Genomic DNA, 69,542 nt, shown 5'->3' with positions numbered 1-69,542 from the left:
AAATTAAAATAAAAAGGAGACATGTCCCAAAGGATAACTTACTGACCTAGACTCCTGAGGAGACTGTGTGGGCTTAGCGAATGTGTCTGGGTTTTCTTTGAGCTTCATTTCTAGAGACTTCATGGAGAGAGTTAACAATATAATACTTGACCATGGAAACCTAGTTTTAAATTGAAAAATTTATTCAGTGACTAATAAAACCTCCATGGGAATGATGGAAAGAATCTAGTGGCATAAGATAATTCTTTACCTTTTAATAATTTTTAAAAAGTCTTTAATATGTTTGAGATTTATCATAATTTTATTTTGTATTTCTATAAGTATTTTTTAGTATTTAAAATATCAATTCAAGTCCGGCTGGTGTGCTCAGTGGTTGAGCAGCGTTTGTAGGGGGTGTGCAGGAGGCAGCCAATCAATGTTTCTCTCTCATCACTGATGAGTCTATCTTTCTCTACCTTCCTCTCCGAAATCAATAAGAATATGTTTTTTAAAGATCAATTCAATAAAAGCAACATGCTATACCATAGTTAAAATAAGGAATTCTTTTAAATTCCAGATTAGATACATGTTAAAGTGTATTCTTAATAGAAATTTTTAATTAGAGGAAATATAGTAAAAGAAAAGTCACTCAGGAAAATAATTTCACCCCTAGAGACACTGGAGAAAGTCAGCTCAAGCGATAAAAGATTCTAGATGTTCTTTATTTTTTAAGATTTTAAAAACTTGATTTTTAGAGAAAAAGGAAGGGGAGAGGGAGAGAGAGAAATATCTATGTGAGTGTGAAACATCAGTTGGCTGCCTCCTGCCCGCCCCCTACTGGGGATTGAGCCCACAACCCGAGCATGTGCCCTGACCAGGAATCGAACAGGCAACTTTTCAGTGCACAGGAGGACACCCTACCAACTGAGCTACATGGGCCAGGGCTAATTTTTTTAAGTAAATTTAGATTGTGGAACACTGTTACAATAAATTTTTGAATATTGTTTGTGAGCTTATAGGAAGTGAAGTGGTGCTCTCTAAGAAATCAAAGTATCTTAATAACAAATCATACTTTTAAAAATATATATTTTTATTGATTTCAGGAGGAAGGGCGAGAGAGAGAGAGAGAGAGAGAGAGAGAGAGAGAGAGAGAGAGAGAGAAACATCAATGATGAGAGAGAATCATTGATCGGCTGCCTCCTGCATGCCCCCTACTGAGGATCAAGCCTGCAACCCGGGCATGTGCCCTTGGCCGGAATCAAACCTGGGACCCTCAGTCCACAGGCTGATGAGGCTCTACCCAGTGAGCCACACCAGCTAGGGCAAAAATCATTCTTTTGTAATGAGCAGCATAAAGCCTGCTGCAAACACAGTGCCTTGGTGCTCATAAGCCAATTCTAATGTCTTTCAAGCATCTGTGCTGGGAGTGTAAGCCCCGCATGGGGGATGCCGCAGTTCGCCCGGCCGCTCCTGGCACCCGCATGCCTGGTGGCGTGATGGAAAGTTGGCAGGAACACGTTGTATCTACTCCTGTCCTGTGAACACTTCCTCCACGGATCGCAATGAAGATACGGAAGGCACATTACTGCAGGGGCCAGTGCACACAGTTCCGGAGGAGAGCTACTGGGTTTGAAGAGAAAGGTGAGAGTGACACATCTTGACTGACTGGACCCACTGAAAAGGGCCGGCCTGTCGGCGACCGCGAGAGGAAACGCTGGCATGATTAGCATGGCTGCCTCCTGGGGGGCTCGCTGAGCCCAGAGCCCAGAACTGATGGACACCTGTTCACTACAACGCAGTTCATCAGCTCCGGGGTAAATCACTGTCCCAAAACTACTAGTTATAACGGAGAACGATAACTAGGTTTGTTGTGATTATTTTCTTCAAGTGAATGAAAGTGTCACATTTTAGAATAGAAAAAATCCTATAGAAATCTGTTCAGATTCTAAGACATCCTACACGAGCCCAGATACGTGGCCATCAGGCCTGGAATGAGTTTTTCCTGGCTACATTCCAGTGTTAGGACAATGCCTGGAACTTAGCACAACAAATATTTGCAGCTTGAACGATTTTAGGGAAAGGAAGCTTTCTTTGGCACTGAACTGTGTTTCTAGAAGATACTAGTGGCTAGGATGATTTTCCTTAGACTGCGTCAAACTCATTTTTCTACAACTCCTAGTTATTAGATATGATTATGTGTCCCTGATCCAAACAAAATAAGCCTGGTTGTCTTCCAAAGAAGTTAAGACAGCTAACATTTTCCTTTTAGGTATGTGTTATTTTTTCCTGGAAGAAGGTAATAAATTCCAGAACCTTCTCTATATAACATGGTTTCCTACCCCTTAACCATGCTTCTCATTTTTCTCTGGATGTGCCCACATTTCAGACTTGTTTATACGGTGGTGCTGAATGAAACGGTCGGCAGAGGGAAGTCCGGCTGAAGCTCACGCGGCGTTGTTGTAAGATTAGTCTAGCTGTGGGAAAGAGCGCCAGGAGAGTAGCAGTGATTTCAGTTTGGTCTGAAAACAATTAAAACCTTGAACTGTTTTCTCAAACTACAAGGAGGTCCTAGCTGACATCTGGGTTAAACGTGGTCATTTTCCCCCCCTCAAAAAATAATACTTTATTTTCCATTTTGTTTTCTACAGCAAGTCTTTTATCAGCCAAAGAAGAAAAATAAGACATGTCCTTTAACAAAAGGTTTATTCTAAGCCTCATTTAAATGTGGCTTTAAAATCTCACATAGGCTGAACCAGATGAACACAGATTGCCCCCTGCACGCAGTCCTGAGGCCCCAAAGCGACGCCCTGGTCCCGTGGCCTAGAGCCTCCGTGGGCAGGGAGCCGTGGAGGCCCTGGGTCAGCACGGGGCTCGCTGGGGACAGTGTGAGAGGCCAGTTAGGGGAGAGGCCACTGGGACACCGCAGACCACGGTTGCCCAAGGGCCTTTCGGGGCCGCATGGACAGGACGATTGCATCAACATCGATGGCCCACGGCGAGCCGGGCCCTGGGCAGGCGCCTGCTCCTGCGGCCTGTGCTCTGCGTGGGGAGCCAGGAGGCCCAGGAGGGAGAGGAGGAGAAAGGCGGCGGGCCCGCAGGACACCGCGCTCCCCGCACACGGGAGGGGGAATGCGGGTCAGAGGGGAGTCTGTCCTGCGTGTTCCTAGGAGCTGCACAGCGATTCGAATACGGGTTCTGCCAATCCCCGCTCAGGGGCTCGGATGCTGGGCCTTCAGCGGCTCTGGGAGGGAACCGTGAAGTGGGGCAGCCCCTTCTTTATCTTTCTGCACCACGGCGAGCGGGTCAGCCGCCCACACTCCCCCGGGGCTGCCCTGCCTGAGCCTGCTGCACCTGAAGGCGACCAGGGCTGCCCAAGACTTGTCAGCCTCGGGACTCACATGGCCAAGGTACTCTGGCCGTGTAAGCGGGTGGAGGCTGGGTGCGCTCTTCTGAGGGGTGTAGAGAGGGACGGAGGAGGAGGACCTCTGGTGGCTGGAGAGAGGCGATGTCTGGGAGCCTCTCTGGGTTCGCACCATTCCGCTCTGGCTCCAAACCTGCACTTCACTCAGCCAAACACGGGACTGGCTTAAACAGGCCCCTTCTCCTCGGACGGCAGGTCAGCAACACCTTGCTCCTCGGCATTTTTCTTGGCGGTCGAATCCCGACCCACCCTCCACTCCAGTGTCCTCTCCACACTCAGCAGGAACTCAGGGACGGCGTGCTCGCCATCCTGCGACATCCCAGGATGCTCTACGCCCCTGGAGAGTGCCGTCCTGGGGGTGCTCCTGGCCCACTGGCCGAATACGGGGTCAGCTGAGAGGAGCCCTCGTGCTGCCTTCTCTTCATTCCCGGCTCTGGGCCCACGCCCTGTTCCTGGGTCAGGATGGGCGAGGTCTGGCTCCAGCGGGCACAGGGACGGCTGGCAGGTCCTTGGTCACCTGCCGCGCTAGGCCGCTGCTCGCGCCTGCCAGGCGCCTGGCTTCCTGCGACGATGATGAAGGTGATGGGGTCCCCAACCTGCCTTCCCGAGCCCCCGGGAGGGAAGCCCGGCCTGGTGCAGGCTCTGCCCCGGCTCCCTCCTGCTCCCCGCCCTGCGCGCATGCACAGGCAAGAAAAGGCCCTTTTGTTTATTTATAGGCCAAAGCAGAGGTCTGGGATTACTCCCAAGAGAAAAAAACACCACTTTTTAATTATTTTGGAAACTATAGTGTTTTCCACACATTTCCCTGATACATACATGTCCTGTCCTTGCAGACAGGTGATGCTGATTTTCCCGTGTTCGTTTAGAATAACGGTTTCACGCATCGTCCTTCGTGTCCACAGCGAGAACGCCCGCTGGAGTGAGGAGCCCGGGCCGTGCTGCCGCTGTAGTCGAAGCCCTTCGCGGAGCCCGTTCCCGCCGCCACGGGTCCCTGGCATCAGCACGCGCCACGTACCTAACGGCCCCTCAACAGGGAAGAGAGGCCTTTCTGGAGTTTGTGGGTTACTCTCCACGGGAGGGAGGACGGGACTGTGGGCCCCGTCTGCACCAGCACCCTCCTCCCCAGGCCGCGGAGGAGGCGAGGTTCCGGAAGCTGCTGGAAGGAGCCGGAACTGTGTGGACACGTCAGCAAAGCCAGCGCCTCGTCCTGGTCCTCCCTGGGGAATGTCGTGTGAAGGCCATTCCTGCCCAAAGAGCCACTTTGTCGGGATTTTTATTATAAAATGTTCATTTCTGCATCTTTGTCACAACGGTGTGTTATACCATGATGTCACGTCATTGGTACAGGATGGAGACACGTGGTGGGCACGTGAGCGACACGGGAGGGGACCAGGCTTCCAGAGCGGAGCCCGGGTCTCACCTCAGGGTCTGTCCGTGGGCTCAGCTCCTCCTGGAGCGTCAGAGAATGACCGAGGGCGTCCCCGCTGCTCCGGCTGCAGGGCCCTGTCTGAGACTGAACTCCCTGCACGGTGGACGGGCTTTGTCACAGACGTGACCCCTCAGCCCAGCCGCAGGGCTCCTGGCTGTTGATCTGGCTGTTGATCAGCCCCCCGCAGTGCTGACCACCTCTGCAGGCCCCCCACAGTGCTGACCACCTCTGAGGCCCCCCGCAGTGCTGACCACCTCTGCAGGCCCCACGCAGTGCTGACCACCTGGGCCCCCCACAGTGCTGACCACCTCTGCAGGCCCCACACAGTGCTGACCACCTCTGCAGGCCCCCCGCAGTGCTGACCACCTCTGCAGGCCCCCCGCAGTGCTGACCACCTCTGAGGCCCCCCGCAGTGCTGACCACCTCTGCAGGCCCCCCGCAGTGCTGACCACCTCTGAGGCCCCCCGCAGTGCTGACCACCTCTGCAGGCCCCCCGCAGTGCTGACCACCTCTGCAGGCCCCACGCAGTGCTGACCACCTCTGCAGGCCCCACGCAATGCTGACCACCTCTGCAGGCCCCCCACAGTGCTGACCACCTCTGCAGGCCCCCCGCAGTGCTGACCACCTCTGCAGGCCCCACACAGTGCTGACCACCTCTGCAGGCCCCCCGCAGTGCTGACCACCTCTGAGGCCCCCTGCAGTGCTGACCACCTCTAGAGGCCCCCTGCAGTGCTGACCACCTCTAGAGGCCCCCTGCAGTGCTGACCACCTCTAGAGGCCCCCTGCAGTGCTGACCACCTCTAGAGGCCCCCTGCAGTGCTGACCACCTCTAGAGGCCCCCTGCAGTGCTGACCACCTCTAGAGGCCCCCTGCAGTGCTGACCACCTCTAGAGGCCCCCTGCAGTGCTGACCACCTCTAGAGGCCCCCTGCAGTGCTGACCACCTCTAGAGGCCCCCTGCAGTGCTGACCACCTCTAGAGGCCCCCTGCAGTGCTGACCACCTCTAGAGGCCCCCTGCAGTGCTGACCACCTCTGCAGGCCCCCCGCAGTGCTGACCACCTCTGAGGCCCCCTGCAGTGCTGACCACCTGGGCCTGGCCCACGAGTCTGCAGACCCCACGCAGTGCTGACCACCCGGGCCTGGCCCACGAGTCTGCAGACCCCACGCAGTGCTGACTGCCTGGGCCTGGCCTGAGAGTCTGCAGGCCCCACACCTGGGCCTGGCCTGAGAGTCTGCAGGCCCCACACAGTGCTGACCACCCGGGCCTGGCCCGCAAGTCTGCAGACCCCACGCAATGCTGACTGCCTGGGCCTGGCCTGAGAGTCTGCAGGCCCCACGCAGTGCTGACCACCGGGCCTGGCCTGAGAGTCTGCAGGCCCCACGCAGTGCTGACCACCGGGCCTGGCCTGAGAGTCTGCAGGCCCCACGCAGTGCTGACCACCGGGCCTGGCCTGAGAGTCTGCAGGCCTCACGCAGTGCGGTCCTGTCCCGGGCCTGGCCCACGAGCAGCTGCTTCCCTGTGCTCAGCTGTCCTGTGGGTGAGCTGCCCTCCAGCGACTCGGAAAAGGGAATTGTTCACTGATGAGCATGACCAGCTCCTGAAATCTCGTCGCTACCCACCTGGCCCAGGGAAGCCACGCACAGCATAGGAGCCTGCGGCTGAGCTCTGGGCTCCTGGGCACTCAGGGTCCCACCGCTGGACTCAGAGCTTTGGTTGCTGGTCCGAGAGTGAGCCGTGAGCCATGACTTCCAGGTTACCACCCAGGTGGTGGCACCACAGGGCGGGAGGCAGCAGGGCCAGGCCTGAGGGGTGGCAGGGCACGGTGGTCACTTCCGTCTGACAACAGCAGGACAGCTGAGGGCCAGTCTTCTCCACTTCAGGGGATTTGGAGGCTTAGTCAGACCAGTCAGCTGAACACTGACCGAATAGCAAACGACCTATCTATAGGCGCGCACAGGTGTGCACACACGCACACACATGCACACACGCACACATGCCACGGAGTGCCCAAAGGCTGTGAAACCCCACAGCCCGAGTCACGCCTCACCTGACAGTTCCCGTGGCGCCGAGGGGACGGGCCGACCGGTTGCTAGGGAAAGGGGCCCTCCCAGGACTATGCTGCACCTCCACAGCTTCGGCCGCGGGAGCAAACTGCCTTTCCAGGAGGGACGGCGTCTGTCTCCTGAGCCACAGGTCCCCGAGCACGCGCCTGGGTCCCAGGAGCACTGGCCTGCAGCTCACACCAGTGAGTGGCCTGTGCTCCAAGCTCCGAGCCACTGCGATTCCGAACATGAGGAACTCCACGCAGCATCTATGTTCACACATGACCAACGGCACGCAGCTCTGCCCAGGACCCCTGCTCCGTGCATGCCTCTCGTCCATCGTGTCCGCGTGTGCCCAACACGGTGTGATCGTGACCACTTACACATTACTAACCCCACCCACGCATGCCAGATACAAAGACGTTTGATTTAGACTATCTGGCTCAAGCATGCAAGAAAATGTGCAAAAAAAGGAAAGCTGGCCAACTTTAATTTCCAAAACAACCAAAGAATGGCATTTCCAGTGATTTTCTGAGCACCGAGATTCGAGTGCCCGAAGATTAAAAACGTGCAGACATACTCCCTGTGGGGAACAGACTGAGTTCTTTTGAAGTTAATGAAATAAAAATGATTTCCTTTAATATTTCTTTGGAAAGACTACATGAATTACATTTTGATGATATATTCTGGCTACCATTGGTTTGATCTGAGCCTTTTTTAAAAACATCTACAAAGCCAGAGAGAGTGGGCCGTGGCCCCAGCAGCTTCCCCAGGAGCGCGGCCTGGTGAGGCGGGGTGGGCAGGCTGGGGACCAGCTGGTTCAAGCGAAGGGACAGGCTCCCTCCAGTGGGGACAGACGGGAACGCATCCAACTCCTTCCCTTGAGGATGACAGGATTTCCATTTCTGAGCACTAACGCTTGGTTTGTGGCTTAGATTCTCACTCCAAAAGCTGCACTTTGTGACATCCAGGTTACCAGGCTCCATCCAGCAACCTAGGAATCTTTTTGGCAGTTTACGTGTGTCTCCTCTGTGGTCTCTTTTCCCCACCGTGATTCTCTTCATTGTTAAAGCCAACAAGTGTGTAACAATGCCTGCCTCGTGTCGGGCGTGGCTCCAGGCACTGGGGACACAGCACAGCGTGAGCAAAATGACTCAAAAACTTGTCACAAGGAGCTTAAAACACCATCAGACACGTGGACTGCGTGCAAGCGATTTGTGGTTATCATTTAACCGGATCCTCCCACCACCCTACCAGCAACCTGAGCAGCAGAGAAACTGGCCGGATCCCACAGGTGGCACAGGGTACACCACCCCCAGACAGCTGCCCGGACGGACGGACCCCACAGCGCCGAAGCCGGCAGCCCTGCGTGGCGTTTTTCACTTGCCCGTCTCCTCTGGTGACGCGCGTGCACCGTGAGATGGGGCTGTGTCTGCTTGGTCCTTGCTGTACCCGCTCCCAGCACGGGAGGCCGGCCCTGGGGGTGCGCCACGGTAACTCGCCTAAATGCTCACGAGCAGGAATCAATGAGAGGACAGTGAAGGCAGGACTGCTGCCTCAGCCCTCCTCACCATGTGTTCTGCCTCCATGAGTCCCAGCAACAGGAAGCGGCCCTTCCCGGTGGCGCAGGCGTGTTCTTCTAGTGACAAGTCCTCTCCACTTTCTATGGAGCAAGCGAAGGAGTCAGAGTCTAAAATGACAAGATCTGAATCTGTAGAAGGTTCGAGATCTTTAACAGGCTCGTGCTTGCCACCTCTGCTGATACAGCTGGAGGAGGCGAAGGAGCAAAGCCGCCCCCCCCCCCCCGCGCGCATCACGCGTGGAGGACAGCGTCACACGTGGAGGAGAGCAGGTGGGCTCGGTGAGCAGCCCCTCCCTCCCCTGCGGCTGCAGATGGAACCTAATGCCTGTGGAAAGGGCCCCCACGGTGTTACCTGGTGAATTACTTTATAGCAGTTGCTCCCTCAGCGTTGCATGCCCTGTGCCACCAGCCACTCAGCCCGGGCTCAGAGCTCGTGCCCAGGGGCCCGTGTGTGTGAGGGGCGTGAGCGCCTCGGCCTGAGTCCCCGGCAGCAGGTCGGTCAATATTGGAGGAGCAATCCTGCCATGTGAAGTGCTCCCGGCCGGAGCACTGTTTGCTCAGTGGCAGCGCAGCCAGGGGTCGCTGGGTACGAGGCGGAGCAGCGCCCAGGGCTGGGCCAGCAGGAAGCACCACCAGCCCGGGAACAGCCGCAGGCGCCGCGTCTGCCGCTTGCGCGAGGCGGTGAAACACATCACACCACGCGGAGAGGTGTCCTCCCTCCGGAAGCTCGGGGTGCCTGCCTCTGCCCCACACCGCTCGCATCGCCCCCAGATTGTTTCTCCCAGGCAGATGGGTTTAGGGTTCATACCCCCATCTTATTCTGAGGTCAAGAGGCCAGTTCCTGGAGTAAAATTGCTCTTAGTCACCGTCTTGAGTTTATTTCATACCTGCCGAGCTCCCTGGAGAACCCTCCCAGTGGACGGACCTTCCCGGGAGGAGCTTTATCTCCATCTGCTCCTTCCGCCTCCTGCAGTGACCCCTCCCTCCCACAGTGTCTGCTGCCACCTCTGGGGGGACCCTCCTGGCTGACCAGTCCTCCCTTCCTGAAACCTAGGTGCTCTTCGGCGCCTCTGCCTGGATCCTCCCCCCTATACCGCCCCCCCCCCCCCACTCCTGCTCAGCAAGTCCAAGATGAGCTCCGCTCTCCCTAGCCTCCCTGAGCTTGGACCTGTCCTCCCCGGGTCCCGCTGCCACAGCCACACAGCCCACGGGGCGGCTGTGGTTAGGAAGAAGCTGCAGCCTCGGATTCTAACTCGGACGCTGAGCACGTTGCTGTGGCAAATCCTCATGTCATCTGGTCTCAGTTCTCTAAAATGAGTGGGGCTCAACTTTTTCAAATGCAATTGAGCTCTATGTTAACTGCAGGCCCACAAAGCGCTGGCCGTTAGCTCTAAGCACACGGCGTCTGCTGTCTGCACCCCGGGACCGGCCAGGCCCCGCACACTGGCCGTTAGCTCTAAGCACACGGCGTCTGCTGTCTGCACCCCGGGACCGGCCAGGCCCCGCACACTGGCCGTTAGCTCTAAGCACACGGCGTCTGCTGTCTGCACCCCGGGACCGGCCAGGCCCCGCACACTGGCCGTTAGCTCTAAGCACACGGTGTCTGCTGTCTGCACCCCGGGACCGGCCAGGCCCTGCAGCAAAGCGCTGGCCGTTAGCTCCCTAGTGAGAGCCCAGCAGGTGTGGAGGGCGCTCAGCTCACACCTGTGTCAGAGCCGATGCCAGGCTGTGTCACCTGACAGCTCACACCTGGGTCTCCCGGAGCTTCCACCTGGGAGTGACCAGTGACCCGAGAGGGAAGTCTGGCTGCCGGGCAGACGCACGGGTGCAGCCCTTCTCAGCCATGTTGGCTGTGGGCAGACAGACAGTCAGCGAGGGCATCTTCCCTCCTTGAAACCTGCCCAGACAATCTACGGACCCCTCACTCCCAGTAATCCTGGGAATCGCTCTCCAAAGCGCCCACAAATTAATGCCTTCGGGGGGACAGCTAGCAAGGAACGGGAGCAAGCAGGGGTGGAGGTGGAAAGGTTTGGGGCCGAGCAAGAAGGGCCCTACCGTGGGCAGGGCAGGGCCCTCAGACGTCATCACGGCTTCCCAGGCCAGCCCTCAGCTGGTGCCATGCCTGAGTCTGATGAAGGGCCGTGGCAAGTAGTTGCTTTTTGATAGAAAACTTTAAAAATCGTTCACTGATCAACACAAGTGCTTGCATGACCTCATTCACACACTTTTATTATTCCCCTCACGTCTCACCAGCGCCCCTCGCCTTACAGCCAGCCCCCTGGGAAAGGGGAGCAGGACGTGGGAGCGGCTTTGGGAGTGGGCCGGTTATTTGACAGTGACACTGGGCTCTACTGGTGGAAAGGCGTTCTCAAGTATAACAGGGCCCACACTTCGCTTATGTCTGTGGTTAATGAGCCCCTGAAAGCTAAAGCTGGACAATGCTGAGTCGAGGCCACAGGACAGGCAGTACCTATGGCTTTGCCGAAAGGAAATAAGTTGACCCACAATGCAGGGTATTTCACTTTATGAAGAAACTACCCTGGTTTTGATACTGTATTATTAAACCAATGAGGTTATTTGAAGGAAAAATAAAATGTTTTCCATGATGAAAATGCTAAAGTATGATTCCCTATGTGTAGTTTGCCATCTAGTGGTCATCTGTGGAAATAAAAAGGCCGCTACAATAGTTTCAAATCCGGCATTCACCCCATCAGCAAAGGGATGACTCTCAACCACATTTCAGTGTGAAGACACCCAGTCGCACCATGAAGCCCTCCGAGGCTGTGGAGGTGGCGAGGGTGAGTCGCTGAGGAGGCCATTCCTGAGAAAGCAGCTCACTCCTGGCCACCCAGAGTCCCCGGGCCCCTTACCAAAGGACAGCCGGCCGGGCCACAGCGCCGACCAAATAAGTCCGATTCCCTCAGGTGGGACCAAGCAATGCTGTTCAAAAGCCCCAGGTGGTCCTCCTGGCAGCCAGGTGAGGACACCGCTGGGCCGGGGGAAGACTGTGGGTTCCCGCTGTCCCGCTCTCTACCTGAGTTTCACCGCTTGTACCGTGAGCAGGGAGCGGGCTCATTAAATAACATCCACGCGCCTCGTAAAAAGGAGGACAACTGCTCTCCTGACTATTGTGGGGATTAATTAGGATCACGGTGTCAAGTGCTACACAGTGCCTGCTATAGTGCTCGACAAATGCTAAATATTAAGGCTATTTCTTATTTTTAAAAAGTATTATGAGTTAAAAGAAATAACAAAAAGGTAGTTTAAACTATAAACCTTAATAAAAATTTCAATTATACATTTTATTTAAAATGTTATTCATGATTGTCTTAATTAAAATATATTTAATTGCAAGAATACAGTATGAGATGTTTTACTGCACGTGGCCAACAGCACAAACGCACAATGATAACACTCAAGTCTTAGTACCACAGTTTAATGTGAGACGCGCACAATGAAATAGCCCTGCCCTGAAAACTTCCGTTCCCTCCAACACCAGGCTCGCATAAGCCTATAACTAAACTTAATAGTCTGTTCACAAGCCAATAAACAATAAATAAATCTTTAAAAGCATCTATGAACTGAAGCAATTTTCTTTTTGAGCGTGATAAGCCAAAGACCTTAAGGAATATTGAAAGGCTGAATAGAAACTGGTCGAAACGAAGTGAAACGAGGAGTTTAAGAAGGACCAAGCTCAATATCATCAATCCCGTCTATCTGCCCCATGCAGTCTCCGGCGCTCACCCGGGTCCCTCTGAGCACAGGGAGCCGCAGCACATGCAAGGCAGGGCCCGGCGATACACTCACTGCGGAAACGCCCACCCCCGGCGGGGTGGCAATGGGAACGTGCAGAATGAAATGTTTTAGGAATGGTAATGTGAAATATAAAGGGTGGCTAGATAAGTCTCACTTCAAAACCTGAAGTGATCGCACAGAATGGTGAGCTCTTCACTTCTGTATCTGCTATAGCCAGGAGCTGCTCCCTCCAAGAGCCTCGTGGTTTCAATGCTTTCCTTTGGACAGCCGACCGCCTGCCAGGTGCCTGCCAGGGGCCAGCTGAGCAGCCATGCATAAAGCAAGGCTCTCTGCAAAGAGAGAAGCCCGGCCCGGGCAGGACTCACCACACTCCTTACAAATCAGTAAAACACGGCTTTTCAACCTAAAATTACTTTCCATCTAAATTCTTTTCCAAAAGGTTGACTTTGTAATTAAGAATGCTTAGGTACATCAGTAGCGAGTCAAAATTTCAGAGGCTCATACCGACTCGGAAACTGAACGCTCACTACTTTGGTGGACGAGATACCACCTCATCAGCTGCCAAAAGGTACATTCTTACACGGAATTTTACAACAATGAAACATTTCCACTATCCGTGCCTACCTAGTCCTAGGACAATATGGAACAAGTAGCAATTTTTAAACCTGGACATCAAGACAATGCAAGCCAATCAGATTACAGGGCTGAAATGAAGTCCTAAATTTTGTGATACCATCAGTGTCAGCAAATCTGGGCGAGCAGCCGGCGTGGCCGCGGGTGAGGCGGTGAGGCTCAGTCTTCGTCGTCTCTTTGAAAGGGCACTACCTGGATTTCTCTGGCTATTCTCTCCGCTAAGGTTTTACTGCCCGCAGCAATGATTCTCCGCGACATCAAATCGAACGGTCCCCCTGAAATCAACCAAACAAGGAAGAGAGTTACGTCTTGTACCGAAACCACTCCTACAGAACTCGTATGGTGACAGGCACTACGCCAATCATAACATTTTAAGCCCAACAGATGGGGCAGGAAGACGCTTTCCCGCCGCATCCGCTACCTGTCACGTCCATCAGCACCCCGCCGGCCTCAGTGACAATGATGCCCGCTCCTGCCATGTCCCAGCAGTGAATGCCCATTTCGTAATACGCATCCGCAGCTCCGCTGGCCACAAGGCACATGTTGACAGCTGCTGTCCCGACTCCTCGGATCCTAGCAGACAGCATTTAGAAAGGAGATTGGAAAAGGAATTCTTTCAAATGAGGTCTTCCTTCGCGTCAGTTCATTTTCAGTGTCGACTGAGACCATCTGAACCCGTCTACAGGATACATACCTAATTTTAAATTAAATAAAAATACATAAAAACCTAATTACTGTGGTGCACCACAGAAATGACCACTCTCACAAAGTAATTTAATAAGATAAACATTACAGCCATGACATTTTCAGGGGGAATGGCAAATATTAAATTCCACTACCGTGCACGGGTGTGTGTATAACCACATTTGTCGAAACCTGGTAGGAAGGACTGACTACTTTTGGTATCACAAAGATTTGACTCTGCTCCCTGCTCAGCTGCTAATAAGTGTGTTGGGACTTTTTTGGCTGATAAAGTCTTTCCCGAAAACAACAACAATGAAATGGAAGAAAACTGAAACTGACATCCATCCAATCTCAATGAAACATCTCAAAGAAGTAGTTGTAAACATAGATGTTAAATCAGAAATACAAAACCTACACGCAGAAAAAGCGGGGAACAAAGCCCAGGAAGAAATAAAACGAGATGACTGAGCTCAGGGAAATGATGACTGAGCTCAGACTGTAATTCAGGGAGCCCTAATGAAGCGGCTGTGAGTGAAAGCCAAATCAAAGCCCCAAGGAAAAGCAGGAAAAACTTGAGTAAAAGGGTCAGAAAGAAAGTGGCTGAAATGGAAGACAGAGACCTCGCCTACTGGTGTCTGAAGAAGAAAATAAAAGCAGACCTGAGTTAATATTTAAAACTATAACTCAAGAAAGCTTGGAGCCCTAGCTGGTTTGGCTCAGTGGATAGAGCATTATCCTGCGGACTGAAGGGTCCCAGGTTCAATTCCGGCCAAGGGCACATGCCCGGGTTGCAGGCTCAATCCCCAGTAGAGGGCGTGCAGGAGGCAGCCAATCAATGATTCTCTCATCATTGATGTTTCTCTCTCTCTTCCTTTCCCTTCCTCTCTGAAATCAATTATATACACACACACACACACACACACACACACACACACACACATATATACATATATATGCGCATATATATATATGAAAGCTTGGGGAAAAAAGACACAAATCTACGCTGAAGGAGAAAACTCTCCCAGATGTGAAATTCCAGAACAGGTCCTTGTAAAACAACCAGACCTCAAAAGTGAAACGGAAAACAAAATCTCAGAGGCTCCATATAAATCAAGAAATAGTTTAAATGCCAAGAAAATTAGGCTGGCATCAAATGTCCAAAAACAACATGCAAAGCAGAGGTGGCTAAAGAGGCAGGACAGCCCACGGCCACCCCGCCCGGCGCCTGGATCCCCGCGGAGGACGGAACACTGCAAAGGCTGGATGTCATTAGATCCCCTGACCACAGCGAGCATGGACGGCAGATTAGAGAACAAGTAAGTTTATGAAGTCAGCAACGCACTGTGGCTATGGGAGAGAATACCCCTGCTCCTAGGAAGTAGCAAGCTGCAGTATTAGGGATAAAGAGCTATGCTGCAAGTAACTTACCTTAAGACCGTTCAGGGGAATAATAAAAGGATAAAACAAACGGGGTAAAATATTGATAGGTGAACTGGGCAAAGGGTATACTGCTGTCTTTTTACCTTATTTCTGCAAATTTTGTTAAGTTTTAAATTATTTTCAAATAAAAGTTTTTCAAGTTACATTAGAAAATTAGAATTATGGTCCTGATCCCATGTCCAGTATGAACAGGTCACGGCTACGAGGAATTCGCCGTGTGGCCCGTGGCCGCGGGCACAGCCTACCTACCCGTGGATGGGGAGGCAGAGCAGCTTCTCCATGTTGGCGAGGACGGTCCGCACGGTCTCCGGCGTTCGGGAGGAGCCCAGCTCTGTCACCAGGAGTGCCTTGGTGACATCTAAAGGGAAATGACTTCAAAAATCACTCATTCAATAAGAATTCTGGTAAAAAAAATCAACACTTGTGATTCAGAGCAAAACAGGACATTCTTAGCTCTCTTCCTAGTTGTGTCAAATCTGTTTACTTCTAAGCCTTTAAATCTTAAAATATGGATACATTTGTTATACCTCAGAGGTCATTCTATGAGAGTCTAGCTTTTTAGACCATTCCCCCAAAATGCAGAATACAACCAACTTACCTGCTTACATAATAGCTTTAGTGGGAAATGAGCAAATACCTTAAATATTTAACCACACAGTTTAATTAAACACTGTGTAGGGCAGAATAATTATAAAGAGGGGACGAGTTGCTGGCAGGAAAGCGACCACTCCTTCAATTCTGAGATGTACATTTTTCACACATTAGCGTCTTGACAATCGGGTCTTAGAGTTCAATAAAAAGATAACGAAATAAATGTCTGCCCTCAAATTAAGTGTTTGAGGAGAAAAATTACGACAGTGTGGGAGGATTCTGAATTTAGATGGTTTTGCAAGGATCTGTAAGTTCTTGGTGCACTTAAAAATCTGATGTGCAAACTGAAAAACGCTGGGCGTGGCTTATGGGGAAAGGTCCTCAAACCCTCTCAGCTGTCATGCAGAGAGAAGGCTTACCTGTCAATCATCCAGCTCTTACCGAATGTGCATGCGTCAGTTTTAGTGATTCCTAAATTTACGTTTCCCTGATTTACTGCCTAATGAGTGGTCCCACCGCCATCAGCTCAGAGCGAGTCTACAAAGAATCCGCGAGGCAGTGGCTGCAATAAAGCGCCATAACCTCCGTCCCCAGCCCCGCAGCGATGCCCCGAAGTGTGGTTTGCTCAATTCCACCAGCTTCCCCACTTCCACTACCACATTCAAACTCCACTGGGAGCAAAAAGCAGGGAAAATAAATACAATTTATGAGTCAGGTAACACTCCAAACCATAGGACAGGAGCAGATGCTATCGCCCCAGCCACGGGCAGCCTACCTTCCTGCCGGGAGACCTGCAGCTTCTGGCCGTTACAGAAGGCGCCCCGGCCCCTCCTGCCCGTGTACATCTTGTCCTCCACGCAGCTGTACACAACTCCAAACTCCATCTGCAGGCGGAAAGCAGCTTCCTTACAACCCTGGGTGTTTGTGGTGCTCACCCTCAGTAACAGGAGAATCCGGTACACTGACAAATAATGTCTCAAATGGCTACACAGCGGGACACGGAGAAGGCTGACTTCTAGATTCTCGGAGGGAAGAGGTCCCAGCCATTTAGAACCCTCGCAGCGCCCACTGTGGCCCCCCTCCCTCTCGCCCAGAGGACAGAGCTGCCTATTTTCCAGGGCCAATCCTTCCTCCTGAGTGTGGCTGCTACCCTCTCCTGCTGCTCCCTCCTCTGGAATATCGATTCTGGTTCCTCTTCACCAAGCTCTCCCTCCCTTACAAAACCTTTAAAATGTTCATTCTTTTCCCTTCCCCGCCAAAGAGTAGTCTATACTCCGCCTCTCCCCTTCCCCTGTAACACACTCCAGTTTGGCCTCTGCCCTGACCACCCATTCTTCTGAAACTCCCGCAAAGAGACAGTCATGGACTCCACGGCCCTGCCTTCTCCGAGACGGAGCCAGGGAATCCGGAGGCTCCGCGTCTGCCCAGGACTCAGTCCCCCGCTCACTCACTAGCCAGTGGGCGTGTCACTTCTTTTAGGACCTCCTTCTCTGCTGAACCTTTGAAAGTTGTGTACATCAGCGTTTTCCATTCTTCACGTCCCTTTTAGCTCTCCACTGTCCGGCAGCCCACAAATCAACTACCACTGGCACCGTGGCTCCGTCAACTCCACCATCGCAGGAAGAACCTCTCTCCTAGGAACCGCAACCAACGAGGCCGCACACTCACCACCTGCTCACACCTCCATCCTTCCCCACTCTCCTTCCAAACATGTTTTAATCCTGAGGTTTTTTTTCTTTATAGAGTGGGAGGGAGGGAGCGAAGGAGGGGGAGAGGGGGAGGGAGGGGGAGAAGAGGGGAGGGAGGGAGGAAGAGAGAGAAGCGTCGATGTGACAGAGACACACTGACTGGTTGTCTTCCATACATGCCCCGACTGGTGCGGGCCCTGGGCCAGCAATGGACCCCAGACCCTGCGGTGCTGGGGCCGATGCTCTAACCACCGAGACACTGGCCAGAGCTCCTCCTTCAAATTCCGTCTTGAGGACACTTCCTGGTTTTGGCATTTCCTCAGCTATTCTCACTGCACCATCTTAGTTCAGAATCCCGACACGGCTGCAAACACCTGTAACTGCGCTTAGAACCTCCCCTGACCGCGCCCTCCCCCCCCCACCCCCGCAAAAACAGGCCTCAATGCTGTGGTGCAGGCAGGCCACAGCCTCACAGACCTCCACGAGCAGCTTCTCCCTGGACTGCCCGGCCTCGCCCAGGGCTTCACACAGCCCTCCCGGCTCCCCACCCACCAGGCTCTTTTCCAAGCTGTTCCTTCTGATGGAAATGCGTTCCTTTTCTTCATGTCCCAAGGCCCAAGCCACCCGGTCAAATCGTAAGACCCTTCCGTTAGGAATCTCCTCAAACCCCTCCTGGCAGATGCCTGGACCCACTCACACTCCCGCGGTAGGTTTTCAGCATCCACCACAGGACCCCATCTGCCCCACAGCTAATGGCGCTGACTGGGAGTCGAGGGCGGGACCGCACACCGTGCAGGGTGAGCACACGAGAGAGAACGCTCGCTCGCTCGCTCGCTCGGCTCCTTCGCACGTTCCCCCGGCTCACAGCCCCGTGGCTAATTCCATGCTCACTAACTTGTGTTTTCATTTCCAGCAACTCTTAACTCCCTTGTCCATGCTGATCAATACATCACAAGCCCCGTGAAGACAGGGTCACAGAAGAGACAACAGCACTCACTGTTTATCAACCAGCAGCCACGCAGCATGGCAATGCCCGAGCTACCCCCCGCTCTGCCGGGCTTGCACACCACGGGTTCGGGTTCCAGACACGCTGCTCTTCCACCCGGGCCCTGGCCTTTCACCGACACCCACGGAAGCGTGCTAGCTCGAACCCCACTCTCCCTGTAACCACTGACTCGCTCACATATGCCGTGGTGACTAAATCAGTGTGTGTATTTCTCCCTTAAAACTCCTGCTGCTCAAAAAACATTGAATGTTCTTCCCTGGGAAAAGTACCATGATAATGTTAATACTCCTGTAGCTTAATTCACAACAATGCAGCTGTATAAATTGAATACAGAGACAAACCTGTACGTACTATGGAGACAGTTACTCTTTCTCAGAAATGACAGCAGGCATGTTACCAGCTATAATTAAACAGCGTACCTCTTTATTGACAACAAAGCCGATGGAAACAGCCACAAAAGGAAATCTTAAAAAAAAACACATACACATACAAATTTACCAATAAATACATCTTCTCACAATATAATTGCTTATAACATTTTCCATATAAAGTCTCATTCTTCTGCCCCACAGCGGTGTGTACAGTATGCAGCCTTTCGTGTACATGAGGGCCGGGGCTCGGGGACACAGATGCAGACACACAGGGGACCTCTGTGGCAGCGAGCAGCTCTGAGAGGAGACACCCCCAGAGACGGGCCTGAGAAACCGGGGACAGAAATGGGAAGGCCCCTTCGCTCTCACGCCATTTCATATCTTTTGAATGTCGAATACCACAAATATAGTAATGATGTACGGTATTTTCTCAAAAAATAAAAACAAATGTTAAGAGATTTTACACTGACCACGGCTAAAAAGAAGTTCCTTTTCTGTGGTCATTTCTCCCCCAGCTGGACCTGTGAACACAGGCGTGGCCTGCACAGAATACACTGTTACTTGTCTCCCTTGAACCCCCACCCAGAGCCTCACACTGCGAGGTGACTGGTAGCCACATGGTTGCTATGGCTGCATGGCAGTCTGAAGACAGGGTGGTCACTTCTGACTCAGAAGAGAACCAAGATAAAGAAAAGACAAAATGGCTTCAATATAACTATCTATAATAAAAAAAGCATAATATGCTAATTAGACCAGACGACCTTCCGGATGAAACCGGGGCTGCGAGGGCCAAGCCCCTTGCACAGATTTCGTGCATCAGGCCTCTAGTTAAAAATAAACATTTTTAGAAATATGTAGTCGCTTTTATTTTAACAAAAATGAGACCGTTCTATACACACTGCATTATAATCTTCTTCTGGGTACAACATCCAGGGGCATCGTTCCACATCCCGATCCACCACCTACAGAGGCTACATCTTGGTTTACAATATAAACAATTCTGTGTCCCTACAGGCATGCCCAGCCACAGGACAACTCCCTGATCCCACCCAGCGAGGCTGCTCACGTTCGCTCACCGGCAACTCCAACAGGCTCTCCCCCACGCACGCCCTGTGTGCTGCCCTGTGTGCTGCCCTGTGTGCTGGGCCCTGTGTGCTGGGCCCTGTGTGCTGCCCTGTGTGCTGGGCCCTGTGTGCTGGGCCCTGTGTGCTGCCCTGTGTGCTGGGCCCTGTGTGCTGGGCCCTGTGTGCTGGGCCCTGTGTGCTGGGCCCTGTGTGCTGGGCCCTGTGTGCTGCCCTGTGTGCTGCCCTGTGTGCTGGGCCCTGTGTGCTGGGCCCTGTGTGCTGCCCTGTGTGCTGGGCCCTGTGTGCTGGGCCCTGTGTGCTGCCCTGAGTGCTGCCCTGTGTGCTGGGCCCTGTGTGCTGGGCCCTGTGTGCTGCCCTGTGTGCTGGGCCCTGTAGCTGGGCCCTGTGTGCTGCCCTGTGTGCTGCCCTGTGTGCTGGGCCCTGTGTGCTGCCCTGTGTGCTGGGCCCTGTGTGCTGCCCTGTGTGCTGGGCCCTGTGTGCTGGGCCCTGTGTGCTGCCCTGAGTGCTGCCCTGTGTGCTGGGCCCTGTGTGCTGGGCCCTGTGTGCTGCCCTGTGTGCTGGGCCCTGTAGCTGGGCCCTGTGTGCTGCCCTGTGTGCTGGGCCCTGTGTGCTGCCCTGTGTGCTGGGCCCTGTAGCTGGGCCCTGTGTGCTGCCCTGTGTGCTGCCCTGTGTGCTGGGCCCTGTGTGCTGCCCTGTGTGCTGGGCCCTGTGTGCTGGGCCCTGTGTGCTGGGCCCTGTAGCTGGGCCCTGTGTGCTGCCCTGTGTGCTGCCCTGTGTGCTGGGCCCTGTGTGCTGGGCCCTGTGTGCTGCCCTGTGTGCTGGGCCCTGTGTGCTGCCCTGTGTGCTGGGCCCTGTGTGCTGGGCCCTGTGTGCTGGGCCCTGTGTGCTGCCCTGTGTGCTGGGCCCTGTGTGCTGCCCTGTGTGCTGCCCTGTGTGCTGGGCCCTGTGTGCTGCCCTGTGTGCTGGGCCCTGTGTGCTGCCCTGTGTGCTGGGCCCTGTGTGCTGGGCCCTGTGTGCTGGGCCCTGTGTGCTGCCCTGTGTGCTGGGCCCTGTGTGCTGCCCTGTGTGCTGCCCTGTGTGCTGGGCCCTGTGTGCTGCCCTGTGTGCTGGGCCCTGTGTGCTGCCCTGTGTGCTGCCCTGTGTGCTGGGCCCTGTGTGCTGCCCTGTGTGCTGGGCCCTGTGTGCTGGGCCCTGTGTGCTGGGCCCTGTGTGCTGCCCTGTGTGCTGGGCCCTGTGTGCCAGGCCCTGTGTGCTGGGCCCTGTGTGCTGCCCTGTGTGCTGGGCCCTGTGTGCTGGGCCCTGTGTGCTGCCCTGTGTGCTGGGCCCTGTGTGCTGGGCCCTGTGTGCTGCCCTGTGTGCTGGGCCCTGTGTGCTGCCCTGTGTGCTGGGCTCTGTGTGCTGCCCTGTGTGCTGGGCCCTGTGTGCTGGGCCCTGTGTGCTGCCCTGTGTGCTGCCCTGTGTGCTGGGCCCTGTGTGCTGCCCTGTGTGCTGGGCCCTGTGTGCTGGGCCCTGTGTGCTGCCCTGTGTGCTGGGCCCTGTGTGCTGGGCCCTGTGTGCTGCCCTGTGTGCTGGGCCCTGTGTGCTGCCCTGTGTGCTGGGCTCTGTGTGCTGCCCTGTGTGCTGGGCCCTGTGTGCTGCCCTGTGTGCTGGGCCCTGTGTGCCGGGCCCTGTGTGCTGGGCCCTGTGTGCTGCCCTGTGTGCTGGGCCCTGTGTGCTGGGCCCTGTGTGCTGGGCCCTGTGTGCTGGGCCCTGTGTGCTGCCCTGTGTGCTGGGCCCTGTGTGCTGGGCCCTGTGTGCTGCCCTGTGTGCTGCCCTGTGTGCTGGGCCCTGTGTGCTGCCCTGTGTGCTGGGCCCTGTGTGCCGGGCCCTGTGTGCTGCCCTGTGTGCCAGGCCCTGTGTGCTGGGCCCTGTGTGCTGCCCTGTGTGCTGGGCCCTGTGTGCTGGGCCCTGTGTGCTGCCCTGTGTGCTGGGCCCTGTGTGCTGGGCCCTGTGTGCTGCCCTGTGTGCTGGGCCCTGTGTGCTGCCCTGTGTGCTGGGCTCTGTGTGCTGCCCTGTGTGCTGGGCCCTGTGTGCTGGGCCCTGTGTGCTGCCCTGTGTGCTGCCCTGTGTGCTGGGCCCTGTGTGCTGCCCTGTGTGCTGGGCCCTGTGTGCTGGGCCCTGTGTGCTGCCCTGTGTGCTGGGCCCTGTGTGCTGCCCTGTGTGCTGGGCCCTGTGTGCTGGGCCCTGTGTGCTGCCCTGTGTGCTGGGCCCTGTGTGCTGGGCCCTGTGTGCTGCCCTGTGTGCTGGGCCCTGTGTGCTGGGCCCTGTGTGCTGGGCCCTGTGTGCTGCCCTGTGTGCTGCCCTGTGTGCTGGGCCCTGTGTGCTGCCCTGTGTGCTGGGCTCTGTGTGCTGCCCTGTGTGCTGGGCCCTGTGTGCTGGGCCCTGTGTGCTGCCCTGTGTGCTGCCCTGTGTGCTGGGCCCTGTGTGCTGCCCTGTGTGCTGGGCCCTGTGTGCTGGGCCCTGTGTGCTGCCCTGTGTGCTGGGCCCTGTGTGCTGCCCTGTGTGCTGGGCCCTGTGTGCTGGGCCCTGTGTGCTGGGCCCTGTGTGCTGCCCTGTGTGCTGGGCCCTGTGTGCTGCCCTGTGTGCTGGGCCCTGTGTGCTGCCCTGTGTGCTGCCCTGTGTGCTGGGCCCTGTGTGCTGCCCTGTGTGCTGGGCCCTGTGTGCTGCCCTGTGTGCTGGGCCCTGTGTGCTGCCCTGTGTGCTGCCCTGTGTGCTGGGCCCTGTGTGCTGCCCTGTGTGCTGGGCCCTGTGTGCTGCCCTGTGTGCTGGGCCCTGTGTGCTGGGCCCTGTGTGCTGGGCCCTGTGTGCTGCCCTGTGTGCTGGGCCCTGTGTGCTGCCCTGTGTGCTGCCCTGTGTGCTGGGCCCTGTGTGCTGCCCTGTGTGCTGGGCCCTGTGTGCTGCCCTGTGTGCTGGGCCCTGTGTGCTGCCCTGTGTGCTGGGCCCTGTGTGCTGGGCTCTGTGTGCTGCCCTGTGTGCTGGGCCCTGTGTGCTGCCCTGTGTGCTGGGCCCTGTGTGCTGGGCCCTGTGTGCTGCCCTGTGTGCTGGGCCCTGTGTGCTGGGCCCTGTGTGCTGCCCTGTGTGCTGGGCCCTGTGTGCTGCCCTGTGTGCTGGGCTCTGTGTGCTGCCCTGTGTGCTGGGCCCTGTGTGCTGCCCTGTGTGCTGGGCCCTGTGTGCCGGGCCCTGTGTGCTGGGCCCTGTGTGCTGCCCTGTGTGCTGGGCCCTGTGTGCTGGGCCCTGTGTGCTGGGCCCTGTGTGCTGGGCCCTGTGTGCTGCCCTGTGTGCTGGGCCCTGTGTGCTGGGCCCTGTGTGCTGCCCTGTGTGCTGCCCTGTGTGCTGGGCCCTGTGTGCTGGGCCCTGTGTGCTGCCCTGTGTGCCGGGCCCTGTGTGCTGCCCTGTGTGCCAGGCCCTGTGTGCTGGGCCCTGTGTGCTGCCCTGTGTGCTGGGCCCTGTGTGCTGGGCCCTGTGTGCTGCCCTGTGTGCTGGGCCCTGTGTGCTGGGCCCTGTGTGCTGCCCTGTGTGCTGGGCCCTGTGTGCTGCCCTGTGTGCTGGGCTCTGTGTGCTGCCCTGTGTGCTGGGCCCTGTGTGCTGGGCCCTGTGTGCTGCCCTGTGTGCTGCCCTGTGTGCTGGGCCCTGTGTGCTGCCCTGTGTGCTGGGCCCTGTGTGCTGGGCCCTGTGTGCTGCCCTGTGTGCTGGGCCCTGTGTGCTGCCCTGTGTGCTGGGCCCTGTGTGCTGGGCCCTGTGTGCTGCCCTGTGTGCTGGGCCCTGTGTGCTGGGCCCTGTGTGCTGCCCTGTGTGCTGGGCCCTGTGTGCTGCCCTGTGTGCTGGGCTCTGTGTGCTGCCCTGTGTGCTGGGCCCTGTGTGCTGCCCTGTGTGCTGGGCCCTGTGTGCCGGGCCCTGTGTGCTGGGCCCTGTGTGCTGCCCTGTGTGCTGGGCCCTGTGTGCTGGGCCCTGTGTGCTGGGCCCTGTGTGCTGCCCTGTGTGCTGCCCTGTGTGCTGGGCCCTGTGTGCTGCCCTGTGTGCTGGGCTCTGTGTGCTGCCCTGTGTGCTGGGCCCTGTGTGCTGGGCCCTGTGTGCTGCCCTGTGTGCTGCCCTGTGTGCTGGGCCCTGTGTGCTGCCCTGTGTGCTGGGCCCTGTGTGCTGGGCCCTGTGTGCTGCCCTGTGTGCTGGGCCCTGTGTGCTGCCCTGTGTGCTGGGCCCTGTGTGCTGGGCCCTGTGTGCTGCCCTGTGTGCTGGGCCCTGTGTGCTGGGCCCTGTGTGCTGCCCTGTGTGCTGGGCCCTGTGTGCTGCCCTGTGTGCTGGGCTCTGTGTGCTGCCCTGTGTGCTGGGCCCTGTGTGCTGGGCCCTGTGTGCTGCCCTGTGTGCTGCCCTGTGTGCTGGGCCCTGTGTGCTGCCCTGTGTGCTGGGCCCTGTGTGCTGCCCTGTGTGCTGGGCCCTGTGTGCTGGGCCCTGTGTGCTGCCCTGTGTGCTGGGCCCTGTGTGCTGGGCCCTGTGTGCTGCCCTGTGTGCTGGGCCCTGTGTGCTGCCCTGTGTGCTGGGCTCTGTGTGCTGCCCTGTGTGCTGGGCCCTGTGTGCTGCCCTGTGTGCTGGGCTCTGTGTGCTGCCCTGTGTGCTGGGCCCTGTGTGCTGCCCTGTGTGCTGGGCCCTGTGTGCTGGGCCCTGTGTGCTGGGCCCTGTGTGCTGGGCCCTGTGTGCTGCCCTGTGTGCTGGGCCCTGTGTGCTGGGCCCTGTGTGCTGGGCCCTGTGTGCTGCCCTGTGTGCTGGGCCCTGTGTGCTGGGCCCTGTGTGCTGGGCCCTGTGTGCTGCCCTGTGTGCTGGGCCCTGTGTGCTGCCCTGTGTGCTGGGCTCTGTGTGCTGCCCTGTGTGCTGGGCCCTGTGTGCTGCCCTGTGTGCTGGGCCCTGTGTGCTGGGCCCTGTGTGCTGGGCCCTGTGTGCTGCCCTGTGTGCTGGGCCCTGTGTGCTGCCCTGTGTGCTGGGCCCTGTGTGCTGGGCCCTGTGTGCTGGGCCCTGTGTGCTGCCCTGTGTGCTGGGCCCTGTGTGCTGCCCTGTGTGCTGGGCTCTGTGTGCTGGGCCCTGTGTGCTGCCCTGTGTGCTGGGCTCTGTGTGCTGCCCTGTGTGCTGGGCCCTGTGTGCTGGGCCCTGTGTGCTGCCCTGTGTGCTGCCCTGTGTGCTGGGCCCTGTGTGCTGCCCTGTGTGCTGGGCCCTGTGTGCTGGGCCCTGTGTGCTGCCCTGTGTGCTGGGCCCTGTGTGCTGCCCTGTGTGCTGGGCCCTGTGTGCTGGGCCCTGTGTGCTGCCCTGTGTGCTGGGCCCTGTGTGCTGGGCCCTGTGTGCTGCCCTGTGTGCTGGGCCCTGTGTGCTGCCCTGTGTGCTGGGCTCTGTGTGCTGCCCTGTGTGCTGGGCCCTGTGTGCTGGGCCCTGTGTGCTGCCCTGTGTGCTGCCCTGTGTGCTGGGCCCTGTGTGCTGCCCTGTGTGCTGGGCCCTGTGTGCTGGGCCCTGTGTGCTGCCCTGTGTGCTGGGCCCTGTGTGCTGGGCCCTGTGTGCTGCCCTGTGTGCTGGGCCCTGTGTGCTGGGCCCTGTGTGCTGGGCCCTGTGTGCCGGGCCCTGTGTGCTGCCCTGTGTGCTGGGCCCTGTAGCTGGGCCCTGTGTGCTGCCCTGTGTGCTGCCCTGTGTGCTGGGCCCTGTGTGCTGCCCTGTGTGCTGGGCCCTGTGTGCTGGGCCCTGTGTGCTGGGCCCTGTAGCTGGGCCCTGTGTGCTGCCCTGTGTGCTGCCCTGTGTGCTGGGCCCTGTGTGCTGGGCCCTGTGTGCTGCCCTGTGTGCTGGGCCCTGTGTGCTGCCCTGTGTGCTGGGCCCTGTGTGCTGGGCCCTGTGTGCTGGGCCCTGTGTGCTGCCCTGTGTGCTGGGCCCTGTGTGCTGCCCTGTGTGCTGCCCTGTGTGCTGGGCCCTGTGTGCTGCCCTGTGTGCTGGGCCCTGTGTGCTGCCCTGTGTGCTGGGCCCTGTGTGCTGGGCCCTGTGTGCTGGGCCCTGTGTGCTGCCCTGTGTGCTGGGCCCTGTGTGCTGCCCTGTGTGCTGCCCTGTGTGCTGGGCCCTGTGTGCTGCCCTGTGTGCTGGGCCCTGTGTGCTGCCCTGTGTGCTGCCCTGTGTGCTGGGCCCTGTGTGCTGCCCTGTGTGCTGGGCCCTGTGTGCTGGGCCCTGTGTGCTGGGCCCTGTGTGCTGCCCTGTGTGCTGGGCCCTGTGTGCCAGGCCCTGTGTGCTGGGCCCTGTGTGCTGCCCTGTGTGCTGGGCCCTGTGTGCTGGGCCCTGTGTGCTGCCCTGTGTGCTGGGCCCTGTGTGCTGCCCTGTGTGCTGGGCTCTGTGTGCTGCCCTGTGTGCTGGGCCCTGTGTGCTGGGCCCTGTGTGCTGCCCTGTGTGCTGCCCTGTGTGCTGGGCCCTGTGTGCTGCCCTGTGTGCTGGGCCCTGTGTGCTGGGCCCTGTGTGCTGCCCTGTGTGCTGGGCCCTGTGTGCTGGGCCCTGTGTGCTGCCCTGTGTGCTGGGCCCTGTGTGCTGCCCTGTGTGCTGGGCTCTGTGTGCTGCCCTGTGTGCTGGGCCCTGTGTGCTGCCCTGTGTGCTGGGCCCTGTGTGCCGGGCCCTGTGTGCTGGGCCCTGTGTGCTGCCCTGTGTGCTGGGCCCTGTGTGCTGGGCCCTGTGTGCTGGGCCCTGTGTGCTGGGCCCTGTGTGCTGCCCTGTGTGCTGGGCCCTGTGTGCTGGGCCCTGTGTGCTGCCCTGTGTGCTGCCCTGTGTGCTGGGCCCTGTGTGCTGGGCCCTGTGTGCTGCCCTGTGTGCCGGGCCCTGTGTGCTGCCCTGTGTGCCAGGCCCTGTGTGCTGGGCCCTGTGTGCTGCCCTGTGTGCTGGGCCCTGTGTGCTGGGCCCTGTGTGCTGCCCTGTGTGCTGGGCCCTGTGTGCTGGGCCCTGTGTGCTGCCCTGTGTGCTGGGCCCTGTGTGCTGCCCTGTGTGCTGGGCTCTGTGTGCTGCCCTGTGTGCTGGGCCCTGTGTGCTGGGCCCTGTGTGCTGCCCTGTGTGCTGCCCTGTGTGCTGGGCCCTGTGTGCTGCCCTGTGTGCTGGGCCCTGTGTGCTGGGCCCTGTGTGCTGCCCTGTGTGCTGGGCCCTGTGTGCTGCCCTGTGTGCTGGGCCCTGTGTGCTGGGCCCTGTGTGCTGCCCTGTGTGCTGGGCCCTGTGTGCTGGGCCCTGTGTGCTGCCCTGTGTGCTGGGCCCTGTGTGCTGGGCCCTGTGTGCTGCCCTGTGTGCTGGGCCCTGTGTGCTGCCCTGTGTGCTGGGCTCTGTGTGCTGCCCTGTGTGCTGGGCCCTGTGTGCTGCCCTGTGTGCTGGGCCCTGTGTGCCGGGCCCTGTGTGCTGGGCCCTGTGTGCTGCCCTGTGTGCTGGGCCCTGTGTGCTGGGCCCTGTGTGCTGGGCCCTGTGTGCTGCCCTGTGTGCTGCCCTGTGTGCTGGGCCCTGTGTGCTGCCCTGTGTGCTGGGCTCTGTGTGCTGCCCTGTGTGCTGGGCCCTGTGTGCTGGGCCCTGTGTGCTGCCCTGTGTGCTGCCCTGTGTGCTGGGCCCTGTGTGCTGCCCTGTGTGCTGGGCCCTGTGTGCTGGGCCCTGTGTGCTGCCCTGTGTGCTGGGCCCTGTGTGCTGCCCTGTGTGCTGGGCCCTGTGTGCTGGGCCCTGTGTGCTGCCCTGTGTGCTGGGCCCTGTGTGCTGGGCCCTGTGTGCTGCCCTGTGTGCTGGGCCCTGTGTGCTGCCCTGTGTGCTGGGCTCTGTGTGCTGCCCTGTGTGCTGGGCCCTGTGTGCTGGGCCCTGTGTGCTGCCCTGTGTGCTGCCCTGTGTGCTGGGCCCTGTGTGCTGCCCTGTGTGCTGGGCCCTGTGTGCTGCCCTGTGTGCTGGGCCCTGTGTGCTGGGCCCTGTGTGCTGCCCTGTGTGCTGGGCCCTGTGTGCTGGGCCCTGTGTGCTGCCCTGTGTGCTGGGCCCTGTGTGCTGCCCTGTGTGCTGGGCTCTGTGTGCTGCCCTGTGTGCTGGGCCCTGTGTGCTGCCCTGTGTGCTGGGCCCTGTGTGCCGGGCCCTGTGTGCTGCCCTGTGTGCTGGGCTCTGTGTGCTGCCCTGTGTGCTGGGCCCTGTGTGCTGCCCTGTGTGCTGGGCCCTGTGTGCTGGGCCCTGTGTGCTGGGCCCTGTGTGCTGGGCCCTGTGTGCTGCCCTGTGTGCTGGGCCCTGTGTGCTGCCCTGTGTGCTGGGCCCTGTGTGCTGGGCCCTGTGTGCTGGGCCCTGTGTGCTGCCCTGTGTGCTGGGCCCTGTGTGCTGCCCTGTGTGCTGGGCTCTGTGTGCTGGGCCCTGTGTGCTGCCCTGTGTGCTGGGCTCTGTGTGCTGCCCTGTGTGCTGGGCCCTGTGTGCTGGGCCCTGTGTGCTGCCCTGTGTGCTGCCCTGTGTGCTGGGCCCTGTGTGCTGCCCTGTGTGCTGGGCCCTGTGTGCTGGGCCCTGTGTGCTGCCCTGTGTGCTGGGCCCTGTGTGCTGCCCTGTGTGCTGGGCCCTGTGTGCTGGGCCCTGTGTGCTGCCCTGTGTGCTGGGCCCTGTGTGCTGGGCCCTGTGTGCTGCCCTGTGTGCTGGGCCCTGTGTGCTGCCCTGTGTGCTGGGCTCTGTGTGCTGCCCTGTGTGCTGGGCCCTGTGTGCTGGGCCCTGTGTGCTGCCCTGTGTGCTGCCCTGTGTGCTGGGCCCTGTGTGCTGCCCTGTGTGCTGGGCCCTGTGTGCTGGGCCCTGTGTGCTGCCCTGTGTGCTGGGCCCTGTGTGCTGGGCCCTGTGTGCTGCCCTGTGTGCTGGGCCCTGTGTGCTGGGCCCTGTGTGCTGGGCCCTGTGTGCCGGGCCCTGTGTGCTGGGCCCTGTGTGCTGGGCCCTGTGTGCCGGGCCCTGTGTGCTGCCCTGTGTGCTGGGCCCTGTGTGCTGCCCTGTGTGCTGGGCTCTGTGTGCTGGGCCCTGTGTGCTGCCCTGTGTGCCGCCCTGTGTGTTGTGCCCTGTGTGCCAGGCCCTGTGTGCCGAGCCCTGTGTGACGTCCCTGTTCGCCGGCCCTGTGTTCCAGGCTTGTGTCCCGGGCCCTGTGTGCCATCCCTGTGTGCTGTGCCCTGTGTGCCAGGCCCTGTGTTCCAGGCCTGTGTCCTGGGCCCTGTGTGCCAGGCCTTGTGTGCTGCCCTGTGTCCCGGGCCCTGTACAGCATCCTTACGTATGTATACCACTCGAGTCCCCACAGTTCCATGAGGCAGGCACCAATAATATGTTCATTTCACAGATAAGAAAACAGCATCCGAGGCTTAGAAAAGTGAAGGAACTTGCCCAGGCCGCAAAGCCTATAAAAAACACCGGCTCAGGCCCAAGAGTGCTGACCCTAAAACCCACGCTCTTCCTAAGCTTCCTCGCCCGGACTGAAGGTGGCACCCCAGCACGGCAGTGGGCTGCAGAGCGCCCTGGCTGATCTCACAGCAGCGGTGCTGGCTTCGGTCGCCCCTGCTCCCTCGGTGGGAAAAGAAGTGAGCAGGCCGCTGGGTCGCACAGTCACACCAGCAATTCCCTCACTGCTGCCGTACCTGCTGAAGTCTCCTAACAGCTCACTCTACAAATCACACGATTCTCTGAAGCATGAATGCTCGTGAACAGAGCACTCGAAAGGTCCCCTCAGTGCAAACCCCCGCTCGTACCTGTGCACGAAGTTAGTCGTCCCGTCAATAGGGTCGATGATCCACGTGGGGTTGTCGGTGAGGACACTTTTCTCCCCGGCGGCCACGGATTCCTCGCCGATGAAACTAAAAGAATGACTCTTTACACCAATTTCCGCACGTTCCAGGTTTAGCATTCCCTTAGCTACAGAGTCACACAGACATACAAGCCTACACAGCCCCCTCTTCCATCCGGGCCCCTTCCTCCAGCGGGACGCGCGTGGGCAAGCGTCACTTCCCAGACCACCTGACAAGCGGTGCTGGAACCTGCAACGGGCGCCGGGTGAGCGAAGGCGTGGGCGTGCACGGGGCACCGGTACAGGTGAGGCCTTAGCAGGGCACGTGGTGGTTTTAAAAAGATGCCCCCAGGTCTCTCATCCTCCTCTCTTCCAGAGGCAGGCTTAACGCTCGTGCCTCGAAGGTGAACTTGGACTTAGTGACTCGTTTCTAAGCAGCAGAAGGAAGCAGAAGTGCCAACGTGGCACCCTGAGGACCCGCTCACGGCACGCACTGTGGTTCGTCTTACCCACTCCACTCCCCGTCCCTGCCATGCCCGGGAAGCAGGCCACCCGTGCTGAGCTGCTCTGAGGGGGCCCACGTGGCGAGGAACCGACGGGCGCTGCCCGCAGACCTCGGGAGGAAAGGGAGTCACCAGCAACCACCCAAGTGAATGGGACCTTCGGCCCAGCGCAGGCCTGTGGCTGCGGCCCGGCCCACGGATTCCCACGTGTCAGGAGACCCTGCGCTCAGCTGCTGCCATATTCTGAGCCTAGAAAACTCTGCTATAAAAGTGTGTTGTCTGGAGCTGCTAATGTTTAGGGTAATTTGCTTTGCAGCAACAGGTAAGTAAAACAGAACATTAGATAAGTCAGCAAGAAGGCAAGTCGCCCGCCAAAATCACCTGTCTTCCCCAAACACACTGGGCAACAACTCTCAGGTGATTCCGGAAGTGGTGCCCGAGTCACTGCTTTCTCTCTTCCCTACTTTCAGCTTTACATTTCCCTTTATCCAACCATGAGCTCTCCTAACAATCACTCGTGATCTTCTGTCTCTTGCTGCACAGCGTTTTTGAGAGGAAGTGTACAGGGCTTTACTACGACCGGGAAGAGGCAGAGAATGACGTCACTAAGACTTAAGTGGTGACAGTTCCTGCTCTGGCTGTGCCTGCGAGAGCCCTGACTCCGGTGGTTTCTTTCAGGCCCCAAAAGCTACCACGCAGAAGAGTCTGCGATGCAGAGAACAAAACTGACCTAAACCATGCCTGTGGCAGCCCTTTCTCACATCAGCTTCCCAGCATCCACACACCTTTTACCCCTCCTGGCTGGTGGCCCTGCCCAGGACTGTAATCGTGAGCGATGGGAAATCAGAGTCAAGAGCAAGGCAACCGGTGCCTCAGCAGCCAGCCATGGCCCCTGCGGGGGGTCCAGGTGCCCCTTCCTCCCTGGCTCCTGCCAGACCTCGCTCCCAGGCTGCCCACCGCCACCCTCCGGAGGCAATCCCTTCCAGGCTCAGGAACTACAGTCAACTTCTGTCTAGGTCGGCACTGCTGCCTCGGGTACTGACTCCAAGCAGGGTCCACTCCATCGCTTGTAGTGGCAGTGACACACCTGTGTGATGGGTACTTTTCCTTTATGAAGGAGAGAAGCATCTTTTCAACCTTCTGGTCAGTCACAGTTACCAAGTCGGCTGGAGAACTTTTAATCATAACGTTCACTTCATTTTTCAGAGCTTCACGAACCACCTGAAAATTAGTTTGGTAAGCAAATAGAAAAGCGTAAGTAAATTTAAATCAAGCTAAAAATGAAACAGAGAAATGGTGTAAGACATTCAGTCTGTCTTAAATGATATTCTTAAAATTTTCTTATCCCAAGATTTACAAAATAAACCTTTAGTGGTTATGTCCTTCTAGGTACAAAATCATAGCATCTTACATCCTAAGACAGATCCAAAGGTTAATGACACAAAATTGGAGTCCTCTTTCCACATACAGTGTTTAGTGGAATGAAAAGCAGCGCAGGTGCTTAACCCGCGGCATCGGGGACACAGTGGCATCGGGACGCGCGGGCAGCCGTACCTCTCCAGCTCGCCTTGCCAGGGTCACCGCGTAGTCCATGCACTCCTCCCAGGGGTCGGCCATCTTCGAGCAGGTCTAACGCATATCAGGACAGAGCCGAGCCGAATCTCTGAGTCTTAACCACAGAACAGTTAGTTTACAAGTGCATCTCAATTAGCAACGTCCTTTCACGCAGGATTCTCTCCCCTCCTGAATCTTGAGTCCCATTTTTTTCCAAGACTCACTGGTAGATTCAGTAAAAAAACAAACATTTTTACCTAAATGACTCCACTTCTATTGCAGAAACATTCTTCATAACAAAAAACACTATACGAAAGTGTGTCCCAAAGTGCCCATATCATGTCCCATTTAAACCCTGGCTTGGGGGATGGAGAAGAAAGGACACAGGAACATTTTCAAAGATAGGGGTTCAGAACAAGTCTCCCCTAAGTGTGCACTCTGCACGTGGGTCATTCTGAGCTGAAGGCACCGCTCACCGGCCGGCGTTGTTTCGTTTGGGAGGAGGCGGCGCAGCTCAGCTCAGAGACCGGTCTCCGTCTCTGCTGGCGCGGGGGTCGCTGGGGGAGCGCAACACGCCAAGAGCACGCAGGACAATCTCTCTTCACAAGCCAAATAAAGAAATGACACACTCCGAGCAGGTGACAGATTAACCTCACTAGTGATCCCAGCCAGGAGGATGGGAGGAATGGAGTCCCAACTTTGACCGAGGTGTGTCTCTTATACCAGCAGGAGGCCCTCGGCAGACCCGGAGAGAAAATTCCAGGACCAAAAAGAAATAATAATAAAGCAAAAAGGAAACTTCTCTCCCTGAGTTTCAGAGAGGAAACACACACAACGTATTTGGGTGTTTGCTGCCCGGCTGAAGAGAGGACTAAGCCGCCCGCCCAGGCTGGGTGATCTCTGCGGTCTGTGCCCTGGGCAGGAGGCCTTCAAGCTCAGACTCAGAAATGCATCCTTTACAAAGCGCCCGGAACCATGGCACCTCCACAGGAAGTACCTGCCGGCGCTTCACCCTGAGGCTGTCTCAGTGCTCCCGGGAGGAAAGGGCGAGGGCAGACACAGCTGATTCCGCCAGCCGCTTTCTCTTCCTGGGATCGGCGGCTTAAAATTTTACAATTCTAAAGGAACTGCTTAGGGCGCGCAAGAGCTGTTTCCAAACTCTTATTCTTCCTTTCCTATTTACTCCATTCCTGTCCTCCGGGCTGAGCGGCAGGAAGGCTCTGCTCCAGCCACCCTCTCCCCGTGTAACGGCACTGACAACGCAGTCGGTCTTCCCTCCCCGCCGCCAAATCCGCCTTTTCTTCTGGGGTCCTCCCCCAGAAAGGACCCCCAGAAGTCATGGTTTGTTTACCACCCCGAGCTACTTGCTGAATACTGTGTGGACGAAAGGAGCCACATGCTAACCTGACAAGCTCAGGGGAGGCCTGCGTGGCAGTCTTGCAAACTCAGAGACCTGGAATAACCACAAAGGATGGTTTGAAAATTAAATATTTAACTACAAACAGGTTATAGTGGGCAGTCATTCCTAAGCTGATACCTTCCCTGACAAAGATCAACTTAGATCTTCTTTCCTGAGCCCATTTGCCTTTTCGCCTCTAAGATAACATATCTGTGAGATGTCTGGGTAACTTGTAACTTCCTTCTTTTGCTGGAGCCCCTGGGGCACAACCAAATGTGGTAGGCGCCAGGACAGATGCCTCAAATTCCTTCATTATCCTGTTAATTGTTCCTGTACCCACCTAAGTATGTGTCCATCATTTTACTTTTTGTCCAATCCCAGGGGTTTCCCACCATTTGACTTTATCCAATGAATTTCATGTAGCCCACCTATGTCCCTCCTTTGATGGCAATGCATAAATACAGATGTAACCCACCATTCTTCGGAGCATAATCTCAATTCGTTGAGGTTCTGCTTCCCGGCATATGTCGACAGTTTGGCTCAAATAAACTCACTAAAATTCTTTACAGGTTTCAATGGTTTTTTTCGTTAACATTACTTGGCGTAGTCGTGGCAGGATTCCAAAGAAAACTCACCCAGGATCATCCTATGGACTTGGACTTGGAGCTAGGATCCAGCAAAGGGCCCCTTGAGCCCACCGGTTCTCCGCCCATTGGGTGAATGTGGGTGAGTCGTCTCTTGGATCCAGGACCTTCCCTCGCTTTGGTAGAGGGTCTGACTTTATTTGAGCTGTTTTAAAATCCTCGAGGTGGAACCAGGGTTGACAGAACCCCAGGTTAAGGGTTGGCAGAACCCAGGCTAAGGCGGGACTGGAGAAAAAAAAATGGGTGGCTGGTTTTGATTTTGGCTTTTCAATTGGAATTGCTGAGAGTCTGAGCAAAAGTAACTTTCGCCGTATAAATGAGCTGAACTCATTCAGCTCCGAAGATAAAGGGGCAACATTTTCTTTATTTTTAAAGAATAGTCCGATTCTGAGGTGTTCTTAGGTGACTAAGAATTTTGTGGAAGTGTCAGAAATTCAGGAGCCCCATCTGGAAGTTCCGACGCAACTGTAATTAACTAAATGGCTTTTCTAGGGGGCCACCATAAAGACTTGGTATCCCCGGGCCCCAAAATTTTTGTGGTTTTAGACAGCCGGGAGAGAAACTGAGGCCACATTTGACCTACTACATAACATATCTAAAGTTTGCTCAGACTACAGATATCCAAAAATAAAAAAATTTAACATGGGAAATTGTGCCTCCAAGGCTAGAAGCTCCCAAGACCCCAGCCCTCATTTAACACTCCTGATAAGAAGCCTTTACTTGCAAGTACTTAACAGAAATGAGAAAATTTAACTAGAAAATATTAACTGAGGAATGGCTAGAAAAAAGAAAGAAAAAATATGCAGTTTGTTTGGGGTACCTATGTTAATATTTTGCATGCAGAAAAAAAAAAAAATGCCGGCTCTGAAATTAAAGTGAATGAGTATATGGGAAGCGTATCTTGATTTGGAAACTAGAAGCTTCTAAGAAAAAATTTTCTTCCAATAAGATGGAAATTAATAAAAAAGATTTTCAGAGACTGTTTCAGAACTATTTTGAAGTTAACAAATGTCTACAGCCATTTTTGAATAGTCCTTTGGGAATGTACTGAAATTCTAGAGAGAGGCAGTTCCCGAACCGGGGACAAAAGACACTGCTTTGGTAATTTTAATGCTAGACATTCTCTGGTGTAAATTCTTAGTGTGTTTTCTGCGCGCCTGTATAAGAGTGTTGATGTTTTTGTGTCTCTTTGTTGTTGTTTAATTTGTTGAAAGAAGAGGCAAGTCCCGCTTTGGGGAAGCCTAGTTGTGTGTGGTGGGGTTGAAGGCGTGAGAGAGATTGCAAGAACGTCCCAGCAGCTGCCAAGAATTCTTATTAATCTTGGGGGCTCTTCTTGCTCTCCCTCTCAGGGTTCAGCCTCCAGAAACAGCTAGTGAGATTTCTGTCTGTTTGTCTGAAAATAATAATTGTGGCTGTCTATCTTTTAGGGATTTGGTTTGCTCTTTCCTTATTTGTTGTGAGAATAAACAAATCATCTTCTCTGTCAAAGAATAGTTTAGACAGCCTCCATTTTGGACTGTGACTTGGCAGCCGCCATGTTGGCCGCATGGCTTGCTGCTCCCCTTGAAAGAGCAAGGGCCAACCCCTCCCTTTGAATTAGCCAATCGGGAAAGACCGTGTGCCTGAGCTCCAATCAAGAGCAAGGACAGGTCACGTGCCTTGTTAAGGCACTCTGCTTCAGAAAGAAACTTGCAGAGATTCTCAGAGCTAAGTTCAAACAGGAAACTTTAGGAGGGTAGCATGTGTCCAGTCAGGGACACTGGCAAGCCAAGAGTCATGATTCCCTGTGGGGGCGTCTGCCAGTGATACTCTGGGTATTTGCGTTTCACATATTGGGAGTTTATGTATTATTTTCAATGCTCAATACACTGCTTGCAATAAGCCGTGTGCCTCATTTTAAACTCTTACATATTATTCTTTATATGTTGAAATTATAATTGAATCTAAAGGTATACAAATTTTATATTATTCTTTATGTCATTTTACAGGGATTATTACTTACCAAGAAGTTGTTGTCTTGGAATGTTATATTTTATAGAAAAGCAAAGTTTTTATCAAATCTATAACCATGCCACTTTTAAATTTTTGTCATTTGTGGACAGCTTTATTCTGATGCATTTGTAGGTATATATGTCTAGAAAAATCCATGAAAAGGACTCAGATTTACTCTAACTTGCAGGCTTCTAAGCAGGTCATATTTTGAACTGGATGAAGATTTATAGAACTTCAAGGAATAAATAAACAAAAACAACTATGGGACTAAATGAATTGAAGATAATTATTCTTATGATTCTATTTAAAATATTGTTGACTCTTAAATCTCTTGTTTCCTGAATATAGGGAAAAGTAAAGAGCAGACATTCTGCATTATAAGAACTAACAAATTGGTAACAGATTCATTTCACAGTGCGCTCCCAGGAGACGAAGCGTTCAAAGATCATGGCTTACAACCAGGAGATTTGCTGTCTTGGAAAAGACACCAAATAAAAAATACTCTCCAACCTCATTGGAGGGGACCTTACCAGGTATTACTAACTAACCCATGTGCAGCTAAGCTTAAAGGAGTTAGCTCATGGATTCACATTTCTCATTTAAAAAAGGCATCTGACTGTGAATGGACATCTACTCCCATCTCTGACACCATCTCCGTCTGCAGCGGAGATCACAGACTTTTCAAGGACGAGAAGTCGCTGACCACGGAGGCAGACAGCTATCCCAAGATGACGTCAACAAGGCCTGTATACTCACAAACTGATATTGCTTGTTTTTATATCATCTGATTGATATTGATTGAATGTACATAAAATGATTTTCATATTATTATCATCCTTATGGTTCCCTAGTGGAAACAATGTCTACCTCCCCAGACCTCTTTCTTTATTAGATATGAAAAATTTAACTTAGGTACCTGCTAACCTTTCCTACCTACTACACAATGATGTTCTGGTTATCAGGTATGATAGTGAAATTAATGCCTTGTTAGCCACACATTGGTCTTCTGCTATCAATATAAGCTTTGGTTGTTGTTGTTGTTGTTTTTTTGGCTCTATCTATTATAAAGGACCCACCTTAGGCAAATACCTCCAAGAATATCTCCCTGATAATTCCACTGGTAGAATTGTATATGGATGTAATCTGGATGAATATTGTATGGCTATAGAGATGGGTGATGAATAACTAAGAAAAACACCTGGATATGATGGCCAAAGGCTTGCAGCAGCCTGTCCTATCTGTCATAGCATACCATGTCCTCGGACTCACCAGCCATGCTCTTGTGGCTGGATGTCTGTGAAACAAGAAAGAAATCAATGGATCCCATTTCAGAAATTATTGACATCATTTGGTGGGTAGAGATGTTTATAATTACCCCTCCATCCTTGCATCCTGGATGCTTGTGGGAAGCCCTATGGAATACTCAAACTCTAGCTCATTTGGGGGTCACCTTCCCCATTTAACTATGGCATGGGAAACTCAACATTTTGGGCTCCACTCAGTATACCCTAACTGCTCCCAAGCCATAGCTACCCAATGGCAACAACATTCCTGGTGGATCCAACAACATTGGTCCCCCTAAAAGAAGCAAAAGGGGAATACTTGGAGCAGTAGGGGCTGGCCTTGGTATCCGGGACAAGCTGAAGTTGTATGTAGCTAATGAAGAATGTCATTCATTAGAAAAAGATTTTTTATCTCAAATAGGTCACATAGAGGGAATGCTGTTTCTGGAAGAAGGAAAAACAGTGGGAAGCAGCATGGAAAGATAATAAAGCCTTAGTTTAATGGATAGAACAGGCTCGACAGACTAAAAACTCATGCCCAAACCCAACAATGGGAACATGCTTGTGCCCTAATTCAACTGGGCCTGTTGTCTGTGCTAATGCAAGGAATCTGAAGTGGCTATGAAACAATGGCCAACTATAATGGCTGCAAAAGCCCAGGCCAGACACCTATGGGACTCATATGGTTCCCCAGGAATTTGGAAAATTTAAATGGGAAATGTGATCTACAATATTGTGTTTTTAAAAGCCCAGGTGCGAGTTAAATCCTAGGCTTAAATTCCCAGTAGTTCAACTGGCCGGCATAGGGACCATCCTCAATAATACTAGAATACTTCCAATGGGAAGTAGATGGGCCATATTTAAAAATAATAAACAATGTGAACCCATCTCACTGTCTGAAAATTGGAAAAGTGAATGGTTATGCCCTCAATCCATATGGAATACTGAATTCACCCAGTCCTGGCTTATTGTATCTACCCCAACAAATAACAATATAGTATATAGGAAAGGGGCGTTTTTGCTGGGAAGGGTTAAAAGCAATCTTTACTGTAATATCACCAAGTTTACATTAAATAATACTAGAATATGGTGTAATACTGAAATTATAGTCAGAATGACTTTGCCTGATGTTCATAAAATCTGTGATAATATTGATACTGAAAAACCAATGTATTGGGAAATTGAACTCCTCCCCATGAAGCCATTTTTATGGGAACTAATTGGCCAGAAGAAAATTAGAGCTTCTAGATAATGAAATAGTAGAGTCTTAATTCATTTGGCCAAACATATCATAAGGTACAAATGACAGTGGATGAAGGAGGAAAGCATAACTAGCTTAATAAAAGATTATGATAATACACGTAAAGGGTTTTTTGGTTGGCTGTGATGCTTGTTCCCCTTAGAATTTTCCTTGTCTAGTATTAGACATTTTCTGTTCCTAATCAGTGTTATTGGTTTACTATTGTTACTTTTGTTCTTGATATGTAAATGTTATATTAGATGCAGAAAAGCAAAACGTAAGACAAACAGCAAAAAGACTCGGATCATGGTGGCTCAAAATTAGAAATGATCCAGAATACTTTTTAACAAGGACATATAGGATTTTGACTGCCTCCCATTTACCTGCCTTTTTAAAATATATAATTCGACCTTAAATGCCATCTAAGGTTATGGTCTTGCCCCATCCCCAGTGGTCCACCTGTTCAGCAAGACATGCTGACACTGAGACATCCTAGGAATGAGCCTTCCTAGCACCGTGGGACTCCATTATCCAACCAAAAGGTTGGTCATCAATGCATCCTTTGGATTGATTTATGACCAAAAGGGGAATGTGTGGACGAAAGGAGCCACATGCTAACCTGACAAGCTCAGGGGAGGCCTGCGTGGCAGTCTTGCAAACTCAGAGACCTGGAATAACCACAAAGGATGGTTTGAAAATTAAATATTTAACTACAAACAGGTTATAGTGGGCAGTCATTCCTAAGCTGATACCTTCCCTGACAAAGATCAACTTAGATCTTCTTTCCTGAGCCCATTTGCCTTTTCGCCTCTAAGATAACATATCTGTGAGATGTCTGGGTAACTTGTAACTTCCTTCTTTTGCTGGAGCCCCTGGGGCACAACCAAATGTGGTAGGCGCCAGGACAGATGCCTCAAATTCCTTCATTATCCTGTTAATTGTTCCTGTACCCACCTAAGTATGTGTCCATCATTTTACTTTTTGTCCAATCCCAGGGGTTTCCCACCATTTGACTTTATCCAATGAATTTCATGTAGCCCACCTATGTCCCTCCTTTGATGGCAATGCATAAATACAGATGTAACCCACCATTCTTCGGAGCATAATCTCAATTCGTTGAGGTTCTGCTTCCCGGCATATGTCGACAGTTTGGCTCAAATAAACTCACTAAAATTCTTTACAGGTTTCAATGGTTTTTTTCGTTAACAACTGTACGCTGTGCCCTGCATGGCGGTCCCCACGGACTCCCTAGTGGGGACTCAGACATTGATCAAAACAATCGGGCTACATGCACCGTCATGGATGAGACAAGGATAAGAGCAATGAGAAGCAGGTGGCAGGGAGCTCTGCCCAGCTCCCTTTCTCAGAGGACGTTTCCCTGAGGACGTGACAAGTGAACCGGCATTAACAAGCACAACTGCCCAGGGAGAGGGACTGTGAATGGCCTCAGGTGGCAGCTCCATCCAGGGAAAGGGAGGGAAGAGGCGGGAGAGCAGGGGCCTGTGCAGGCCTGGGAGGTGACTGATGTGAGTACCCCCACGAATCCTGGGGGGGGGGGCGGGGGCAGCAGGGCGGGAGGGTGGAGGGCACGGGGAGAGTGGGCAGATCAGTTTCAGATTTAGATTTTCAACCCTGATGGCTGGCTGACACCTTTGGGGTGGGGTGGGGCTGAGGTGCAGGAGGCACTCGCTTTGGGAGGTGAGGCTGGGGGCACCGAGTAACAGACTGGATTGGGTCCAGGAGGGACAGGAGGAGCTGAGGATGCCCCGATTTCCCACGTGGCAACTGAACGGAGGATGGTGCCATCGACCGCAACAGGGAGCAACTGGAAGGAGTGCAATTCGGGCCGGAGGTGGGAGAGCAAGAGTTCGATTAGAGGAGAACCAGGGCCCTTCCGGAAGCCAGACGGACACGCCCACTAGGCAGCTGGACTGGGGGATCCTGAGCTCAGAGGGTGCGGTCTGCAGGGAGAAATGTCAGCCACCACAGGAGGGAAACGGAGGCCTGCGTCTGAACACCCTCCTTACATTCCGCCACGTGTGTGCGTGCCTCGCCTCCCCAACCTCTCTGCGCCCATTTCTTGGTGGACCGGGCCACACCCGATTCACGGTCCGCACCCCGCAGGCCCCGCCGCCCCGCCCGCCCCTCCCGGCGCCGCCCGCCCGGCCCCCAGCCCCGCCCGCCCCGCCCGCCCGGCCCCCAACCCCGCCGCCCGCCCGGAGCCCCGCCCGGAGCCCCGCCCGGGGACCCGCAGGACCCGCTGGGGGCGCAGGGGCGCGGGGGCGCAGGTCTCACCTCGGCGGCAGGGCACCGGCTCGCTGGCTGGCAGCGGGACCGCTAGGTTCTTCCGGGGGCAAAGGGAAGGTCCCGGGCCGGAAGTCCCCGCCCCGCCCGCCCGCCCGCCGTTTCCGGGCGGGCCCCAGACTGCCACTCCTGCCTGGCTCCTCTCTCCTCTCTCCTTCTGAATTAGAGCGTCCTGCCTGCATTTCTGTAACTTTTAAAAAACTCCTTTCCTCTTTATGCTGCACTCCCCACTCCCATTCCTGCCCCTTTTCCCATTTCTCGTTTTTATTCCTTCCTCTTATTCCAGACTGCTCTTGACAAAACACAAATGGCAGGTATCTTGCAACTTTTGTTAAAGCTATACTAGGGAGTAAATATAAATAAATATGTATCATATGAATTATTTAGACACCATGTAAATTATATGTAGACCATGTAAATTATATACACCATACAAATTACAAATACATAATAGATAGGAAGACTGGTAAGTGATGGCCACAACCAACCGCCCCTGTTCTCAATCATTCACTTGGCCACATGCTGACCTGACAGCTCAGGGGAGGCCTGCATGGCAGTCTTGCAAACTCAGAGACCTAACGTCACCACAAGGATGGTCTGAAATTAAACTGTAACTAAAAGCAGTGATAATGGGTAGTTCCGTCCTAGGCGGGTATCTTCACTGACAAGGTCAACCTTTACCTTAACTGAGCCTATCTGTCTATTTGCATCTATGATAACATACCCTTAAAATGTCTGGGTAACTTGTAACTTCCCTTTCTCTGGAGCCCCTGGGGCACAACCTAATGTGCCTGGGCGCCAGGACAGAGACCACAAATTTCTTCATTATCATGTGAATTGTTCCTGCACCCACCTAAGTATTTGTCTATCATTTTACTTTTTATCCAATCCCAGGGGTTCCTCTCCCTCTCCCCTCGCCGCCCCCACCCCCCGTTTTGCTTTCTCCCGCCTCTCTAATCTATCACCAATGGATTTTATGTAACCCACCTACGTCCCCTCCTTTGATTGCAATGTATAAAAATAGATGAGAAACCACCATTCTCTGGAGCATTATCTCAATCCGTTGAGGTTCTGCTTCCTGGCAACTTTCGACAGTTTGTCTCAAATAAACTCACAAAAATTCTTTACAGGTTTGAATGTTTTTATGTTAACATTACCATTTAGTGAGGACTTACCATGCTTCAGACATTTGCATTTTTATATGCATTCTTTTACTTAACCATCGCAACAGTTTCAGGACGAAGATATGACTAGCTTCATCATACAAATGAGGAAACGAAGGCCCAGAGAAGTCATCTGTCCTCAGGTCACACAGCAAAGGCAGAGAGTGGGACACGGACCCAGAGTCCACACTCCGGGACTACCTGGCACGGCGAGGCTGCGCTGTGTGAAACACAAGGACTAGTCTGGGATCCCTGAGGTCTTCAGACAGCAGGTCTGGCATTGTGGGACATAGTCTTCCCGTTTTAGTGGAAAAAGCAATGCACAGCTCTGAGACATCCCAGCCAGATCAGCAACAAGAAAGGAGGTTATTTGGCTCCTTGCTTGTCAAGAGGTTGCTTCCCTATTTTCACCAAAAGGCAAGGTGTTGTCACCACACGCTGCAGATGAACGAGCTCTCAGATGAATGGCCAATTCTCAAACCTCACAAAGAGCCAGAATTTTGTTTTTATTCTTCTGAAAATGCCTTGAGTATCTGAACTGGATACCTCGATTTGTCTAGCAAAATATGCTTATATGTTCTTAATAAAAAAGAAGAAGAAAACCTCAGAAATTAGCTTTTTTGGTTCTTTGTTATCAGACACTTAAAACAAACTTGCCAACTACATGGTGACGAGTTGATTCATAAGCAAATAAAATTTCCCAGGCATTTGCAGAAATGTCAGCAGCATCCTCTTTAAACCTCCTTTAGATGAACGTGGTCCCGCTCATGTGTAGAAGATCAAATATCTTAGTCTCTGAAATTAAAATCCCTTCACGCTTCCTACCTCAAATGAGCAGGAGGGCCAACATTTTTCTAGGAGCCTCCGCTGCTGCCTCTCAATTGTTCACAAGTAACTGCGGGTTTTCAGTCAAAGAGGCTGTTCTGCTCCCAAAGGCCTGCCTGAAAGCAAATGAAGAGTCCGCTAGCGCTCAGGGCAGTCCAGCGCTCGGCTCTCGTTTTGGATGTATTGCAAACTGGTTCCACAAAATCCAAGATTTTTGTCTGTGAGTCCAGGTGGCTGCAGGGTCCTCAGTACCTGGTGCGTTGCTCCCGAGTTCTCAAAGGGGCAATTTTTAAAGCTGCATTTGCGGTCATGGTTCCCAATCCCAAAGATCAACCACGCCAAGGTGGGTGGGAGATAGCGAGGGGCCGGGCTCCAGCCTCAGCCACACAGGGTGAGACTAAACCCCCCTGGTGTGCAGCCCAGGTCACAGTCCCACATTTCACTGATGGGAGTCCCTCAGGGGGCCTTTGATATCCCTTTTCCCAGCTGACTTCATCCGGGAGAGAGGTGCTGATGATGCTAACCTCAGAATGGAAGAGAGGGGGGATCTGAAGGCCTGGCTCCTCCCCAGACACCTGACTGGACCTGGACAGGCTTCCGGGGAGGAGGGCCTCTGTCAGCCAGTGCTCAGGTCGGGCTTCCGCAAGGGCAAAAGGTGCCCAACTGCCCTGTACTTGCACTTGGGTATCTTGCTAAGCCTACTTCCTCCCAAGAGATGACTGCTTGTAAATGGCAACTCCTTTCACTAAAAAAAAAAATCAGGTTCACATCACAAGACTTTCTTGGGTAAGAGTTGTTTAGGGGACTGATTATTTTTAAAAAGTACACGGGCAATGTGCAGGTCCTCAGGGGGTGGAGTTTCCTGGGTAGCTAACAGCACTTATTGTTTTGATGTAAAATAGGTTGGAGCTGTGGATATTGGTTAAGCCCTATTGTGCCCTGTAATGCCAACAGCTTTCCCAGATCTGAGAATCCTATCTAATAAGCAATTAAAATTTCCTTTAAATTTTCTAATAAAAGGGTAATATGCAAATTAACTGTCACTCCATCACAAAGCTGGCAGCGCCCATAGCCACAAGATGGCGGTGCCCAGTCCTCTCTGCCCTGCCGGAGTCCCCCAGTCCTGGGAGGGCGGCTGCTGAGAGTGGGCAGCGTGAGTGGCCGGGCGGAATGCTTGCTTCGTCGCCGCAGTGACAAGGCAAGCGTTCTGTGCCTGGCCGCGTATACGCCTCTGGCCAGGCCGGGGTGTGGAACACTTGCGTCACTGCCCTGGTGACGAGGCAAGTGTTCCGCGCCCGGCTGCGGATGGGCCTCTGGGCTGCAGAGAGCCTCTGGGCAGCGGGCACTGAGTGGGCAGGCCCTGCAGAGAGCTACTGGTGCACGGAGTCATGTGCAGGGCTATTAGTCTATATAATAAAAGCCTAATATACAAATTGTCCCCTCGACCGGTAGTTCAACCTGGAGTTCGACCACTCGCTATGATGTGCACTGACCACCCGGGGGCAGCGCGAAACATGGTGGGTGTTGGCGACGCAGCGCTGGCAGCAGGTGGCAGTGGAGGTGCTGCTGCCCCGATGGGCCCTGACGAGAGCGGACTGCAGCAGGATGGTGGAGCAGATGAGCAGGCAGTGCCAGGCCAAGGTGGGTGCAAACAGGGCCTTGATCGCCCCACTGATTGCCCACAGACAGTGACCAGTGGCGGCTGTGACACTTCCATTACAGAAAAAGGGCAAGTAGCAATATTAAAATATTTCTTCTAATTATTTCCCTTTCAATGTACACAAATCCGTGCACCGGGCCACTAGTATATATCATAGACAACGTATCACAGAATCATCCCTCTTAAGAGGTGAAACTTAAAAAAAAAAAGGAATTTTAGCCCTAACCGGTTTGGCTCAGTGGATAGAGCATCAGCCTGTGGACTGAAGGGTCCCAGGTTCGATTCCGGTCAAGGGCATGTACCTTAGTTGCGAGCACATCCCCAGTGGGGGGCGTGCAGGAGGCAGCTGATGGATGTTTCTCTCATTGATGTTTCCAACTCTATCCCTCTCTCCCTTCCTCTCTGTAAAAAATCAATAAAATATATTTTTTTCAAAAAAGTAATTTCATCCCAATCCAAATGAGATAAATTTTATTATGTGAAAATCTCCGTTTTCCACAATACATCTGTAAGAGATATACAATAGACTCCAAGTCCAAGGACAGAGTGCATTTTCAACATGGAAGACCAATCAGACATTCAGAGTAACAGTGACCTGTGTGTGGGCAGCTCCGACAGCCTTGCTCCTATGAACTCATTCAATCCTCACAACCAGAGCATGAGGTGGGTACGATCCTCACCCCACATTCCACATGAATTTAGGCGGAGAGAGATTAAGTAATGGACCAATGTCATCCAGCTGATGGGTGACAGAGCTGAAATGGTAGACCCAGGCACAGTCTGGCTTGGAGCATATGACCTTGACCGTTATAGATATTACTGATTAATCCAATAAATGTGTAATGAGCACCTACTCAATTCGAGGCATGTGCTAAACACCGTAGGAATTCAAAGAATGCAGGGTCCCTGCACTCAAGAAGCCGAAAGCTGATTGCTGCCTCCACTACAGCAGCCGGGTGTGGCTCCTTTCATCAGCCTGAACCTTCCCTCCGCCCATCACCCTGCCGTGCTGCTAGGTCCTGGAGTTTCACGCCACGACCACAGACTCAGGAGTTGAGCAAAATCTTAAACCTCAATTGAATCTTTTCATTTTACAGATGTGACAACTGAAGTACAGAGTGTCTTGCTAGCTCTCAAGGTAAATGATAAAGTGCAACTAGAATGCAGGTCTCTCGTCTCCCGATCACTAGAATATGCTCATGGAAGTGCATATGAGTTAAATTGGTGCAAGTTTAATTATATTTTCTACCCCTAAATGGAGGTTTCTGTTGAAAGGACTCAGCAGTAAAAGATTCCATGAGGGCAATTATCATTTTATAAAGTGAATAATAATGAGCCACCACCAGGCTGAAGCTCATCTTTTATAAATCTTGGTATAGAACTACCAAGATTTCTATAGAAATACCAAGATTTATAAAAGATGAGCTTCAGCCTGGTGGTGGCTCATTATTATTCACTTTATAAATATAGAAATACTGAATTTGGTGAAATTAGAAAAAAAGAACCTTGGCTGTCTTATCAGCTGGCAAACTAATTAACTAATACTGTGAGAATGTAGGGAATGCCCCTTCTGTAAAAAGTTGCGGTATTCTCAGAATCACTACAGGAGGTGTTTTTAAATTGCTCTTTCCCACTTAAGAGACCGTAATGAAGTATCATAATCAAATCCCACTCTATAAAGCATTTCCAGACCAACACAGCGCAGTGGCCTCCTCCCGAGCTCCAGGTGAGAATGCATGTTGTGATGATGTACATATTATAATGTACACGCCTCCCCCTCGTGCCAAGTTCTCAATCAGATCAGAAGGGGGCTGCGAGCAGCATCACTGTAGATATCCCCGGACGCCCCACAGCACCTCAGAGCGGGCATGCTGCGGTGCTTTGATTGCTAGAGCGGGGAAGGTGCTTCCTTTTCTCTCCTGTGACAAGGACACACCTTTTCTTCGCCTGGTACAACAGGAGAATCAGCAGCATTTCACACCCAGAGCACAGCGCCACTGTGAAGGGAGCCGCGGAAGCTGCGTCGGCCTGGGCCTGGGGGAGCGCGAGCTGGATGATGGCCAGAGCCAAGAAGCTGTTCAGTGCCCCGCTTTCGATAGCAACAGTCTTGCACACGGCGGGAGGCAGCCTGCAGATTTTAGCAGGGCAGTACCCGAACAGCAAGCCCAGAGCAGGAACTAAGACACCCAACAGAAGCACCTCTGGGCTATCTGTTCTGAGAAACACCAATCCCATCCTGAACATCAAATAAATCCCTACAGACATTAAAATAAAACTCAGAGGTCTAATGATTCTCTCCAGGATGCTTGCTTTTTCAGGTATTCTATGCTTGATGACTATTCCAGCTGATATAGGTACAAGTATGAAGAGGAGTGTTGACATAATTTTCGAAACAGGAACATGGAATGTCCCGGACAGCCCTAAGATCCTGCTGTACAGGTAGGAATTGGCAGGCATCATTACCAGGGCTAATACCGTTGATGTGCAGGTCATCAAAATGGCCAAAGTGATATCTCCTTCTAGAAGTAGAGCAAAGAGATAGCCTCCACCCCCTCCTGGGCACGTGCAGGTCATTACAAACCCAAACGCCAGTGCCTCAGGCAATGCCAAAACCTGAGTCAAAAGATATCCACAAAATGGCATCAGAAAAAACTGTGTAGCTGCCACCAAAATTACTGGCAAAGGTCTCTTCCATACCACGCGAAACACCTGCAACTCAATCTTGCAACCGAATGCGCACTTATTTAACAGGATCATTGGCAGAATGAGCAGGAGGGCATTTCTATCCATGTGCATCGACGCCTGGAAAAGACTGCCTGGCCTCTGTTTGAGCACTTTGACTCTCACATTCTTTATTTCCTCAATGAGTCTTTCTTGCCTACCTTCAGAGTCCCACAGCTGAATGGTCAAGTTCGTCTCTCCTTCCTCCTCTGCCACTAGTTTTATGATGAAGTTTGTGGCACCCGAGGTGGCCCTGGTCACGTTCACCACCTGCAGCATGTCCGGGTCTTCGAGCCGCACAGAGAGGAAGCTGGCGTTGGGCCGCTTAGCTCGGTACGTGGATCGGACAAGGACTGTTTCTTCGGTCTTTGTGAAGAACAGTAGTTCAGTCCTCTCTGTACTCAGAAAACTGAGAAATGGCTTCCTTGCTTCTCCCAGCGTCACAAAAAGCAAGACAATAAAAAGGCGACTAATCATTCTGAAAGCTTAAATCAATCATATATGCGAACGCATCAAAGGCAACTGGAGAACCTTCCTGGGAGAGGCGTCCCAATGCCGGGCTGAGGCCGAGGCAAGAGTTGTTTTGCTGGATCAAAGTCCAGGAGGAGGGCCTGTGCTCTCAAACAATACCCGGCTACCTCGTGAGTGACACAACCTGCCCAACCTGTAGTTATAAAATGCACAAGGCCCGGCACTCTGCAGCTTCAGCAGCTCCCAGCAGAAACCCAATCTCTTCCTCATTTCCTCCTTTCTGCTAAGGAGCAAACAGCCTCCTCTTCACCTGCATTTAAAAACTTACACATTTTTTAGTTTTCTTTCTTCCTAAGGAAACTCTACACTAGAAACAGTCACGATCCAAAAATATAAAATAGATATTGAGGGCCCTGCAGGTGGTGAGTCACGTCAAAATCAAATGAGTATTTATCGGCCACGTTTGCTGGGCGCTGGGCCTGGAGCAGGGCGGAGCAGAGCAATCAGCCAGTCACCGGCTCCACCCTCTCCTCCCGCGGCCCCTGAGCAAGACTTAGACACCGCAGAGCCTAGAAACTAGCCTTGCCACATCCTGAGGCGGCTAATAGATTTCCTACAACTCTAGAGAGTGCGTCAGTTAGGCAAAACCTGAAACTGGTTTTGGAATCCTTAAGTCGAAAAACAATTTCCTGGATGGTAACCAGGGAGCTTGGGAGCCTAGGGAAAGTGGGTGGCCAGATGTATGGCCAACGGGACGGCCTGGGTAAGGGACCCCTGCCGCTGGACACTGGGGCCTGACACCATGGGGCACTGGGAGTCACGGGCACTAATTCTGTAACACCCATGCCTAGTCACAGCGAAGGGCATGTCATCCCACTGGCCCAACTGAGGTCAGGTGCCTGTGCCTTGCCTGCCGGAAATAAGGAAAAGTATTGGGGGTTTTCTGGTGAGGACTTACACCCCACATACTCCCATAATGATGGATTCCCAAACAAGAGGGGGTTCAGATACTAAGCAGAAAAAAGGAAAGAAAAGAACAAAAATCCACTGTGACTGTCTACTTACTATAGAGCAGGCGTCCTCAAACTACGGCCCGCGGGCCACATGCGGGTGTTTTTGCCGTTTTGTTTTTTTACTTCAAAATAAGATATGTGCAGTGTGCATAGGAATTTGTTCATAGTTTTTTTTAAACTATAGTCCGGCCCTCCAACGGTCTGAGGGACAGTGAACTGGGCCCCTGTTTAAAAAGTTTGAGGACCCCTGCTATAGGGTGTCCCCAAAAAACATATAAACATATATATACTTTAACAACTGATAACTCACTTAATTTTCACTTCTTTTCAGGTTTAACTGATTTGAAATAATGGGTGAAGCCAGGCTAAGCTTTGAACAAAGAAAACTTATCCTTAAGTGCCACTAGACTTTTTTTTTATGGGGATACATAAAAGATAAAGTTTAAGGTAAAAAATCGGCAACAGTTGATGAATTGAGGGCGCACAAATATCGAACGAAATGATTCTTGATGTTTGTGATTCCATTGCTTCCAGTCATCAGCAGTCCCTGGACCAGAATGGTCATCAGTTTGAAAACAGTCACTGACAAAAAAATGTATTCATTTCTGTAGATTCTTTTAAATATTTTTGTATTGATTTTGAGAGAGAGAGGAAGTAAGAGGGATAGAGAGAGAGAAACATCGATGAGAGCCCTAGCCGGTTTGGCTCTGTGGATAGAACCTCGGCCCTAGGACTGAAGGGCCATGGGTTCAAGTCCAGTCAAGGGCATGAACCTCAGTTGCAGGCCAGATCCCCGGCCCTGGTTGGGGAGCATGCGGAGGCAACCAATTGATGTGCCTCTCTCACATTGATGTTTCTCTCTCCTCTCCCTTCCATTCTCTCTAAAAATCAACAGAAAAATATCCTCTAGTGATATTAACAACAACAAAAAGAAACATTGATGAGAGAGAAACATCATCGATCAGCTGCCTCCTGCACGACCCCTATTGGGGATTGAGCCCGCAACCCAGGTCTATGCCCTGACCAGGAATGGAACCATGACCTCTTGGTTCCTGGGTCAACACTCAACCACTGAGTCACACTGGCCAGGCATTTCTGTAGATTCTTTTAAATTTTGAAAATGAACTGTTTGTTAATAAACACTGCCTTTATAATCATTCAAAGTGCGTATACATTTTTTTGGACACCCTGTATTAAACCTACAGACCTGGTAGTCTCTGAATATATTCCCACTTCAGCAGATCCTTCATGTAATCAAGGCAGAATCTGTGTTCAGTGCAAGAAGGACAGTTTGGAGTATTTTTACACTATAACATTTGCTCCTCAAAAATTGTTAAAGCAATTTTACTGGACATTTTTTAAGTTTTTAAAAATTCTACTTATGTAGATTAGTCTTTCAAATGCAGTAGACTTTACACCTGAAACTAATATAATACTGAATGTCAACTGTAATTAAAAAATAAAATTTTAAACTTTAAAAAAATGCAATAGAACTTGTAGTTCATAAGTTGTATTTCCATGTACCACATCAAGACATTGGCTGATGCTGAAAATGGAGAACAGAACTAATGTTTCTGATATCTCAGTTGAATTCCCAGAAAACGTTTCTAGTTTAAAAAGACAAAAATAAAACAAACAGAAACGTCACAAAACCAAAGCCATCTGTACAGTATGTGAGCAAGTATTCCAGCTCCCAGTTTTTGTTGCCCAGGTCACAGGTGTGAGGAAGGGACGTTTTGTCTTCCTGACTGCTATCTGCACCCTTTCCCTTCACCAGGCCCTCTGGTCCTGCCCTTACCGAAGATCTGTGGGGAATAAAACCGACACAGCTAGAAAAGCTTAATGATCTATCCGCCACACGCCTTTCCTGGCTAATGACATTTCAATGGGAGCTCATTTGTACCATTCTGCTGTTAGAGCTACAGTATCTGCATTTAAAGCTGTTGGTGCGTTTCCTACTTATAATTCTAGTCGTCTGCAAGACTATCTAGGTGGAAAGATACTAGGGTCAGGTGGGAAAGTCAAAACCTAAAATTCCATTGCGCATACTCAACGGAGAGCCCTAGAACTACGTCGGTGAAAGCTGTCTTGTCAGTCACTGGGAAGTGCGAGCTCGGGCTTTTTCCTCGCCCACAACCTGAGTCTTTAGGAGACGGCTCATGCAGGAGCCCCGTCCCGGGAGCCTCTGAGGAGGCTGGTACCTGTGCCTTCCAGACAGCAGGCCCACTATCCGGAAACTGACCTCCCTCACCACGGATGCGGACACCCACTGACACGAGTCCTTCCCTCTGCACCCTGGCTCTCCTTTCCGTCTGATCACTGACAGGCCAGCTCTGCCTTCGCCTCCACGTGACTCAGTTCCTGCCACCTTCCCTCCCCTCTGCTCAGCCCCACTGGGACTTTCTCTCCCATATTTAGCCTTAGCTGAGTCATGAGACCTGTGTTGATCCCCTGACACGTGCGAGTAACTATGGCACATGCTAAGGTATTCGTGTGTATGAAAACTTCTGGTGTCTGGGAATAGATTTAAGGATTATTTCTACTTCTGGTCATACAGTTTGTGAAAAAGAGCTGTTGGAGCACAGCTATACTTACTATCCATCTGTTCATTTGGTACTTGTCACACTGCTCTGCATGGTAGTTACCATGGAAACTAGAATCAAATCCTTATCCTTAGTAGGTACTCAAATAATTACAATAATAAATGAGTGTATAAGCAGCTGATGAAAGTCAGAAGCTATCTCCATTCTTTGCATGAAAATTATATGACAAAAAATTAGAGATGAAACAAACATTCTGAATTTATTCCTTTAATTAAACCTAAAGCCACTCTGCAAGTCCATGACAATTAAAATAGCAAAGGGACAAAGAACAAACAGAAATAATTTCTGTTCCCTCTATATAGTAATCCTTTGTTGAGGGACAATGTAGTCACTCTTGGCATGTATTTTGCTTTGGTGGGTATAAAGAGACTGCAATCGAGTTGAGCTCGCCATCTTTCTTCTCATTTGAATCCATTCCCACAAACACACACAGGTGGTGACTCCCAGGAGGAGAGCCTTTGTCAGAGCCATGCCCCACAGCAGGTAGGTGACAGCAGGAAAACCACTTCTCCTCCCCAGGCCTGATATTCCTCATCCAAAAACTCGGAAGAGTGAATGAGACAAGCCCTCAGTTCCTGATTCATGTACACACATCAATGCACACGCCATGATGCAGGCACACGGAACAGCTCCACTCCTGGCACCACAGTGCTACGCTTGCAAGTTACCTGCTCAAAGAAGAAGAGATGCAGGTGTCCTAAGAGCATCTTTCCTCCTCTCCACAGAACGGCAATGTCCCAAAAAGGACATCTAAACGTTCAGTGTGGATCCGAGTCAAGGTGACACAGAGCAGTCTCAGTCAAACCACAGCTCATAGCCCCAAAAGAAACACACCTAATAAAAGCGAATTAAATACGGTAACATGCTAATAACTGTCAATTCATAGTTAAACTTTAAAATGAAAAATTTAAATTCAATTTATAGAAAACTGATAATGGACATTATGACATAATGAAAACAATGTAAGAGCAACTTAAAAAAATACTTATAGTATTTGTAGAAAAGAAACTGACTTCACATAGAATTTTCCTCATGATTCCTGAATTGACTCCTTGAATGACTATTCCAAGTAAGCGTCAACATTCTTTAAAAACTGTTCTTCCTCACTAAGATATTCCAAGACAACGTTCCCGCCGTTGTATAAAGGACAGTCCTCCCTGGCCATCCAGGCTTCCAGTGTGTGGTCCAAGGGCAACGCTTCTCCAGAAGTCATGTGACAGAGCCTTAACTTCTGTTAAGAGAGAAGCAAAGCACACAGTAGCGTAACCAACAAACATGCGTGTGTAGCATAGCCTAAACCCCTACGGCAGAGCAGTTACAACCAGCTGGTACCTTGGCCGTGGACTTGTTATTGTCGTTTCTGAGACTGGCTGAAGAAGCTGCAAAGTCGATGACCTTGCCAACGCTCCATCGGTGACAGAAGAACATGGGTTTGCTCTTCTCTTTGCTCCCCTTGGGTAAGAACACCTGAAAGTAGATTCTTTCCGTCTGTAGGAACAAAACAGTTACAATAGATTGCATACATTAACTAGACAGTTTTTGTCACTTCCTCTCTTCTCCTGGTCAGCGAGGGACTGCCCTCTGATGGTAAAACTGGTGGTGGGAGTACCAGTCAGAGTCGCCCAGCAGCCACCTGAATGCATGGGTAGAGGACTCAAGACCTGGCCAGGGTGACCTGTGCAAAAACGGGTTATGTGACCTCGGTAAGCCAACTAAGGTCTTCCCTGGGATTTTACATTCAGAGGCTGGGGTGGAAAGGGCAGCTCTCTTTCTCCTGAGGTTGTACGGCGTATTGGATTAAACCTGGAATTGCCTACAGCTGTCGCCCAGGCCCCTCAGCCATTCCTGAACCAAGGTGGAAAAAGTCCTGTGGGGTGGGAAAGAATGGGCCCAGCACAGGGGGAAGTCAAGGACACTATGGGCTCTTTCTACTGCATCTGCGTCCTGGAACTCAGCTATCCTGGTGACCAGATCAACGCCACTCCCATCACACGAGGGGCAACAGTTTTCATTACGCTAGTGGTATCAAGTTTCTGTCGTTTGCAAATGAAAGTCCCTGAAACATGAAACACATCTTCCTACATGAAAGACAACGTGTTTAGAGAGAGCAGGGCTTTTGAGAATAAAGAAGCTAGAAAAAAAGAAAAAATAGACAAGTTTCATAGAAGATTTGGATGGTCCCTCTAGTATTCTATACCCTATATGCTTCCTCATATTGTATTTTCATGCTAAGTTAACAAATGCAGAGGGGAAAACGAGTAAAAGCAAAGGTGTTCCTTGAGTCCTGAAAACTGCTTTAAAAAGAATTGGCTTTACAGACCAATTCCTGTCACAATGAAATTGTTGGCATAAGAGGAGCATCTCTAAGTCATAGAGGAAAGATTACAATTATTTTAGGAAACATTAGATTCAAGACCATTCCCAGCACCAAAGAATTGAGATTTGTTGAAGACCAGTGGAGTGTGTTATTACAGATAACAAGAATTAAAAGAAAAAATAAGAAATCATTGGAAGTTCAAACTCTGAGCCAACTCTATAAAATCAAAGTAATGAGTATAAATATGAAAAGAGAATATTAAAAAGATATAGCCTCACCTAATAAAAAGATAAATATGCTTGAAGATCATAAATGGAACAGAAATGCAGAAAGGTGAGTGGGCAGAGAGAGACCAGAAGGGAGTTCCTATTCAAGACCAACAGGCACAATCTGTAAACTGAAATCTCACAGCAAACCAAGGATGAAAATAACTAAGTGTGAAAAAGACATTTAAAAATGAGACAAATTAAGGGATAATATCCATAAAAAAGAACAAGAAGTTATGAAACAAAAAACAGGCAGAAATAAAAGAAGCTATAAATAGCTAATAAGAAATATAAACATTAAAAAACACACAGTTTCTGAAATTAAAAGTTCAAACAGGATAAATTTATCTAACCTTCCATAAAAAGGCTTACTTGATGCCCTAACTGGTTTGGCTCAGGAGATAGAGCATCAGCCTGAGGACTGAAGGGTCACTGGTTTGATTCTGGTCAAGGGCATGTACCTTGGTTGGGGGCACATCCCCAATAGGGGGTGTGCAGGAGGCAGCTGATCGATGTTCCTCTCTCATCGATGTTTCTAACTCTCTATCCCTCTCCCTTCCTCTCTGTAAAAAAATCAATAAAATATATATTTTTTTAAAAAGGCTTACTTGATAGGGAGATGGAGTTGAGGAAGTCATCTAGAATGTAGCACAAGGAGACAGCAAGATAGAAACTGTATGTCCCCAAATACGTGTGAAACTAACAAGAGTTTCAGAAGAGAAGATGGAGGAGCAATAGTCAGAGAAAAATGACATAATTTTCTAAAAGTGAAGACATAAGTTAACATTTTAAATGTATCTCAAGGGCCAAGCTGGGCAATTAAAATAAATCCATGCCCAGAAACATTGTACTGAAATTGAAAAATACCACAGGTAAAGTCTTAAAAGCCACTAAAAAAGACAGTTACCCATATAGCAATGAAAATCAAGAGACAGCAAATATTTCCCCTATAACAGATCACAGAGGCCACTGTACGTAGATCCAAGGAAGTGAGAGTCTAATAGACAACCAGCTCAAGCGAAGGTAAAATAGGGCACTCTCAGACAAGACTAAAAGAGTTTACCTGCAAAGACTGAGTGAATCACTAAAGAATGGAATTCAGAAAAATAAATGTAAGTCCTAAGGAAAGAAGAAACTAAAAAAAATGTGTAGATTTACATAGGTATTGATGACAATAGTCTTTATGTGTGAACAAAGATGATGGGTAGGAGACATTCGAGTGGATAGGCATGTCAAGCTCCTTGTGCTATTTGAGAGGATGTAATACCAAGTAACTTTAAAGAGGAAAATTGGTTTTTAATTTTATACATAAAAAATATAAACACATGCCAGTTATCACCATTACTATAATGCATTATACTGGAGATTCTAGATAATGTAGAATAAGAAAATGAAATAACTAATATAATTATTATAAAATAAAGGCTATCCTGCTAATGGGGTGTGACTGCATATCTAAGAAATCAAAGGCACTAATGGTGAAAAAGAAACTTCTAAAATTAATCATAAGAGTTTGATGATGTGGCTGAATCAGACGAATATACAGAAATCAAGACTCTTTTCTCTATATTAGCAGTAAGTATCTGAAAATAGAGGTGGACGTAAATATTCTGTTCACAACAGAAATAAACCTCACTTGGAAATGAAAATAAATAAGGACTGAGACTTAAATGAAGACAAGCATGTTACACAAGACAAGAAACGTGATCTGAATAACTGGAAGGACACATAAGGCTCCTGGATAGGAAGGCCACGTAGTAAAAACATTTTTCTCTCAAAACTGATAAATAACATGTAATGCAAATCCAGTATGAATCCTAAAGGGAAAGTTTGCTTTTTCCTTTACACATCTCTTAATAGTTACACTTGCTAGAAGTGTGTACTACCTTTGCAAATTTAAAAACATTAAAGAAAGATTTTTTAAAAGGAAAATACTAAGGATAACACTAAAAGAAGAATACAATCAATGGTTTCTAAAAGAGTAGAATAAAAGAAAACATAGAAAATCCAATCAATATAAAAGAAGACAGGAAAGAGAAATAAGGATGATGAGCAAAAATCATTAAATGGAAGATATACATTCAAATGTATCAGTGATCACAATATATATAAATGGATTCAACTCACCTATAAAAGAGGAATACTAGCAAACTGGATTAAAAAAACAAAGTCCAGCTATATGCTGCTTACAAGAGACACCCTAAAACAAAACAACACAGAAAAGGTGAACATAACATGATGAAAATAGACATAATAGTTAAATCTTAACCAAAAGAAAACTAGTGAAACAATCTATATATATATAAAACCCTAATATGCAACTAGACCAAACGGTGGAACAACTGAACAACCGGTCTCTATGATGTGCACTGACCACCAGGGGGCACGCGCAGAACATGATGGGCATCGGCAGCAGATGGGAGAGCGCAGAACGTGGTGGGCATCGGCCGCAGCAGGATGGTGGAGCAGGTAAGCGGGGGCGCCAGAACAAGGCGGGGCGCCTGTCGCTGTCATTGGGGAAAGCCTCTAGTGGTTACTGAAAATTCTTTGCTCCCGCACGCCTCGGTCCTGCTGGGAGCTCACACCTGCTGCCGGTGCCAGCCCTGCTCGTACCCACTGCCAGCGCCGGCCCCACTCGCACCTGCAGCTAGCACCAGAGCTGCCACTCGTACCTGCTGCCAGTGCCCAGCGCCGGTCCCAATCACTCGGCCCTGTCAGTGGGTGTGAGTGGACGCTGCCAGCCCCGATTGCCCCTGAGGGCTTCTCCAACTCCCCCTGCTCCTGAGGGGCAATTGAGGCAGCAGCCACTGCTCACACCCTCTGACAGCACTGGCCCCAATTGCTCCGTGCTGTCAGCGGGTGCAAGTGGGGCCAGCACCATCAGCGCATGGGCGGCGGCAGTGGGAGTGGGGCTTCCAGCAGACAGGTTACCTGACCAGGGGCGGCGGTGGGAGGGGCCAGGCAGAGGGGGCGGGGGATGGGCCGAGACCTGCCCCTGTGCTCACTGCAGCCTCGCAGCCCACAGTTCCTTTCAAGGTGCATGAATTTGTGCACTGGGCCCCTAGTACTATTATAATTCAAAATAGCATGAAAGGCAAAATTCATAAAGAAGATATAACAATGGAGAATTCCACACACCTGATAATATACAATTCAGCAAAACCATTAGAATTACAAGAAAAACCCTGACAAAACCACAGCTCCAGGAGATTTTAACACACCTGTCTCAGAAACTGATAGATAAGCAAACCAAAACTTAGTATGCACACACATACAAACACAGGTACACATGTGTAGACATATGTACAAAGAGAGAGACTGCAATGATAAAGCAAGTAAGGGCAAAATGTAATTAACTGGTACATTTGGGTAAAAAATATGGAAAAACTAGAGGCCTGGTGCACGAGATTCGTGCACTTGGGGTGGTCCCTCAGCCTGGCCTGCGCCCTCTCACAGTCTGGGAGCCCTCAGGATGTCCAACTGATGGCTTAGGCCTGCTCCCTGAAGTGAGCCTAAGCCGGCAGTTGGGCATCCTTAGCCCTGCTGTGGAGGTGGGAGAGGCTCCTGCCACCGTCGCTGTGCTCACCAGCCGTGAGCCCAGCTCAGGGCTTCTGGCTGAGCAGCGCTCCCCCTGTGGGAGCACACTGACCACCAGGGGGCATCCTATGTTGGACATCTGCCCCCGTGGTGGTCAGTGCGCATCACAGTGACTGGTCATTCTGCTATTTGGTCAATTTGCATATCAGCCTTTTATTATATAGGATTCTTTGTACTATTCTTGCTACTATTTTGTGTTTGCAACTACATCAAATTAAAGTTACCTGAAAAACACACCCAAACAAGTAGGTTGAAAACAACCTATAATAAAGATAATATTTAATGTTGAAACTTCAGCCTCATTTGGATTAAAGTCAGAACTGTGATGAAGATGCCTATATTATTCTGTAGAGCTCAACCCATGCATTAAGACAAATAATGATGAAAAGCAGAAGTAAGAGGAAAGGAAATTTGGGGAAAAGAAACACCAAAACACAAAACTGTCATTTGCAGAAAATATAACTGCATGGAAACATCCCAGAAAGCCTATAAAACATGGGAACAACAAGAGGTTTCTTTGCAGGAGAGAAGGACAACAAACAACAACCAGCATAGCCAATTAAGGAAGTGTTAAGTTTTTTAAAAGTTATTATTTACAATGGCAGCAAAAATTATGAAGAACTTAAGAATATAATTAAGAAAAGACATATAGATATGGATGGTAAGCATTACAGATGTTAAAGACAGAAAAGAAGACCTAATGAAAAATTGGAACAATAGACCACAAACATGGATGGGATGAGAAGAGTCAAAATTCTAAAGAGGTAAACTGTTCTAATAGAAAATTCAGTATAATTCTTATCAATCACAATTTCATAGAACAGGACAAAGTGATCCTACAATTTTTACAAAAGAACAAAGAGCCAAGAATAGGCATAGCTGAAAGCAAAAAATAAGGTGGAGAAACGTGTCCTGCTTCTTACACAGCTATGATAATAAGCCAGTTTGATATTGATGCAAAGATGGACGGACAGTCCCAAACTAGTCCCAAGTGTACTATATGGTAGGTGACTGAGGTGTAATTACAAGGATGAACTCTCAGTACCTTATGTTATGACCACAGGTAATCCATTCAGGTATGTGTGTGTGTGTAAATCTTTACTTCTTCTTATAATTAAATGGAATAAAGAGCTACACAAAATAAGCAAATAAAATAAAGCTTTTTAAAGGAAAATGTAAGAAAAAAACAATTTATTTTGAAAAATACAAATCTTAGAGAAATCACTAATAAATTTGAACATATTAAAATTTTAAAAGTCTGGACCACTCAAGAGATAAAAAACAAAGAGAAGACAAACCACAAATTGAGAGAGGAAATGTGCAACACATGTAGTAAAAAAATTCAAAACATCTAGAGTAAAAAAAAGTGCAAAAACCCAACAGAAAAAATAGGCAAAGGATATGAACAAATAATTCACAGAAGAAAGTCAATAGCCAATAAACTCATGCAAAATAGCTGAACCTTAATTGTCAAAAGGGAAATTTAACTTTAAACCTCAGTGAGACATAACTTCATATCTATCAGATTGGTAACAATGAATAACACCCAATGTTGGCAAGAAACACTGAAACCGTCAGACAGGAAGAAGAAAAATTAGCACAACCACTGAGCACAAAGTTGACAGTATCCAGGAAACCTAAGGATAAGCAAAGCCCAGGACCCAGATGTTCTATTTCTCCATATCTTCCCAAGGGGAGCATTTTTCAATCTGAGGGCCTCGATCGCTCAGGGGTAATAAAATCAATCATCTTTAAAACAAAATAGAATTAAGAAATACCAGTGTAAGGTTAGGTGAAACTATGTTAAGGTATGTATGTATTTACATATGTATGTACTGGGTTGCTGTATAAAATGCAATTGATATTATGGCTTTTTAAAGGAACTGCCCTAGTGAGACATTATTTATATACACACAAGGACATTCACTGTTGAACAATTTATAATAGCAAAAAAACTTGGGAAAATTCTGAATATTGTTCATCACAAGAATGAATAAATGTGGTATATTCATACTATGAGATACGCAGTTATCACAATGAACAAACTAGACTAATGTGTCAACATGGATAAATGCTAAAAACATAATGCCAAGTGGAAAAAAAAAAGAGCTGAAGGATACGTATGGCTCCCTGCCATTTCTATAAAGTGAAAATCTCACAAAACGATGTACCATTTTTTATGTAGCTACACACCTGTAACACTAGGAAAGATACACATCAGGTTCAGGTTAGTTGTTACGAGATGGGAGGGAGGAGTAGAGAGGGGCTTCAACCGTATGTAAACATCTTGTTTTTCCAAGTCTCCAAGACCAACCTGGGGCAGTGACTTATCCCCATCAGCATGCATCTTTAATTTCATCAGTGCCACCTTGGCAGCTGTAGCGCTATTTTTTGCACCCTTCCGTCGCTTATTCGCTGTCTCTCCTGTCTTGGAATCTAAGAAATAAAAATAAACATATAAACACATAATGTTTACATTATATTTTCTAGACTTTTATTAACTACGAGGGGCCCAGTGCATGAATTCATGCACCTTGAAAGGAACTGTGGGCTGCGAGGCTGCAGCGGGCACAGGGGCGGGTCTCAGCCCATCCTCCACAATTAATGTTTTATGGCTCTGAAACATACAAAAACTACATACAACAGAGCTCTACAGAGACAACATATTGTGTACGAATTATATTTAAAATATTGACAATCTCCACATCAAAACCCTTAGCATGGGGCTTCTTTCCAACTTAAGCTGATTTAATCTAATCACTAACACTTCTACAGAGAACATTAAGTTTTGGTTATAGAAGATTTTATTAAAGGCAGTGTCCTTAACAAAAATTCGGCTGAACTAACATGTTGGCAGAGACTGGTCTAGTGTATAGATATACTAGAGGCCCGATGCACGAAATTCATGCAAGAGTAGGCCTTCCTTCCCCCGAGTGCCAGCACCGGCTTCCCTCTGGCACCTGGGAACCCAGGCTTCTCTCTGGCACCTGGGACCTGGGACCCGGGCTTCCCTCTGGCGGCGGGCAGGCACCCGGGACTTGGGCTTCCCTCGCAGCCCCGGCTTCATCCGGAAGGTCGTCCGGTCTAATTAGCATATTATGCTTTTATTATTATAGATTCTTTCCTGGTACCTCAGATTGTAACAGCATTCTTAGGACAATAGGCTTAACGTTTAGTCTTTAGAGACTACAAACTACTACTTTAGCCCCGTGAAACCATTTCTAGCTATGTTGGTTAACCAGCTGATCTGAGTGGCCGAGCAGGAAAACATCTGGCCTTGTGAGAAATACTGTTGCAAGAATATCATCAAAATAGATTGCAAGTTGCAGCCCACAGGGGCTGTTAGCAATGCCTTCCATACTGAAAAGCAGACATAAGCAGCAGGAGCTTTGGAACTAATAGGTAGATAGCAATACAGAAAGCAATGAAACAAGTTTCCTTGGTACTTGCCAATAATGTCTCTAACAAGTTTCTGAGTGGCAGCCATGCGTGGCTTAGGGAGTTCCAGTTTTTCACATTCATGATCTGACTGGTGACGGTGTCTGTGAGCAGAAGAGTGACACCAGTTCAAGTATTTGCATACAAATTAAACAGATACACTGAGTGGGATCATCTGAGTGATCACCTCAGGCAAAAGTTCTTCTCACAGTGAGGACAGGTCACTGGTACAAGCTCTTTCTCAGCACAGCCCTTGAACGCACATGGGTAAGATGTGTGTGTATCTAACTTCAGCCTCTCCTTGACTACAGCCACCTGAAAATGTAAAAAAGGAGAAATTGGCATATTTCACATGGAGAATAAGTCAACAAATCTATTTTGGAAGGCAGGATTCATATTACTGCTACTTTAATTTATAAGAGCAACGTAGATGCTCCCACAAAACAGATTATAGTAAATATTTGTGTGAGAAGTGATTATTGTGTTGACTGTTTTACATTTTCATAATCTTGCTACTGTGGTATATTTATCTTCTAAATCAAGTTAATGTGACTATTGAGTTACTCTTTATAATTTTAGTCTTCTACTTTGTAACGGTCCAACACAAAGATGCCCCCATATTAACATGCTCAGGGAGTCATCTCAACATCAGTCCTCAATGGCAAGTCTACCTATTTTCTACACCAATTTTAAGTAGTTAAGTATATATAAATGAACACTTAAAATTATGTTTATTGCCCTAACCGGTTTGGCTCAGTGGATAAAGCATTGGCCTTCGGACTGAAAGGTCCCAGGTTCGATACCGGTCAAGGGCATGTACCTTGGTTGTGGGCACATTCCCAGTAGGGGGGTGTGCAGGAGGCAGCTGATCGATGTTTCTCTCTCATCAATGTTTCTAACTCTCTATCCCAGTGGTCGGCAAACTGCGGCTCGCAAGCCGTGGTTTGCCGCTCTGCCTTCTTCTCTGTAAAAAATCAATAAAATATATTTTAAAATTTATGTTTATCCATGATACAGAGGGTTAAAGACAGTTTTCATAATGATATACTGCTCGTAATGGTGTGTTTAATATTGTATTTCCAGCAAACATTACATCAGAAAAAGGTGAGATTTTATAAGATCAAAGAAAAATCCAGATCAACCAGGCTATTTTGACTACAGGTGTCCCCCACTATCCAAAAGTAGCATTCCTACCTATGAAACTTTTCATAAACCGAAATGGCGTAATTACCATTAATTACATGGAAATTTTTTTCACTGTTCCCAGACCCCAAAATGGGTCTCCCAGATGCTCAGACACAGTTCAAAGATAGGGAGCCCTAATGCCGAGATGCTGAGCATGATTCGGGGGGAAGGAGCTTGGTGAGCCGCTCTCACAGCTCGGAGTGCTGCTGCCTGTGCAGCGAATGGCTCACTGCAAAACAAGTGTTAAATGCTATTTTCACTTCTCCCCTTTTTTTGTAAAAGTGAAACGCTTTTTGGATTTTCTTAGGTTAGCACAAACAGATACTAATGTGGGTCTTTCATAAAAGTGAAGGGGCTTAAAGTGAACTTTTGAAAATGGGGAAGTGTATTAAATAACTAGGTTTCTAGAGTTGAATGAATTTAGAGAAATAATTTCTTGAAATCCACAATCAAAGACACTCCTCCATAAAACATTAGTTGCATCTTGTTGGAATTGACTTAACTATTTTTCCAAATTTGTTCCCACAGTCTCAAGGTAAATGATTTTTTTTCCACTATTTATTTATTTATTTGTTTATTTTAAATATATTTTATTGATTTTTTACAGAGAGGAAGGGAGAGGGATAGAGAGTAAGAAACATCGATGAGAGAGAAACATCGATCAGCTGCCTCCTGCACACTCCCCACTGGGGATGTGCCCGCAACCAAGGTACATGCCCTTGACCGGAATCAAACCCAGGACCCTTCAGTCCTCAGGCCGACGCTCTATCCACTGAGCCAAACTGGCTTTGCCTTTTCTTCACTATTTAACTGAGATCCAATTGAGAGACATTCTGTGAGAGACATTAAAAGAAAATCAAATGGTATCATAAGAAAAAGGACAGCACAGGGCAGTCCTTATGAGGTTGCATAAGAAACCTCAGCATGTTTCTGTGACTTAAATGAGATTTTTCTCCCAGTTAACCCTACGTAATACCAATAAGTTCGTTAATTTTTAGTTCCCTCAAATAAATCACCTAAACTTCACAGGGCCAGACTTTGACTGAAGCCCATTTAACCTTAATTTTCTATAACTGAGAGGACAGATGTAAAATCCTTGTGCTTGGCAAACAGTGGGCAGGAATACGTGTCCCCTGCAAAGTGTGAGGCAAACGCTTCCTTCCAAATGGAGAGAATTCAGTTTAACTTCCGGCCTCTCCTGACCCGAGGGAGGTAGGGCCACTTGTCTGACTGTCAAATGTGAGAAAGTGGGCTCAGCTTTCTCTTTTTCCTCTTGGAACTGAACTTGGGAGTCAAGGAGGAGGCCTGGCAGGTCCAGCACTGCTGGGGCTGGCAGGCAGTGTGCCTACTCCTGGCGTTCCCTGCAGACCTACTGGGCTCTCCTCCCTAAGCCTTACCATTCTCCTTGTCCTTTATCAATAACACAGATATTTTGGTTTCTGTCTGCCAGCCACTTTTTAAGCTCTCCATGTGGTCAGAATTAGAATGGAACTTGGTGGGACCACAGGTTTGTTCCAGGTGGTCTAAGGCTGAGTCAGAACAATATGCTGTCACCAAATCCTAACACCAGGCACCAGTGCAAACGAACGAGTGGAGGAAACTGGCAGGGGTGCATGAGGGCGGCAATTCCATTTCAGATCTGCAAACAGGGAGCCTAGAGCTGCAAGCGGCCACCCAAACGGAACCAGAGTGTAAAGAAATAAGAATTATGAGACTAAAAAAGTAAAAATACCAAGTAGACCAACTTTTGAAAAAACAAACTGAGAAAAATAATATAAAGCAAAAACAATAATTTGCATAATTAGCTTAGTATGCCAAATTTTAATCTGCTGTACACTGGCTGGTTTGAAACCTCTTCAAAACGGGAAAAAGCCCAGCTGGCGTGGCTCAATGGTTGTGTATTGACCTTTGAACCAGAAGATCACAGTTCAATTCCCCGGTCAGGACACATGCCAGGGTTGAGGGCTCGATCCCCAGTAGGGGACGTGCAGGAGGCAGCCAATCAATGCTTCTCTCTCATCGTTGATGTTTCTATCTCTCTCTCCCTCTCTCTTCCCCTCTGAAATCAATAAAAATCGATTTTTAAAAATTGGAAGAAAAGTACATAAATACAAATGTGAGTTATTAGAGAGGAGAACTATTAACGTACCTCAGAACAGCCGTGCGACTCTCTGCTTCTGTGCTCAAGGCTTAAATAATTTCAAAAAAAAAATAGTGTTTACGTAAATGCAATCAAATAATGTAAGGATAACTGCAATAATCTGAGATGTTTCCGTTGTTAGCATCCTTAAGATTAATTACATTTATGCTACATTAAGAAATCTACAAATAAGGATAAGCTGAAATACCAGATAAAGATAGAGCATCTATTGCCTCAAAAGGTTTAAAACACAGTTATTCAACTTCCATATGAGAAAAAACAATTTGCCACTCTAAATTACCTTTACTCTGAGTGCTTTCAGGTGTGTGAACTGATAAAAAAATCTTTTTTTGATACCTTTTATTTCTCAAAGACCATCAATAATAAAAGGTCAAAAATGTGCTCTAGTTCTGATTTTAAAATATGTATTACTTTCATTTTATTAATTAAAATGAAGAGTATAATCATTAACTGGATTTTTTCCATATTCTTTATATTGTGGACATGTTCTCTCCTTGTGATTAAAAGTCACAATTACAACTTTTACATACAAAATCACACACAGCCCAGCCAGTGTGGCTCAGTGGTTGAGTGCTGATCTATGAACAAGGAGGTCCCAGTTTGATTCCGGTCCTGGCACATGTTGGGGTTTCAGGCTCAATCCCCGAGGGGGTAGGGGTTGGGGGTGCAGGAGGCAACCAACCAATGATTCTCATCATTGATATTTCTATCTCTCTCTCCCTCTCCCTTCCTCTCTGAAATCAATAAAAATATATTTTAAAAAAGAAAAATCACACAGATAATGCCATCTAAGAAGTTTAAAGATTAGCTAAATATATGCACAAGTAATCAAAGCCTATGACTAGTCTATTTTTTCCAAGTGTTCATTTTACCATAATGAACATTAAATATCAATGTAAGAGCTATTTTACATAATTCTGCTGTTCAGAAGTAAATCTCATATTACAAACATCAAAGTTACTTTCAAATCCTGTACAAAAACATAACTTACCAAAATATTCCTGAACAACCATCACATACGAATGGAAGAAAATCTAAAATTGAAGGAAAATGTTATAGGTACTGGTCAGTATTGGATTTTGATTTAGTTTTCTTAAGCATAGAGAATCTGCAAGTACTGCGCCACCTCCATCGGAGAACTTTCTTTTTGACCAATATCCTAATGTAGCAGGTAAACAAACGCCATCACAACCTCCAGTCCTCGAGAGAAAGTTACTAGATGATCGGGAGACAAATGTTACTTAGAGTAGCATCTTAAATCCAAAAAAAATTTCTGCTTTTTCAGTTTGTTTTTGTTCCCCAGAGTTAGTAGGTGTTGCTTTTGAGGACTGCATTTTGCAAAATTCCTGCATTTTAAGGGAAAAACCTGATTTCAATTCTGATTCCACTATTTACTAATTTAGCAATGCTAAGCAAGTTACTTAACAGTAGAGCTTTGGAGATTTTATATATAAATACATTTTACAGTATATATACACATAGTATATACATAAAACCAGAGCTATTATTAGGTATGTATATAGGTCTATATGTATATGTATGTGTATATCTATCTATACCATATGCTATATTTACTTCACAGGGTAATTATAAAAACCAAATCCTATCTAATAAAAGAGTAATATGCAAATTGACCATCACTCCAACACACAAGATGGCTGCCCCCATGTGGACACAAGATGGTCGCCACAAGATGGCCAGCAGGGGAGGGCAGTTGGGAGGGACCAGGCCTGCAAGGTAGGGCAGTTGGGGGCGATCAGGCCTGCCGGGGAGGGCAGTTGGGAGGGACCAGGCCTGCAGAGGAGGGAAGTTGGGGGCAACCGGGCCTGCAGGGAAGGGCAGTTGGGGGGGGGGGGGGGGAACCAGGCCTGCACGGGAGGGCAGTTAGGGGTGACCAGGCTGGCAGGGGAGTGGTTAGGGGGTGATCAGGCTGGCAGGCAGAAGCGGTTAGGGGCAATCAGGAAGGCAGGCAGGCGAGCAGTTCGGAGCCAGCAGTCCTGGATTGTGAGAGAGATGTCCGACTGCCCGTTTAGGCCCGATCCTGGTAGGACATTCCTTGAGGGGTCCCAGATTGGAGAGGGTGCAGGCTGGGCTGAGGGACACCCCCCCCCCCATGCACGAATTTCATGCACCGGGCCTCTAGTGATATACATAAAAGGTATGAATAGTTAGAAAGCAACTATAATTCCTAAGACAATTACAACAATTAATTTGTCTTGAATAGGCTCTGAGAAAAATACTGTGGTGACTAGGTGGAGATGTTTTTAAAGAAAGTCCAGAAATTCGATAGACTGATGAATTGATACTGCAAAATTTAATCCTGAATTGCGTTTTTCCTTGCTGTTGAGGAACAACTAAGTTAGTATTAACTAACTAAATACATAACTACATTAGGAACAGAACTTTTGCAAAGCACATGGAAGTATCCATTCCCAGATGTGACAACTATTAACCACCGATACAATCAGTTACTCTCTAGAATGTTTTCAATGTACCTCATATTAAATTACAGCTAAAGTAAGACTGGCTATATCTAATCACACCACTTTTACAAAGTGAAAACAAAACATACTGCCCTTTAGAGAAAGCTACAGTTTACCCCCAAAGATCTCATCCTGCAGGTCATCTAACTTGAAACATAAAGAAAGGATCTTATAACCGAAAGGGACCCTGGGTAATTCTGAGAATGGGCTTAGGGAACAGTCCCTGTGGATCTGGCTGCATGACTCCATGAGCGTTTCATACCAGGAAAGTGTGTATACATTTGTCAATGAGACAGAAACAGAAACTGCTGATGTCTTTTTCAAATTGGAAAAATTGTACCTGTTTGCGAGACTTCTAGTGACTACGTAAACATTAGATACAAACAAGAGGACTCAGGGGGGAGCGTGAAATCAAGGTAATTTCCTGGTACCTGACACCATCTTTCTATCCATCAGGAAGCTAACAAAAACTTTAGATACTCACACTCCAAATTTTAACTGCTGTCCACTAGTCCAAGAGCTAGGCCTTGGCCTCACTTCAGACATCTACACTTTAGAAGACCTCAGAAGTTGGCAAGGAAGCCGACCATCTCACAAATGGTAGATGAGGTGGACTTCTCAGGGTTAATCAGGTACACCAGAGATACATAAGTCACAGTCAAAACCACCGGCTAAGCTTCCATAAGAAAGAGTGCAAGGAAGCTGCTGGAGGGCTGGGACCGCCCAGTGGAAGGTACAGATACAGAGCGCTGTAAGCAACCAGGGCCCAGCGGGATGCTGTCCTCTGCCCAGTCCGCAGCAGGTACACTAATCAGCGGTGGCACTCCCACTAACCGGGCTGAACCTGAGGCCTCTCAACAGTGACTCGGGTGCCTGCCACCAGTGACTGAAGCTGCCACGAGAGAGGAAACCCATTTGCCACCCTCTTGCAGTGTGAGCCACATGTGATAGCGCACGTGCGAAACCCAGGGGCCCAGGACGGAGCCTGCCGTGTGCTGTCAGGTTCCAGGATCTCGCCTCAGGCCGGGCCACACTGCCCTGCACTGCTGCCGGGTGGGCTGTGCGGTCCCGGGCCTCCCGGCTCAGGGGACAGAACCCCCATTATTATTAATGCTCTAAAGTGCCGCTAACTACCAGTGTGAACGCTGTCCCAGCTAACTAGCTGCTTGGTAGATGTTTGCTGCCTGGTGACAATCGGAGTACAAGAGGGACCGCGCTGGGAGAGCCATCACCTGGCGCAACAGCCTGAGGGGCGGAGCCCCTTGGGGACGCTGGTAACGCGAAGGCCCTCCGACTGGAACTCGTCTCGGGAGGGGCCCAGGGACCCAGGTTAACACTGATCTCCCCGCTGCCTCCGCCTGACGGTAGCAGGCGAAACATGAAGTTGGGGGAAGAGAAGCGGCGGCCCCGGGGTCGCAGTGCCAGGGCCCGAGGGGAGCGGCAGTCCCCCCGGGGCGCGACTTCCCGGCGAGCGCCCCTGAAAGCCCAGGTGCACGCCCAGGTGTGTCCAGGAGCTCCCGGTTCCATGCACGGAGGCTACACGCTGCCCTCCCACAGAGAAGCTCCGCCCCCGCCGCCCCTCCCGCCGCCACTGTCCGTGGGGCAGAGCTGGGCCGACTCCGCCATCACCTCGCTGCCGGCAGTGCTCCACCTGGCAGTGCTGCCCGACGTCCAGCTCCGCCATCGCTCCCCGCCGCTGGGGCAGGGCGGGGCGGGGCGGGGCCACGGCGCGCGCGGCGCCTGCTGGGAACGTGGGGGGCCCAGGGGCGGAGCCTACAGGTGGGGTGGGGCGGGGCCAGGATCGGGGGGCGGGGCCACGGCGCGCGCGGCGCCTGCTGGGAACGTGGGGGGGCCAGGGGCGGAGCCTGCAGCGGGGCGGGGCCAGGGCCGGGAGCGGCGAAGCTGCTGTGTTTAGGGTGTCCTGAGTGTTTGCGGTTTGTCCCCAAGTCCACCCAAAGAGCGGGCAGGTTGTCCGTCTTTTTCCAGGACTGGAGCCGTCAGTCTTTACGGAAATGCTCAGCTCCCGCCCCGGAGGGCCCGTGCTGCGGCCGGCGTCGCGGAAGGTCTCACTAGGGCTGTCTGTTGCCATTGGTGTAACCGGGACTAGCACAGTGCCTGGCACAGGTATTGGCAAGAGTCAGGTGACGGAGACGACACGGCTTGTGCGATTCCTGATTTGTCCTACACCGGTGTTACTTGATTACATAGTTTAAAGTAAATGCCCTTTGTAAGGAAGACATTAGGCTTTTTTATAAATCAAGGTTTCTTTTTCTTTTTTCTTGCCTTCTCTAGATCCCGAGTGCGTAGGGCACCGTGCAGGCCCCTCGTTAGAGAGCCCAGACTCGTTACACAACCCCCTGCAGCGACTGACGGGCGGTGGGGGGGGAGGGGCGGGGATTCCTTTGGGATGCGGGAGTTGGCGTGCTTGATGAGCCACTTCAGAGGTACAGAGGAAGGAGAGGTTGGCTAGGTGAGGCACAAATGGATGCCATTCCCAGTGACGTGACACCAGACGGCAGTCAGGTGCATAAATGACAAATCAAACTGTACTCCTGATAGGGACTGGAAAAGTGGCCAGTGCCTCCTTTATGACCTTGGGCATTCCAACGCCCACTGTATGACCTTGGATTGTCCCTAGTGAGTATTCATTGAGGAAGGGGGAAGGGTAGGCTTAGGAAACAGGTATCATTACTTCAGGATTTGCTCTTGAATAACTATTTAAGAAATCCATCTCTGACTTTCTTGGATCTCTGGAAACGCTTTAGATTAGAGCTGGAAGCAAGCTAAGATGTCATCTAGCTATCTCAGCCTCCTTACCTGGATTTTGTATGTTTATTTTAGCTGATTGGGTCAATCAATCAGTGGTTACGTTTTCTAGAATTTTACTGTTCATTAGAATTTACTAAGTAAGTAAATTCTAATTTACTAGAATGTTCTAGATAGGCGGCAAATATATATTTTATCTGTCCTATCATAATGAAAAAAAAATTTTATTGTCTAAAGTTTTACATATGTCTCCTTTTTCCCCAATTGACTCCCTCTCCCAGCCCTTCCCAGCCCGGGCAAGCCCCCACCGCCCCAGTGTCTGTGTCCATTGGTTATGCTAATATGCATGCTTAGAAGTCCTTTGGTTGCTCTCTAACCCCCCTCCCCTACCATTTGTTTCTAGATGGATCTATTGTTGTTCATCAAATTATGTTAATCATTATATCCCACATATGAGTGAGATCATGT

The 69,542-nt window shown here is 50.5% G+C and overlaps 3 protein-coding genes across 6 annotated transcripts; all 3 read right to left on the bottom strand.

The window, feature by feature from the left end:
- Positions 1–11,737: 11,737 nt before the first annotated feature.
- Positions 11,738–40,488, bottom strand: IMPA1 (inositol monophosphatase 1). 2 transcript variants are annotated; one of them, XM_079796060.1, is made up of 9 exons: positions 40,397–40,487; positions 31,544–31,658; positions 31,077–31,210; positions 29,452–29,556; positions 18,672–18,717; positions 16,334–16,442; positions 15,217–15,325; positions 13,265–13,416; positions 11,738–13,118 (listed from the first exon to the last, which is right to left on the bottom strand). In XM_079796060.1, exons 2-9 carry the CDS (start codon positions 31,604–31,606, stop codon positions 13,003–13,005), a joined length of 834 nt encoding a protein of 277 aa, XP_079652186.1. In that variant the 5' UTR covers positions 31,607–31,658; positions 40,397–40,487; the 3' UTR covers positions 11,738–13,002. The 2 variants fall into 2 exon arrangements, with proteins under 2 accessions (XP_079652186.1, XP_079652187.1); XM_079796061.1 differs by lacking the exon at positions 11,738–13,118 and having other exon boundaries at positions 13,401–13,537; positions 40,397–40,488.
- A 5,055-nt stretch (positions 40,489–45,543) lies between these two features.
- On the bottom strand, positions 45,544–48,607 carry SLC10A5 (solute carrier family 10 member 5). Its single transcript, XM_079796375.1, has one exon. The coding sequence runs from the start codon at positions 47,249–47,251 to the stop codon at positions 45,911–45,913; it is 1,341 nt and encodes a 446-aa protein (XP_079652501.1). The 5' UTR covers positions 47,252–48,607; the 3' UTR covers positions 45,544–45,910.
- A 2,066-nt stretch (positions 48,608–50,673) lies between these two features.
- ZFAND1 (zinc finger AN1-type containing 1) lies at positions 50,674–68,014 on the bottom strand. 3 transcript variants are annotated; one of them, XM_079796474.1, is made up of 8 exons: positions 67,541–67,914; positions 64,817–64,859; positions 63,814–63,853; positions 60,667–60,794; positions 60,492–60,583; positions 59,356–59,477; positions 52,194–52,349; positions 50,674–52,092 (listed from the first exon to the last, which is right to left on the bottom strand). In XM_079796474.1, the coding sequence occupies exons 1-8, from the start codon at positions 67,833–67,835 to the stop codon at positions 51,922–51,924; spliced, it is 1,047 nt and encodes a 348-aa protein (XP_079652600.1). In that variant the 5' UTR covers positions 67,836–67,914; the 3' UTR covers positions 50,674–51,921. The 3 variants fall into 3 exon arrangements, with proteins under 3 accessions (XP_079652600.1, XP_079652602.1, XP_079652601.1); XM_079796476.1 differs by lacking the exon at positions 67,541–67,914 and adding an exon at positions 67,938–68,014 and having other exon boundaries at positions 50,676–52,092; XM_079796475.1 differs by having other exon boundaries at positions 51,955–52,092; positions 59,235–59,477; positions 67,541–67,915.
- Positions 68,015–69,542: the final 1,528 nt, after the last annotated feature.

The sequence above is a fragment of the Cnephaeus nilssonii genome (assembly GCF_951640355.1).
Source record: "Cnephaeus nilssonii genome assembly, chromosome: 18".
Lineage (NCBI taxonomy): Eukaryota > Metazoa > Chordata > Mammalia > Chiroptera > Vespertilionidae > Cnephaeus > Cnephaeus nilssonii.
Note: the sequence above shows the minus strand (reverse complement) of the source record. Positions and strands in the feature narration are given on the sequence as shown.

Bases quoted from the DNA above. Each gene is read 5' to 3' on its own strand.
- ZFAND1 (XM_079796474.1), bottom strand. From the start codon at position 67,835: ATGGAACCGGGAGCTCCTGGACACACCTGGGCGTGCACCTGGGCTTTC. The intron at 63,854-64,816 runs GTAAGTTATGTT...AAATTATTTAAG, and splicing joins GGTTGTTCAGGAATATTTTG to CCTTGAGCACAGAAGCAGAG. The intron at 52,093-52,193 runs GTACCAGCTGGT...CTCTCTTAACAG, and splicing joins ATAACAAGTCCACGGCCAAG to AAGTTAAGGCTCTGTCACAT.
- IMPA1 (XM_079796060.1), bottom strand. From the start codon at position 31,606: ATGGCCGACCCCTGGGAGGAGTGCATGGACTACGCGGTGACCCTGGCA. The intron at 18,718-29,451 runs GTACGAGCGGGG...TTTTTTTTTAAG, and splicing joins ACGACTAACTTCGTGCACAG to ATTTCCTTTTGTGGCTGTTT. The intron at 15,326-16,333 runs GTAGGCTGCCCG...ATTTCCCTTTAG, and splicing joins GCAGGTCTCCCGGCAGGAAG to ATGTCACCAAGGCACTCCTG.
- SLC10A5 (XM_079796375.1), bottom strand. From the start codon at position 47,251: ATGATTAGTCGCCTTTTTATTGTCTTGCTTTTTGTGACGCTGGGAGAA.